Genomic DNA, 63,872 nt, shown 5'->3' with positions numbered 1-63,872 from the left:
CCGTGATAGAAAAGAAGCTTTAAAACCTCAACCTGCTCCACCAGAGCTGATCTCATCATCTCAGTGTGAGGACTGGATCAACAATGTGAGCAGTTTTTAAATGACTATGAAAAAATCAATCATAACTCTGCTGTCCATAGAACAGTGTTGGTTTTTATTTCCCAGGATTCATTGTGAGTGACACGACTGACTTTTATAAAAAAAAAAAAAAAGCAGGGTTAGGTTTCTGCCTGAAAACACCACTGAGGATGATCCAGGAATGCCACAGTCATGTCACTGACGGAGTGTGATTGGCCACTGTGGATCATTCAGATCATATCTAGTGTTTTTCTGTATTATCCAGTTCAGCAGACAAGTCTCCTACTGTCAGGACTACTGGATTACACTGATTCATTCATGGACACAATTAACAGACAGAAATAAGCTCATTCAATCAGCTGAACAGTGAAATTGGTTTATAAATAAACAGCATTAAATCTCAGTTTTATTATGTAACTGAAGCTGTAGCCAACCTGCCTGTTAACTCATTATAATGTCACCTTATTAATACGCCAGCTAGCCTTTATCTAAATGATATCAGCACACATGTTTACATTAGACTTACATTTGAACTGGACTCAACCTAAAGCTGAGGACAGTGTGGCAAAGTAGAAATTTATACAACCATACAGAATTACTGCAACTATGAGTTCAGTTCAGTTAGGACCGCTTTGTCAAGAAACACACCTGACTGGCAGTCACGAAAACGTCTTCTTTATTAGCATTTTGCTGTTATTCATATGTGACTGTTGTCTGAAGGAGGAGCTGGGGTGGAGGAGGGTTTTCAGAGGGAGGAGCATAGCAGGTTAGAGCAGTTTCAATATTAGTGCGATTGGCCAATAGCGTGCTTTAAAGCCAATCCGCTGGCCGTCAGCTGATGAGGGCTTGTGAGGGATCAGCTGATCTCAACTATATAGCAGTGCTTGACTCCATGGCCCGTCTGAACTAATGCTATATGCTATTTAATGTGACATGTTTTAAATAGACAATATTATTCACACACGAGGACAAAATAATTAGCCCCCCCATGGAAATGTCATTGATCTAAACATATTTCTCAAGTGCTTTTAAACAAAACAAAGAACTTATAACAGCTTTCAAACATCCTCGTTTTATTCAGGATGCTGAAATTAGTTTACGTTGCACACAGAAATGAAAATACTCCTCAAAAACTACCCAGGTCTAAATTATTAGTCTCCCGATGCTAACAGTCAACAGTGTCTCGCTCTGCTGGATAACAGTCTGCAGTGTAGTCCGTTGTAGTTTTAGTCTCCTGAGGAATCCCAGCCCGTTCTTCTTTGGTGAATCTCTCCAGCTCCTCCAGATCTGATGGTCTTCTGGCATGGACCTTTGTCTTCAGTTCAGCCCACAGATTTTCGGCGGGATTTAAGTCAGGACTTTGTGCAGGACACTCAGTAACGCTCACTTTGGTTTTCTGAAGGTAGTTCTTCACCAGGAGTGACACATGCATGTTTTGGGTTGTCATCGTTTTGAAAGAAAAAGTGATGACCCAGACCCAGTCTTGTTACTGACTGCTTCAGGTTTTTTCTATATCTCCACATCTCCTCCTTTCTTCAGGGTTCCTTCCACCTGGACTAGGTCTCCAGTTCCAGACTCAGAGAAGCATCCCCACCACACAATCCTCCCAGCACCATGTTTCACTGTGGGGAGGGTGTTCTCTGGGTGATACGCCTCTCCCTTCTTTCTCCAAACATCACCAGCACCTCTGTGGCTGAAGAGCTCCAGTTTAGTTTCATCTGACCTAAGGACACAATTCCAGGGTTCATCATCCTCCTCCAGGTCGTCCTTAGCAGACTTCAGTCTGGCTTGAAGGTGGCTCTTCTGCAGAAGTTTTTCTTGGTCTATAACCTCTCAGTCCATTCCGGTTCAGGGCTCTAGTGAAGGTCTTCTCTGAGACTACAAATCCTGACTTGGCTAAGTCCCTCTCTAGAGTTTTGGCAGTTGTTCTGGGCTCTTTAGACACATCTCTCACTAGTTTTCTTTCCAGTCTTTGAAATCTTTCTCCTCCTTCCTCTGTCAGTCTTGTTCTGGATGCTGTGGTGCTCTTTGAATTTCTTGGTTTTACATCTCACTCCAGTTCTTGACTCGTGGAAACGCTGTGATAACTTTGTAAAGCCTTCTCCTGCTCTCTGAGCATCAACAATCCTTTTTCTCAGTCTAAACTGAATTCTTTGGTTTCGGCATGGTGCCTTCTAAAGCGACAGCTCAAACCCTTTCTGAGGCTTTTATACTGGGTAAACTGGGAAATAACTGTTGGTTTTAACTTGATTTTACAAGCTTTGAGCATTACAAGCTTCCAGCATGTTGCACAATAGCAGTTTGTGTTCTGGCTCAGTGAAAAGGTCAGTTATAAAGAGAGCTTGTAATATTGACTGGTCATTTTTGCCTTTTCTGAAAGGTTCTGTTACTGTGTGCAAATAAAAAAGAACTGTGCCTTCAAAAGATAACTAGTATGTTCAGAAATGCTTTGCTGAAAATTACTAGCTCTGTTTAAACAACACTTGAAAAGACTTAAACTTTCACAGTGGGGCTGATAATTTAGTCATTTAGTCAATTTAGTGCCTTGGGGAAAAAAGGTTGAAAACTACTGGTTTAGGGTATCTAACCTCGGTAACTAAGAGCCATGCTCCAGTGAAGGTGACAGTGCTGATGTGATCTGTACTTACTGACCGGCTCATCAGTCTTTGTATCGTTAAAATAAACCCCAATCAGAGCGTTTCTCAGCTGCAGACACCAGACTGTTAACACATGTGATCAGCTGTGCTGACTGGTGGCAGGAGCTTTAACTTCCATCAGAACACATTTAAATGATCACTCACTGATCGCTCTGAGCATCTCTACTTCTTACACATGGGGACAGGGTTAGCAAAGCCTGAGGGGGCCAGTAGTCCCCATCTGCAGGCTCGCAGGCTGCAGGCTCAGGACTGTAGAACCAGGACCCGTGTTTTTCACAACAGCACCACCCAGCAAAATCAATGAGCATTGCAGTTAAGTTGCTTGCAATTTTGGGGCTTCTGGGATATGTAGTTGGAACACTACAGTCGGAAGAGACAGTAGATCAAAGCCACAGAGATGGAGACCCTGGGGTCAAAGAGCAGAGCGATCGTTACGGAGGTAATCTAAGCAACAAGTTCTAACTTAGACGCTGGAAGAAACTTTAAACTTTTGCCTGAGAAATCGCTTACTCACTGAAACCGACACTGAACTTAAAGACAGCGAATCCAGGGATCAGCGCTTTCATTCATCTGCCTAAGAGGTTAAAGAATGCCGTGAGCTCTCTCCCGTATGTCAGAGAAATAAGGCAGCCTCTCGCCAGCTGGATGCATACAGCAATGACGCTTCAGAGACGGACTTTTCCAACCCAGACTCTGCGGAATGGCAGCCGAGTGAGCGGAGCAGGTCTTCTTCTCCGTCCCAGAGCGATGGAGGCAAGTTAACGTTAGAAACCCACTGATGTTAGCTAGTTTCTAATGACCTGTGTAACATTATTGATAAGACATTAGTTCCCTTACTATCAGTAATGTTACACAATCCCATGCTGCGACATGTTCTTCATTTTGCTTGGATTGAATTTGTATCTAATTTTAAATGGATCAAACTTAACCCATCAAATACTTGCCCTCTGTCGCCCACGACCTCCAGGACATGTTAAGGTGAGACCACAGGAAATGAAGCCTCACATCTCTGTCTCCACGGAAGGGCTGAGCTTTCTGATGTTCATTTAAAACAGTGTAGTAAAAGAATGACCCTTCATCAGATCTGTTCAGTCTTATTTCATTTATTGAACATGGTGTGATTGGTTAGTGATCACATTATTGATCTACATGGCTGTATCCAATCAGAGGAGCTTCGATCAAAGCGGCTACATCATTAAACATTTATATCTCATTGACATTTATCTTTTTCAAATACCATCTCTCTGACAGGTCACGTTCATCCATGGTTTAGACTACACCTTGATCCAGCACGTGTAAACCTATCACAGTCTCCATCATTTATACACAAACATGTGAAATCTCTCAGTGCACCAGTATATACATGCAGTGTTCTTCCTCTCCACATGTACAGTCTCATTTGGACATGCTTTTTGCCAACACCAACATTCTCAAAGGTAAAACATCCTCCACCCATTCCCCGTCAGCCTCCAACATCCTCTGCCATAAATGAGCTTCATCTGCCGTAGAATCCATCCATCCCACCTCCACGCCGTAACTCTTCCCTGCACAGAGGAGCACAGAAATCCTGTTTTATTGAGATGATTGTTCAAATCCATGCTAATGAAAACAGAAACAGCAGAGATGAAATGTTTCTGTGAATGTTTGATGAAAATGCCACGTCAGCTACAGTGAAAACAAAAGTTGAAACAGATTCAGCCTCTCAGAGCTGAAGGGGGAAGTATTTGGTGTGACTCCCCTCACGAGTATCATGTTTTCAACTATCTTGAGCTGATGTAAGGAGATTTACTGCACTAATCCTCTTGTTTATTACACAGAGTTGATTAAAGACATGGCGAAGGCTTCATCAATTGTTTGAGGTTTATTGGGTTGTTTTCATGTGAAGCACATTCACATCCATGAGGCATCCAAATCACTGGATGTTTGCTAAAATACAAACCAACTTTTAATGACTCTATTAAAAATGTAACCCAACACATCAGATTCGCCCAGAGCATGGATATATTTCACATCCGTAGAAAAGAACAGCAGGACTTTTTTTAAAAAGTGAAAAACATGTTCTCTGCCCAGAGAAGCTTTCAGTGCAGCTCTTTGCTCGAGTTTTAATAACAACATGTGATCCACTTCTGATAATACTGCTATATTATAGCTACATCTTGGCTAATTGCTACTCTGGCTGCAGCCATTGCTGTTGACTTCCAGCACAGAACCACAGCACCTTCCAGTGTAACCTGACACGCCAGATGGGTTTGTTTCACACATCCATCTGGTAAACATCTCATAGACAGTGTTTGGGAAAGGGCAGAGCCTTTGTAAAAACGGTGATTGGATGAATGTTCTGTCACATCTTTACGGGCCAATCAGAGCAACAAAATAAATGACACTGTTGCTGCTACCAAGGTGCATGCGCGCGGCTACTGAGGAATAAACTCTGTATAGAACTGCCCCTCATCGCTGATTGGTCCCGTCAATTTCTAACCGGGCTAAACAGTTCAGACGGGAAATTTGCAAGATGGATTCACCAGTGAGAAACACAGAAACGGGTGTTTCCAACTACTTTGCAAGGTTACAGTATCTGAGCATGTGGATGAGAGTCCGAGTCTCTAGGTCCTTGGTCTTCCTGGTCCTATACTCTTGTGAGGCCAAAACCTGACTGATGGCCACCGGCTGGACTTCTTTGTGATGTTGCTGGATAAAGGAGTTGCAGCTGTGCTTCTAAAGGCTCTTGGTTCACTTTTCCAGGCCTGATCCAGCTCACCACATACTGGAAGCCCATGGCCTGCTGGGTTGGACTAAGCCCCAGTCCAAGTCCCAGTCCGAGGTCATATGGGAGAACACCTGGTGAGATGGAGCATGGGCCTGGCACAGGTCTGGATGAAAGCCACTAGTAGGCCAGAGCAGCAAAGGACCAATGTTGATGTAGGGACCTGACCTGAGTATTGATCTGACAAAGATATAAAAAAGCTGCTATGATAAATTCAGAAAACTCGAGACGGTTGCATTTGCTTAGTGTAAAGGGAGGTCACACTGAGGTCTGGCTTTAGTGCGTAGTCATGTCTTTAAATATGTGTATATACCTCACAGAAATAAAGACTGAGCAATCTTAACACCAGCTCTACTTACCCACCAACCCACCCACTCCCCCCCCCCCCACACAACACACACACTTCCTGAGCACCTGTCTCCATGAAATCACAGCCTGGATGTCCACTAACAAACTCAAACTGAACAGCAGTTCATGGTTGTGGCCCCCAAGGGGCCGCTTCAGGAGGTAAGAGACCTCCTGCTCAATGTGGGCGGTAGCTCCAGCCACCAGTCCTCCAAGGTCCTAAACCCGGGCACCATCCTGGACTTCCAGTGCCACATCAAACCATGACCTGATCTGCCTTTTTCAACCTCTTATCTCTAGACTCTGTGGCCTAAACCTTCATCCACATATTCATCAACTCATGTCTGGAGTGCTGTCATGGATTGCTGTCTGGTGTACCCAAAAAGACCTTGTCAGGCTCCAGTAAGTCCAGAACTCTGCTGCCAGGTTTCTCACTGGCACTAGACCCTGATGTCACATCACCCCTACCCTCATCCACCTTCACTGGCCCCCAGTTAAGTTACACACCAAGGACAAGATCGTCCTCCTCCTCACCAACAAATCCCAACATGCCCCACAGTGCCTCTCTGTCACCTTACCCTGGTCCTCAGACACTGACACTACTGGAACACTCAAACCCATCCATGAATGGAGTCTAGAATGATGGACTTCCCATGTAAGGATGTCTGTGATGATTTAGAACCGTTAGCATGCTGGCTAACATCTGTATCTGCTAGCTAAGGTCTTTTAAATCTCTCAGAAGGTCAGCTTGTTGAATTATTGAGTATCGTCACAGTCCTTGAGTCTTTAACTGTGTTCTGAGTTTTTACTGAGCCTTGTTATAAAGCTCGGAGCTGATGTGACATTACTCCAATCTAAACCGTGCACTGATGGTCCAGATTTTGACTCCAAACTCATCAATCCAGAGAGTTCAGATAAAGTACTGTGACTGTGACAAAGAGGAAAGTGGAATGGAGTCTGACCTGTTCCCAGCCCGAGCCTCACACCACCGATGTAGTGGTTGTTGAGTCGGTCATGGTCCCACACTGTGATCTCCACACAGGCCTCTCGCAGGTCATCTGGCCGAAAGCCGTCGTACACCATGGTGTGGTTAAACATGGGGTTGGCTGTCCTTTTCACGACCCGTGTCTTCTGTCTGCTCTTACGACTGGTGTCAGGAAGTACGGCGCTGCAGCAGAAGAAGAGGAGGGAGGTAAAACGCCTGTATTAGCTTCATCTAAACCTCAGGAAAGACCAGACTAATGTGGAGTAAAATCCATAACTTAGGAATTCTGATAGGATGAATCAAATAAGCAAATAATCCACTCAACTCACAATAACAAAAAGATATTTCCTTGAGCTTTACTAGAGATCATTTTGGTTTTTATGTCTTCAAAAGTCCACTAGAGCAAAATCAGCCAGTTAAAGCTGGATCATGCAAAGAAGACACTATAACCAGGAAACTCTGGACTGAAGAAACTTGGAAAACTGTTCTATGGTCAGACAAATCAAAATTAAACATTCTTTTTGTAAACCAGGGATGCCGTGTCCTGTGGACCAAAGAGGAGTGGAACCATCCAGCTTGTTCTCCTGGCTCAGGTCTAAAGCCTGCATCTCTGATGGTATGGGGTTGCATTAGTGCCTATGGCGTGGGCAGCTGTAACATCTGGAGAGGAACTATCAATGCTGAAAAGTAGAGAGAGTTTTTAGAGACACATATGCTCCCATCCAGACAACGTCTCTGTCAGGGACGGCCTTGACTATTTCAGCAACACCATACTAAACCACATACCACATCCATCACAACAGCATGGCTTCACAATAGCCGGGTCTTGAACTGGTCTGCCTGCAGTTCAGACCTTTCACCAATAGAAAACATTTGGAGCATCAGAAAAGGAAAAATACAACAAAGAAGAACCAGCTAGAATCCTACATCAGACTAGAACGGGACAACATTTCTCTCCCAGAACTCCATTATGGGTGAAAGGTCGTTTACAGACTGTTGTTAAAGGAAGAGGTGATGCTACACAGAGGAAAATATGCCCCTGTCCCTACTTTTTTGAGATGTGTTGCTGCCATTAAATTTAAATGAGCTAATATTTTAATGAAATAGTAAAATAATTATATTACGAGTTTGTTGGACATCTCACGTACCATTTGACAAACGGGTCGATGACCACGCCTCTGACTGGAGGAAGATTCTTACAGTCTTTCACCCAAATCTGAACCTCACTGGTTTCCATGGTCGATGTGCTCTGACCTGAGGAACAAGTTGAATAACATCAGGGACACATGTGAAGGTTACAGACTGATAGAAACTCCAGAGTCCTCGTCTCACCGCTGGGCGTCTGCGGCAGGAATCTCAGGGCCACTCTCATCTGACCCCTGCTGTCTGGCAGCAGAGAGGGGGCCGGCGCTGAAGTCGGGGCTGACACCTGAAAGATGACGGTGAGAAGTAAATGTCTCATCAGATCTCTGCGCAGCATACAGACTGGAGAGAGACTTACCCCAGCTTTTAATGCATAGTCATTTATATGTGTGTTAGTGAAGTCCCACTCTGACAGATCCACTTCCACGTCACCCAGGAAACTGTTCCGGCCAAAAGTGTCGTTATGCCACACCGAGACATTTAGATTCTGAGTTTTCAGCACCTCCATCGGGATTTTAAACTATAAAGGAGAAGAGACAATAAAGATGTCTGTAAAATATGAACCAGGACTACATGGAATGAGAGGTCTGTGAAAGACTGTTGTCTAATTTTAAATACAGGACACCATGGTGGGGAATCCATAGACATATGGGTCAGGGCGCCCGTGCTTCATTCCTGACCCCTCTCACTCGAAATCCAGATTTTTTGCCAGGACTTCATCCTAGTATCTTTGATCAGTGGCATGATAATGGGATACGACTGTTGGGAGACTTATACCAGAATAATGTACTTATGACTTTTCAACAACTACAGTCAAAGTTTAACATCCCTAAAGATCACTTTTATGGTTACCTCAAGGTCCGAAATTTGATCAAATCAAAAAGCTTACCCCATCCAGACACAGCTTTATTCAATGTTATTGAGAAATTTCTTCTGGACAGAAAAGGTATCTCACATTTTATTTCTGCATTCTATTCATTGTGGAACTCTCTCAGCTTAGGCGGTGTAACAAATATTGCACAAAAATGGGAGAAAGATCTTGATACTGAACATGTTGAGGATGATTGGCAGGAAGCTATCAGAGTGTTTAGATCAACCTTTACCTGTAACAGGTTAAGAGAGACGCAGTGTAAAATACTCCACCGTTCGCATCTAACTCCTAACATACTGCACAAAATAGATCGCCAGATTTCTCCCTTATGTAACAAATGTCAAAGAGAGGTTGGCACCTATTCTCATTACCTCTGGCAATGCAAACGGATTCAAAGGTTCTGGAGTACAACATCTCAGGAGCTTAGCAGCATCTTTAAGGTGAAACTTAAGAGAGACCCAGGCCTCTACATTCTTGGCCTTTCCTCTAAGAGTGTAACTTTAACATATTTAGAATTTAAACTTTGTGACAAGTTACTACTACAGGCCAGAAAATATATTCTGATAATCTGGATAAAAGATAAGCCCCCAACTGCCATGTTGTGGTATAGGGAGATATTTAGGGTTCTCCCTCTTGAAAGAGTCAGTGCAGTACTGAAGGGAAATGAGAGATACTTCACAGAGGTGTGGTCTCCTTTGTTTGTGTGTTTGCCAGAAGAACTAACTCAGCTGGTGCTGAGGGGCCAAAGCTCTATAAAATGGCCAAACATATCTACTGCAAACTCATGAATGTCCTTAATTTATATCTTTTGTTTTACCACTTAAACACTATTTTGTTAATACACCTAGAGTTAATTAAACTTACCCTTAATTGTTAGATTACTGAGTGACCAACAATCTTCATCTGGTCAGTGTCATTACTGGGTAGGACTAAAAGTGACTATGCAAATGATGGGTAACAAAAGTGGGTAGTTAAGGTGGGCAGCTTTGAGAGTTGTATCTATTTATGACATGGATGGCAGTATTATTATTCTTTTAAAATTATTATTACTTTTTTCAACCTTAACATTTGACATTGTAATTATTATTATTATTATTATTTTTTTTTTTTTTTTTTTTTTGATGTAACACAAAAGATGGCAAACTGTATGTATTCTTTGTTGACCCTTTAAAAATTCAATAAAATTCTGATTAAAAAAAAAAAAATACAGAACACCAAAGGTATACGAACACTTCCAGCCACACTATACAGTCATGAATGAAAGTATTGGCACCCCTGGAATTTTTCCAGAAAATACACCATTTCTCACAGAAATTGTTGCAATTACAAATTTTTTTGGTATGCACATGTTTATTTCATTTATGTGCATTGGAACAACACAAGGAAACAGAAGAAAAAAGCCAAAACTGACATAATTTTACACAAAACTCAAAAAATGGGCCGGACAAAATTGTTGGTACCCTCAACGTAATATTTGGTTGCACACCCTTGGGCAAAAATAACTGAAACCCATCACTTCCTATAACCATCAACAAGCTTCTTACACCTCTCATGCCCCTTTTCGACCGAGCTGGTGCTGGGCTAGTTCCAGGCTAGTGCCTGGGTTAGCACCGGTTCTTTCCATTTCCACCAACAAAGCACTGGCTCCAGGTGCTAAAAACTGGTCCTTAGCAGGCACCAACTCTTTGCTGGGCCAGAGCGAGGGCCAGAGCGAAGCACCAACTACGTTGGGGGGCGTGGGATGGGGGATGGGGTTATCGTGACGATCGTGACGCGGTGGAAACCAGTCATTCTGAACTCGGCCACAGACAGACTACATGCTGGTCAGCTCTGTCCTGCAGACTACCGTTACTGATCCCGGTAAGTTTTATTTCATCCTGTTGTTCGCTTACTATGAATACTATAATAATAATCAGCTGGAATTTTGGACCACTCTTCTTTTGCAAACTGTTCCAGGTCTCTCAGATTTGAAGGGTGCCTTCTTCAACAGCAGTTTTGAGATCTCTCCATAGGTGGTCAATGGGATTTAGATCCGGACTCATTGCTGGCCACTTCAGAACTCTCCAGCTTTGTCTCCAACCATTTCTTGGTGCTTTTTCAGGTATGTTTGGGGTCATTGTCCTGCTGGAACACCCATGACCTCTGACACAGACCCAGCTTTCTGACACTAGGCCCTGCATTGTGGCCAAAAATCTTTTGATAGTCTCCAGATTTCATGATTCCTTGCACACAGTCAAGGTACCCAGTGCCAGAGGCAGCAAAACATCTGTGAAGCTCCACCATGTTTGACTGTAGGTACTGTGTTCTTTTCTTTGTAGGCCTCATTCTGTTTTCTGTAAACAGTAGAATGACTTCCTTTTCCAAAAAGCTCTACCTTAGTCTCATCTGTCCACAAAATGTTCTCCCAGAAGGATTGAGGCTTACTCAGGTACATTTTTAAACTCCAGTCTGGCTTTTTTATGTCTCTTTGTCAGCAGTGGGGTTCTCCTGGGTCTCCTGCCATAGCGCTTCATCTCATTCAGATGACCACGTATGGTCCCAGCTGACACTTTTGCACCCTGAGTCTGCAGGACAGCCTGAATTTGTGTGGAAGTTGACTGAGGATGTTTATCCACCATTCCAACTATCCTGTGTTGCATTCATTTGTCGGTTTTTCTCTTCTGTCCACGTCCAGGGAGATTAGCCACAGCTCCATGGTTATAAACTTCTTGATTATATTACACACAGTGGACAAAGGAATTTCAAGATCTCTGGAGATGGTCTTTAACCTTGAGATTGTTCATATTTTTCCACAGTTTTGCTTCCTAAGTCCTCAGATGATTCTGGGCTCTTCTTTCTCTCCTCCATGCTTGGTGTGACACACACAGGCACACAACACAAAGGCTGAGTCAACTTTTAGACATTCTAACTGGCTTCAGGTGTGATTTCTAGATTGCCAGCACCTGTTACTGCCACAGTTGAGTTTAAATGAGCATCACATGCTTGAAATAAAACAATTTACTCACAGTTTTAAAAGGGGGACAATCATTTTGTCTGGCCCATTTTTGAGTTTTGCGTAAAATTATGTCAGTTTTGGCTTTTTTTATTCTGTTTTTTTTTCGCATTGTTTCAATGCACATAAATGAAATAAACACGTGTATACCAAAAACATTTGTAATTGCAACCATTTCTGTGAGAAATGGTGTATTTTCTGGAAAAATTCCAGGGGTGCCAATACTTTCGGCCATGACTGTGGACAGACAGATTCAACCACATCATTAGACAAAACCTCATCTGTTTACAGAGACAAAGTCAAATTAAAAATATAAATAATAATAAATCTAAATAAATAATATAAATATCAAACATTTCTGATATCTAGGATTTCAGATTCAAACTGTTGAAGAGGTGATTTAAGATCAGAGAGTCTCCAACTCAGTCCAGAGCCACATTACAAACTCTTAATCATCAGATCACTTCTAAGAGGCCTCAAAACCAGGCCACATCCTGGACTGTTAGGACCACTTCAAAACCAGGCCACATCCTGGACTGTTAGGACCACTTCAAAACCAGGCCACATCCTGGACTAATAGAAGGACCGCTCCAAAACCAGGCCACATCCTGGACTAATAGAAGGACCGCTCCAAAACCAGGCCACATCCTGGACTAATAGAAGGACCGCTCCAAAACCAGGCCACATCCTGGACTGTTAGGACCACTTCAAAACCAGGCCACATCCTGGACTAATAGAAGGACCGCTCCAAAACCAGGCCACATCCTGGACTAATAGAAGGACTGCTCCAAAACCAGGCCACATCCTGGACTGTTAGGACCACTCCAAAACCAGGCCACATCCTGGACTGTTAGGACCACTCCAAAACCAGCCCCCCCATGTAGCCAGCCTAGAGATGTCTGTCTTACTCTGAGGATTTCATTGTAGTCTGGGTTCAGAGTCTTCTTCTTCACAGCCGTTTTTCTTTTCCCCAGCTTTGTTTTGTCAGGGAGCAGGTAACACTTCACGTACCTTTAAAAGAGAGAGAAGAGGACACGTCTTATTTTTAACTTTAATATTCCAGACTCCTCTGGATGATGTGACATTCCTTCCTCATTGGAAGCGTGGGATAAAGAATAAAGCGTTTACGGGTCTGAGCGCTGCTTCTTGGTGTCTGCCACAGCCAGATCTCTGCACTGCACCACAAAGATGTGAAACTCTCCCAGCTTCTGGATGTAGTTCACAGCAAACTGTATGTTTCCCTGAACCTCAATGTCTCCAAAGTCTGCGGGGTAAATGCTGCTGATGCTGCCACTGACCTGCTCATTCACAGAGACACAGAGGAGAGAAGCCCCGCCCAGAAAAATGACATTACACAGCAAAAAAGGCAAAAGAAGTACATTAACAATATAAACCTGTCTAGTCTCTAAAAAAAAGGTAGAGTTAAAGGAACAGACTGACCATGGGATTACTGGGACTGACTGCAGGCTGACCGCCTCTACACCACACTGCACTGATGCAGTGAATCATACAAAAGGAGCACTGACCAAGTATTGAGTGCACATATGAACACTGTTTCCAGAAGCTGGACTTTTGTGTATTAGGAATGAATTTTTATGACAGTTCTTATGCAATATTCTCATCTTTTGAGATGCTGGAGTTCATGAGTTGAGGGCTGTAATAGTCAAGATAAAAACAAAAAAGGCTTGAAACATCAAATTTTATGTGTGTATAGTGTTAAATGTCAGTAAGAATGAACTTTTCCACAATATTCTAATGTTCTATATTCTATATTTGAAGGTGTGGTGACTGTACAAACCAGTGTGGCTGGAGCCCAAATTTTTTAAAACCTTGCAGTATTTTTCTTAAATCATGGTTTAATTTAAAAAGTGTTATTATGTATAGTGTGTAGTAATGATCAATAATATTCAAACTTGGACGTGTTCTCCATCTAATAGCATATTTCACAGCTTAAACATGAGTCCTCACAGCTGCAGGAACACTAATGACAGAGCAGAGCATCAAGCTTTTCTTTTAATGGTAGAAATATGACATTTAAGAAGTTATGCATCATCATGAACCTGCTGAAAATGATTTTATTAGCCCTGGTTTAACCCTCTGCATCGCTAGCTTTAGTGGGTTGTTCTGTGTTAAAACACAGCATCCTGTTCTGTAATAACGCAGCTTTAGAGCCGAGTAAATACGGCAGTCAGAGAATGAGCAGGTAATTTTATCAACAATTACACAGAAGAAAAGATTCAGGATCAGGGAAATATCTTCCTCTGAAAAAGTAAGAACCCTGGTGTAAAGGTTGAAAATACAGCAGGCGGATAACTTTAGGATAAAGTAATACACCAGGAACAAGAAAATGATTTAAATAGTGGAAAAAGATCCAGATCATTTACTCTGATTAAAAGCCCTGTCTTTTATATTTTATGAAATAGTTCATAGGCAGGGGTAACATTTCTCAAACCAGAATAAAATGTTGTATAAATATACATTGATATATTATTGGCTGTGATTGTATTTGTATGTTAATGTGAATCTGAAAAATAAGAGCTGTGTGTATAAATCTATGCTTCAGAACCGTTATTTTTACTTTTTACTTGCAGCAGGTCTTTTATTATTCCTTTAATTATTGGACCAATTTAGTCCAATCAAAGGTGGAGATGATGGTGATGTCATCAGGCAGGTAGAGAGGCTGACCAGAGGGAGGCCTGGTGATGATGACAATGTGATGCAGTTTTAACTCTAACATGTCAGGCTGTGGTGTCAGTGTCGTTGATCTGATCAGTGTAGCTTAAAACAGAGAAACTAGCCAGGACTCCATGATTGATCGAAGGCGTTAATGGCATTGCTCCTCATTTTTTCCTGGGAAAGGACCCCGTGACCTTTATGAACTTAGCCATCATTTTGGCAGCTTGGCGCCCTGTATATATAAACAGAGGAAAGGTGGAGTAAAAGAGGAATCTATTTAAGCTGTTTTCACTGGTGTTCTAAAACAGGAACATTTTCAGGAGCCCCGAATCTTCCCTGAGCTACTTGTTCTTACTTGACCCTGACAGGAGGAAGATTTCCCTTCCAGGAGGGGTTAGAGAGGGAACTCTCTGGGTGGAAAATTTTTGCATTTATTCTTGCATTCACAGAAAAACTCAGGAACATTTCTGGAGTGGTGTGTGTGTGGAGTGTGTGGGTGTGTCTGTGTGTGAAGCATTGGTGAGCTGAGAGTGGACGTACAGAAGACATGGAGGCCAATCCTGAGGAGATGCTTAAGTTAGACCTGGAGCTTCCCGTGTTTCTCCTCAAACCCAGGTTGGTGTCCAGAGTGCTGTCACTGTCTGTCTGATTATTTCAGAGACGAACATGAAAACACAGAGAAACTAGGTCAGAGGAGATCAGATCAGTCAGAGGAGCTGAGAAATCATTTCCTCTGTGATATGAGTCACTGATGGTTGCAGCAGTTTGTGCAGAGTGGCGTTGATTTACCTCGTCCTGCTGAAGAACAGGCACTGACACGCTGCTTCTTAACTGTTTCCACTCCGATGATGATGACGGAGATGAAGAAACTAAAGAAAGAGGTGATCAGAGTGATGAGAGGAGGACTCATGGATGTCTGAACTACGTCTACATGTTTACTGGACTGTCTACGACTTAAAGAAAAACTTCATGTTCACCGTCTTCCACACTTTGATTTGTTGGTTCTTTTGGGTTTTCCTGGTTTTTCTCCTTTTCTATGGAGACAATGATTTCAGTAGTATTAGCATAGTTCAGTAAAACTACATCACAGCAGTCTGAGTGTGTGTTAAAGCCATGGGCTGCATGAAAGCAGAGCTCTGTTACTTGTTTTTGAGGCGAGGTTATCCAGACTTTTGGATGTAGACTTGATCTTTGAGGACAGTTCTCTAAGAGATGTCATGATGATGTTAGGAGTGTCGTCATAACCTGCCAGGGAGTAAAACGTAGTCCATCATTGTCTGAATTAGCAGGTGAGCGGTCAAGCTTCTGTATCACAAAGTAAATAAGATCTGCTCTCTGATGTCACTGTGCTCTCCTACACTGTTAAACAAACACTACAGGGATCCCTCATACCCACTGGAGGTTTCTGGTTCTCTAGAAAAACACAGCCTCCCCTCACAGACAGCATGAACGTATGAGAACAGAGAGGGTGAAGCCGGCATAGACATGCTAAAAACTGTCGACTGATCGGAAACAGAGATAGTACCAGACTAAGAAGAGCTGTCGTTTGCATCTAAAGAAGCATCTGTGTATTGAACCGTTGCCATGACTAGAGAGGCTAATATCTGCCATGCTGAGACAGATTTATTTATTTATTTGAGTACAAGCCCTGGTTTTATCCATGCTTTGGCTAAATAACCTTCTACACCTGGCAGTGCTGATAAACATGAGACACCGGGGACAGTTGGTAAATAATGACTCCATTTATTAAGGGAACAGAGCCATTCAAACCTAACTCACCCTGTATGTAGAAGCCATTCTATCCACACCCAGACCTGGTTACTGCAGACCTGCTGAACCCAGAACCCTTTAACTAGAACCAGTCTGACAAAGGGAAGTAGGCCAAAAGATCTCCAACACATCATGATGCCATCTGAAGAACGTTCAAGAACAGATTAGAAATAAGGCCACTGACATTTCTGAGGCTTTCCAGCCAACCATGGTGAGAGCCATTATCCACAAATGGAGAAAACTTGGAACAGCAGTGAACCTTCCCAGGAGTGGCTGGCCCTCCAAAATAACTTCAAGAGGACATGGACAACTCATCCAGGAGGTCCCAAACGAACCCAGAACCCCATCTAAAGACCTGCAGGCCTCACTGACTCAGTTAAGGTCAGAGTTCATGATTCAACAATCAGAGAGAGACTGGGCAACAATGGCATCATGGGAGATTTCCAAGGCCAAAACCACTGCTGACAAAAAAGAACACAAAGGCTCATCTCACATTGGACTAAAAACATCTTGATGATCCCCAAGACTTCTGGGAGAATATTCTGAGGACTGACCAGACAGAAATAGTCTCTGCAACATCAGAACAACAGTCTGACATGGTGGGGGCAATGTGATGGAGCCATGAATTCTGCTCTCTAGCAGAAAATCCTGGAGGAGAATGTCCAGCCATCAGTTCATGACCTCAAACTCACGCACACTTGGGTTATAGAGCAGGACCATGATCCCAGACAACCCCAGCAAGTCCACCTCTGAATGGACTAAAAACTAAATACAGGTTCTGGAGTGGTCTAGTCAAAGTCTGGACTTAAGTCTGACTGAGATGCTGTGGCGTGACCTCAAACAGGCCGTCCATGCTGGAAAACCCTCCAATGTGGCTGAATGAAAACTATTCTGCAAAGAAGAGTGGGACAACATTCCTCCACAGTGATGTAAAGACTCTCTGACAGTTATCACAAACACCAAGGATGGAAAAACCAGGAATTAAAAGTAAAGTAAATTAAAGTCTATTTCTCATTGGGCCAGGTAGGTCTGGATGGCTTTATTCCCTTCAATAAATGACATAATCGTTTAAAAACTGAATTTTGTATTTACTCAAGTAAAAATGTGTTAGATGATCTGAAGTATTTGAATAAATAAGGAGGGAGGCTGGTGCTTTTACACAGAACTGAAGCTGAGATGATCTGACGGCTCAGACTAAAACCTGGCTCCACTTTAAACTGAATGTAAATCCTGACAGCAGTATTTAGCAGAACAACAGGACTCAGATTCACAGCATGGTAGTTTTAGTTAACCATCGACACTGGCAGCTAAATTAAAGGGAAACAGCAGTTAGCTCATTAGCAGCCTGTGAGCTAAGCTAGCACATCATCATCATACTCTCGTTCAAAATTCAGAGAGAAGCGACCCAGTAATGAGGTGCCGTTCACAAACGAGCCTGTTCTACAAAATATCTTTTAAACGTGAACCACGGTCCTTTCTTCCATATTTCTTGTCTTTCAGTCCATATTTAAGAAACCAAACTGGTTCCAAATGAAGAGCCACTTGGGAGCCAAAAGACCAGCTCAGAGCTGAGCCAAGTGATCGACATCTCCTACAGCCGGGTGTACACTGTTCGATTTTCCTCCGATTCAGACGCAAATTTTGAGTCACATGACTCACTTTGAAGTCGGGCTGACTTTCAGTCGGATTGGGCGTTGTTCGTTGTGCTGTGTACAGGAGGTTACGACAGCCGACCACCTGACGACCTGCTCCTGACTGGTAGGAAGGATTTCTGACATGTTTGATGTTTTGGTCGTACGACTCCAGACACATCACAGTGAGAGCAGAAACACAAGCAGAATAAACAACTTTGGGGGATTGCCTTCCTTTGTGAACGATCAGTCAACGTCCTAAATTACCATGACAACAGCTAGAATGACTTCCTGATGCACCCCCACTGTGACAAAGGAAGTAAACGAGCAGGAAATATTCCTACCCACGGACCTGCAGCTGACACGGATGATGATGTTGTTTGTGTGTGTGGAATGGAGAGAGAGAGCGGGGGAGAAGGAGGGGGGAGAGAGAGAGAATATGATTGGAGACACTTCACCCTCAGTGTGTGAGACTTTTTAACCGCAGGTTTCTGTCACAGCCCGTCCCAACTTCACTCATACAGTGTGAGCACCCAGGTGGTGCACGACAGCAGCGAGTTGTGTGTAAACACACAAGTCATGTGCGACAGTCGTGCTTTGTAAGCAATTCAGTCAGACAGTATGAGATGACATTCAGCCATGACTGTCGTATGGTCAGCTTGAAATCGCACAGTGTATACCCAGCTTGAAAGAGAAGGATTTTCTGTAACGAGCAAGGTCACGTCAGCTGAGGAAACACAGGCCAGATCAGGGTCCAAACTCTTCAGAGCCAAACCCTGCTGCTTGATGGAAACGGACCACACATGATCAGTGCTGATCCAGGCTGTAGATAGAGGCTGCTGCAGTTTCTCTCTGAGATTTTAAAACTTTTGTCTGAATGTATCACTACTTTACTCAAAAGCAGCACTCGTATGTTTTCCTCTTTGCACTTCCAACAGTTGAGACAATCAACAGCACAAAACTTTGTCATTGAGCTATCATTCGTCTGTGCTAAAATCACTTCCTGCCCACCATCTGAAATTCTTCACTGTGATGCAGCATCGTCTGCAAAGAGCCTACATGCTGGTGCAAGGCTATGAATGAAAACGTTAGGTGCATTTAGGTTCTTACACACTAGACGCAATTTTTCATGCAAATAATTCCAATGAAATTTTTTTTCCAACCTGCAAAGGCAATGCAAGGTTCCACATCAGCAACCTAATTTCACAGAGCAAAATTTTGGCGGATATTTTTTAAACCGTGGTCAATTTTTACAAAGTTGCTCCTGATGAGCATCAAGCCAGTGGAAACACTCGCTGTCGTCGACTTTTAAAGAAGACAGCAGAGTAAGAATGTCCTCCTCTCATATCTGTGTGTCGTCAGAGCTTGTGATTTTCACCTTACGTAGCCCCGTTAGAGGGGGAGATGAGCAACAGGCAGCACAGCGTGTCCATGTGAACGTAAAAGCACGAACATGATTTAAGCCCCATTAAAGATTTATCAACAGTCTCCTCTGATCTGAGACATACGGCTTATAAATGCTCAGCATCAATCAGATCACTGAAATTACTCCTCTAATCAGTCTGGAACACAAACATGTGAGCCAATCGGTGCGCTGTGGGCGGAGTTAACTACTCTCACAGCAAGCCTTAGCTGTGCCCTTATTATTATTGACAATATTTAAAAAGCCGGTTCAAAGCAAACTTGGCTGGTGCAGTAAATTAAACTCCTGGCTGTGCGTAAATGTGGAGGAGAGAGAGGGAGAAACCTCCTTTTATCTTCCACTCCAGTATAAATCACGTTTTATCAGAGGACAGGAGAAAACACACCACGGACTCTGATGTGCGTAAAAAGGCGCGACTAAATTTGTCTCAGAATTATTCACATTTTCGTGCCGTCTAACCATGGCGCCCTGAGTGTGTAAAGGCCTTTAGTGCTGCTGTGCTTTCTGAAATATAAATCTCAAACTCTACTGCCCTTTGTTTTTGTCATCATGATTTCAAAGACAATTAAGAGAGAAGTCGGCGCTCACTGCCTGAACTTGTTCGGGGCAGTGAGCAAGCACCAGTCGCCATGTCTTGACTGGGGTCTTCATCTTTCTTTCTGGACGGACTTCCCTTAGTGGGACTGGCCCTCAGGATTCCCACAGTGTTTCTGAGGGATTTCTGTGGACTGTGTAAAGCATCACTCTCCTGGGTAAAAGGGGGGACATGGGCCCTCTCATGTGGCCCAAGGTAGTACTGATAATCCTGGGGGATGATGGATCGAGCTAGGCGGGTCAGGGTCCCAAGCTTCTTTTCTGGAGCTTTCTTGTGTTGTGGTGACGAGAGGTTTGAGGTATTTGGTAGAGTATTCTCATCATTGATGGTGACATAGGAGCTGGACTTAGACTCTGTCAGAGCTGTCTGCTTCTTCTCTGAGTTTCCTCTATGCTGTGGTGAAGAGGACTCTGAAGGACTTCGTTGAGTGTTTGCATCACCCATCATGATGTTGGAGCTATTTCTAGGTTCTGTCAGTGCCGATTGCTTTGCCTCATGGGAGGGACTCATCCTCTCTCTTGGTGCTGGTGTTGGTTTTACTTCATGAGAGGAACTCCTCCTCTCTCTTAATACTGGTGCTGGCTTTGCTTCATGAGAGGGACTGTCCCTGACTCTTGGTGGTGGTGCTGGTGTTGGTGTTGGCCTGGCTTCGTGAGAGGGACTGTCCCTGACTCTTGGTGATGGTTTTACATGAGAGGAACTCCTCTTCTCTCTCAATACTGGTGCTGGTTCTGGCTTTGCATCATGGGCAGGATTTGTCCTCTCTCTTGGTGATGGTGCTGGTGCTGGTGTGGCTTTATGTGAGGGACTGTCCCTGACTCTTGGTGATGGTGCTGGTGTCAGCTTGGCTTCGTGAGAGGGACTCTTCCTCTCTTTTGGCACTGGTGTTGGTTTCATTTGAGGCTCTTCAACATTCTTGGTTCCAGGGTCAATGTCTATAGGAAAGGTTTTAAGAGGAGATCCTTCCAGTCCCTGAATCTTTGGACCAGAGGGTTCTCTTGGAAGGACTCTTGGGTGGCATGTCTTTGATGGACTTCTCCGGGTTTCTTCATCTTGCTCTTTAGCTCTGGGCATCTGGGATCTTCTGGGACTAAGGGGCTTGTTTTGTGGCTCTTGGTCAGCCTGCACTCTGCTTTGGGGGCTTACTGATTGTACATCCTCAGGACTCCTCAGACTCTGACTGACAAACCCCTTTTCAGTCACAGTTAATGATTTTGGGATGACAGAAGGCTTGGATGGCCCTGCTCCCTCAAACTTCTCTCTTAAGGAGAATGTTCTGACATCAGATTGAGGGGAAGCCACTTTGTTACGGAATGACCTGCCAACCGCATTTGCAGCCTGCTCCCTGGACTTTGTGAATTCTTTCTCCCAGAAATTCTTCAGATCACTAATCTTGGCTCGCCTGTCTTCTAGAGGGGTGGGACTGGACTGCTGGGGAGGGGCATCCGAAGTCTCTTCCTTTTGCTGTTGTCCATGTAAAGGAAAAGAGGCAGGTGCAGATGACATGATGCTTTCCTGTATCTTTAACATGTCTGTCTCTCTTATGGACGCTGTCAGAATGTCTTCTGATTCCTCATAGATGAGGACAGGATTTGCTCTGTAGGTGCCATCTTCTTTGGATAGAACTACTATGAGGCTACAGTCGGACTTTTCTGTCGTTTCCACCTGAGACAAGAGCTTGTTGTTTGTGTTCTTGGCCTCAGAGGCCGATTCTGTTTCTGTCTTGTTGGTGTCTTTGTGCTCTGCCTCCTCACCAGCAGAGACGATGTGTTCCTTCTTCCAGAAAGTTCTCAGGTTGGATGGTACATCTGGATGTTGAACAGCAACGTCAGTATCTACAGAGGTGATTGATTCTTTGAAGGTAGTCTTCTGCATGGCTGTAAGTTGGACAGTTTTGACCGCTGTTGGCTCAGAGAGTTCCCTCTGCTCTGTCACACCTTTCTCCACAGTGGTATCCTCAGCGCTCTGGTAGAATGTAGAGCTGTCGGCTGGTCCATCCTGCTCAGGTTCCCTCACCTCTTCCATCTCTTCTTTGACATCTTCCTCTCTTTCTTGTACCGGCTCTAAGCTGGACTCAACAGCAACCTCAGGCTGGTCTGTGGTTGCTACCTGGAAGTCCAGGTCCTCTTCAGGTCCTGTCTTTGAGTCAACAAGCTTACCTGACTCATGTTCAATGGCAGAGCTGAGGGCCTCCATGGCATGTCCAGAGACATCTGCAGAGACAGCAAACACATCAGTCACTCTTGTGCAAACATGAGACAGTTTGATTAGAGAAACTTGAGAATAAAACAGCCAAACTGTTTTTCCACTCCTAGAGTGTTTTAAAGAGGTATCTACCATCCCTAAGAACTAAATCTGTGGGTGCATTTCAACAATGATGTGATAGCAAATCTATGTTTCAATCATTAGCCCTCAAAATTCCTAGAAGAAAAAAGGAAATGTTTGGCAGACTCAGTGAGCAAAGCCTCACCATGGAGAGAGGATGCCACGGACAAAGCTGGTACCTAAAGAGGAGAGACTGTGCACCCGCTGCAGCCACCAGGAGTGGAAGCAGAGCTGCACTAACTGTCCTTTATACTGGGACAGAGATAAGATCCTTCCACTTTTCACCAGCAAACAGAAAAAAATCACCAGCCTAAACAGAGAATCTGCTGGGTGAGGTGCAACAGTGTATAAATGCTGAATGACATCAGTGAGCTGTTGTGACCAAAGAAAAGCCTCAAACACCGCCACCATGAACACGATGGACTGCACAGAAAAATAACCTATTCTTTAAATCATAGAGTTTTTTTTATATCTATAAAGGTATTTTTCAGGGTTGTTCCGATTCTGATACAAGTTTTGTAAACATGTCTGATACTGCTTAAAATGCAGGTATTGATGTCGGCGAGTCAGAGCATAACACGAGTTTATGCACTGATCCGATACTGTTTTAACCTTGCAAAGCAGATGGATTCGCCCGTTTCCGTGTTTCTCACTGGTGAATCTATCTTGCAAAGCTCCCATATGAACTGTTTGGGTCCGGTTAGAAAGTGGCAGGACCAATCAGAAACGAGGGGCACTACTTTCGGGCGCTGCAGAGTCGTGATGTAAACAAGGAGCAACAAGAGGCCAGTGCAATTATGGAGGAAGAGATTAGTGTGGATGCTGCTAAAGTGCCAGTTTTATCATAACTTGACGACATTTCTGCATTAAAAGAAGAACAAAGAACAGCAGTGAGTTGTTTTCTTTTCAAAGACAACAAAAGTCGTGTACTGACGTCTGCATGCAGGGGCTACCATTTTAGAGCAGTGAAGAAGAACCAAAGGACCCACTGCAGCAGCAAAGAATGGTGGATGAGTCACAGTTTTTTCTCTGAATGTGATCCTTAAAATGACTTCTAGACCAGCACTGTCATACACGACAAGATGTGACACAGTTTATTAAAAGTTAAATAACTTTTAATTTCAACCTCTGGTCCTGAAAAATGAAGCCAATGCAGAAGTGCAAAAAAATGCCAATCCAGCGAGTGTCCACTTGAGGCTGGCTGCAGGAGCACCAGAAGTCCCAAACACAAAACCTGTTAAAAAGCCGCTTTTACACTAGAAATAAACTGGTTTACAGCCTGGTTAAAAAAAAAAAACAAACGTGTCTCATTAGCTAATGTCTTCATGTGCTCTCACTGTGCACTGATAGGTGCGTCTCTTTGATTGACAGATAGGTTGACAGGCAGACACTACCACCAGAGGGCTAGCTTTAGTGCTGGCTGAGCTGACAGAATGTCAAGCTTAGTGGGCGGGCTCTTGTCTGCTGTTATGTTGATCCAAAGTTCAGTTGAGACCGCGATTTCAATATGGAGGCCGCCACGGATTGGCTTTAAAAGCAGTTTGAGTTGGCCTATTGTAGAAGTAGACAGCTGATGTCACACAGGCTTTGTCTAACTCTTTCTACGATCTATGGTCTCATCATAGTTGCTGCCATACATTACAAGTTCAATTCCCCAAACTCAGCGCTGTTACATCGAAGCCCACACTCTGTATACTTGGTGTTTCCAGACCGCTGCTGCCCAGCTCTGCAGAACTCTGCTGTTTACTTCTTGTTTTAAACAAAAGCACTTTTGGGTTCACTTGAAGCAGTCCCCACATGCTCTAGCACTGCCTCCAGTGCACATGTGCATTCTGGGACTGCTCCTAACCCTAACCTGGAAGTTTCTAATTGCATTTCTCCCACATTATAGGAACTTTACAGTTTTGTTTGGTAAAAACCGCCTTATAAAGCAGTTTTTACTGAACAGAGTCCTTAATTCAAAACAAGAAGCAAACATCTGAGGTTGTCAGAGCTGGTCTGTACTTATTCTATTGTTATTATTTTGGTTGAGAGCCCCCTGCTGGCTGGATTTAACACACTGTTTAAGTAACATCTATCAATACACAATTTGGATCAAATGTTCTTTTCATCATGCTGTGCTTGATCTGTAAATGTTGAGTTAACCATACGAAGAATCGATTATGCCTCTAATAGCCCCAGGATTTGCACAAAATGTGAGTCCACTGTTTGTCTCAGTTTTGCACCATATCCATTAAAGATGCCAGCGCTAACACCTGCAGGTGAGCACACTTTGTGCCTGTTTTAGTGCTGACCTCAATGCTCAGAGGTTACAGACAATATACGGCCAAAAAGAGAAGAAAATGGGCACTTCTTTCCAGCTAACATGGCATTCATCAAATCAAGAACACGGATGAGAACAATTCAGCAGCTTTAGAACATGTCACCAATCTGATATAGTTGTTGGGAACTTTCTACAGAACAATTAAAGACAAAAGATACTGGCAAAGGAGGCCTGATGTTAGCGTATCTCTGATAACCCAGGAAGTATCTGTGAGTACTGGACAGAATCTATCTAATCTAAAAATGTGGTGTCTTAAAAGACCCAAACACATGTTTCTAAATAAATGTACAATCTGAAATATTCCTCATGTTGAAATCCGGTTTCCACCTTCACACTCCAAATGGGAAAATTATCCTGCAGGAGTTGCATAACCAAACCCAAATTAAGCAATGAACTCAACTCAGCGTCCAAATTAATAAGCAGTAATTAAGCACCATGGTTACACAATCCGATTAACAGTGTTACACTGCACAACATTCAAATAAAAGAATAAAAACTCACTGAATCACAAAGAAGACATTCTGGAAATTTTGCTGACAAATGTTTGCATGAATTAAACTCTTTAGAATTGTTAAAAGATTACCCATAATGCCAAAGAAAGGGGGTGTAAAACATCCCCAGTGAAGACTTACAGAAATACAAATGTTATCACGTCATTCTGCTTATTCTAGGATCGTTGTCATAGAAACAACCGGATTCTGAACAGCTGCTTTAATTTCAGTGAAAACTTCAAAGACCATGGAGAGAAAGATCAGACCAAAGATGACGTCAAAGATCATTTTAGCATTCTATCATAATTGTGTTGTATACTCACGGATATAAAGAAAACTTGTAATAATCAAATAAACTGACCTTTTTATTTCTAGTAGAGTTATTACAGTCTCAGGTTAAAATCAGAGGTGTCTTCGACTAAGGTTTTTCATAGTCGAATCTGATTCGTCAGATTTTGCCTTTAGTCGACTAATAGTCAATCAGCGTTTCCACTAGATTTTTTTGTCCCTGGTCAAAATGACCGTCAGTCCTCAAGAATTTTGGCCATTTAGAACAACTACCAGACATTTGCTTTAACTTTATTTTATTGCATTAACAGCAGCAAAACGCATAAATCTGATATTCTGTGATACATCCATACATACAAGTCTGCGCTAAAGGGGACTGAGGACACATTTTTATTTCCAGACCTGACCCAAAACTGAGACAGTAGAAACCATGCCAACAGTAAACCTGAGTAATTATTACCCTGATATTACAGACTGGAAGACACGTACACGACTGAAACCCTAGAAATTACTGCACAAACACTTTCTCTTATTTTTCTTTGTGTAAGTGGTTTAAGGTATCAAAATGAAATCTGTGCGCTTTTCCTTACACACACAATCAGTTACACAATATACGCCCACATTAAACTCATAAACAACAACAGTTCACATCAGCACCGTCAGCCTGTTAACACTTTGGCCACTATCATAACTTTGCAGCTTACAACAGCCAAATACCATCCTCCAGCGGCAACAACGAAGCATCCAAACACATAACACATAACAAAAGGGCTCTCTTAACTGGACACCATGTTAGAACTCTACATTTCAAATGAAAAATTAGTCTTACCGTCAGTTGCTAATATCAGTCCTCATGATGATATCACTGTAACCTCTGCTAAAGCTGGAAATCCAGCTATCCTGGTTTATTTGGACTAGTCCGAAAAGACAAAAGCCCCACAGCAGATAGTCCAGTCCAGTCCTCCTCTCATGAATGGCTTATCAAAGACTTATTCACCTGTACAGCACTTTGGTCAACTGTGGTTGTTTTAAAGTGCTTAACAAATAAAGTTGGATTGGATTGGATTGGACTACTTCTGCTAATTAGCCAGGACATCCCGAGCATTAACAAACAGCTACGTTGAAGAGAGACAGAGCCTTCGTTATCAGCTCAAAGTGGTCCATGCCATTCTGCACGATTGATTCTGTGTTGACTACAATCCAACTTTATCTGAGGATTGGTCATAGTTAGTTTATCGAAGTCCACTACAACTCGGCTCGGCGTAGGCCTCTGTCTCTGCTGCTGCTGCATTGGTGTTTACGACTCTCAGCTGTACAGTTCCCTTTGTTTCAGCCTCTTCATTACTCGCAGTGATGGCACAAAATCCCTCCATACCTCTGATGATATGAAGCTTTGGTTAACCAGGAAAACCTCACTTAGATGAAAATTTTGCTTTATGAGAAAGCTCTGGTCAAACTTTCCCAGTTTCTCTGCGTAGTCCCCAGCAGTACTGAGCACGCTCAGAGAGATAGATTTGCTTTGACGTCATTGTGCATACATAATTAGCCATGTGCTTGACGTCTGAGGAGATAAACAACCCCAGCACCACAGGACAGTAGATGTAGTAAGATTAGGCAACTTTTAGTTTATATTAACGCATTCTCACGACATATCTTCTAGGTTACACGGAATATAATATACAAGTATTCAGTGTTTACTTATCTGGTCATTTGCATGTTTTCTGCTGGACATTTTGACCGGTTATATTTTTATCTGCTGGACTTCCGCCCTTTTTACTGGCCAATAAATCACATTATTCACAATAAAGCATAAACAACATATCAGATGTTGAGACATTTTACCATTTCATAAAAATATTAGCTTATTTAGAATTTGATGGCAGTGATTCATCTCAAAAAAGTAGGGACAGAGCAAAGTAAGTGGTGCATCAAAAAACTGCTATAGGATCCTGTTTTCATCTATTAGGTTAAATGGCAACAGGTGAAATAACTGAGTATAAAAGGAGCATTTTAGAGAGTTAGGGTCTCTCAGAAGTAAAGACAGGCAGAGTCACCAATCTGCAAAAAACTTTTTTTTAAAATTGTGAAACATTTTAGAAAAATGTGAAATTGTTCTACAGTCTGAAATATTAAAAGATTCAGAGAACCTGGAGAAATCTCTGTGAGCAAGGACAAGGCTGAAGGGGCCCTCAGGGGCCACTGTATTAAAAACAGGCATGATTCTGTACTGAAATCCCTGCATGGGCTCAGGAACATTCCAGAAATCATTGTCTGTCTACACAGTTGGCCGTGCCATCCACCAATGACAGTTAAAGCTGGATCATGGAGAGAAGAAGCCATATGTGAACAGCATCCAGAACCACTGCCGTCTTCTCTGGACCAAAGCTCATTTAACATGGACTGAGGAAACATGGAAAACTGTTCTGTGGTCAGAGGAAAATTTGGACTTCATTTTGGAAACCACATCCAGCTTGTTCTCCTGGCTCAGTTCTAAAGCCTGCATCTCTGATGGTATGGGGTTACATTAGTGCCTATGCCTTATGAATAAAATTCATAACAGTTTTATTTACATTTTACACAGCACCCCAACTTTTTTGGAAAGACATCTGTTCTAATGACACCTGTCCCTGGTTTGAATGGCAGCATCGGTGATATGGTGACATCACAGTGGAGCTTGGAGAAAAAGATCCACCTCTCATGTTTCTCAGACTTTGAGTGAGTTTTACCTCAGACTTAAATAAATATTCAATAAACAACTAATGGAGCCCTATATTAGTTCTTCAGGTGTGCTTGAAACATCACTGGTTTTACATATTTGAGCTGCTGTGAAGGACTGAATCATTCTGAGACTGGAGAAGTCCTCATCAGCTGCATTTTCAGTTGAACTTGGTGAAACCAACCTGTTTGTTTGATTTGTTCATTCTAAAAAGCAGAAGGTCTGTGAATTTTCGTAGCAAACCTGATATGCAATGGGGGTGAAATAATGATTACAACTGGCAGGAGAAGCTTCTACAGTTGCAGGTTATTAACAGCTGATTCAGTGAATTTATTAGTGTTTTAGGTAAAACTCTTACCATCATGGACATCCTGCTGGTCAATCTTTGGTCCTTGGATGACTGACTCGGTCTTGCAGCGGTCTTTGTCCTCCTGAGAGTCCATCTGACCGTCATGAGGCGTTCTGTGTGAGTCCATATCAGTGCTGCTGTGCCGTTCATCCCCAGCAGACATCATGAAGTCAACGTCCAATAAACAGTGCTCCCCCAGCTCCTTCCCATCCTGACGATCCGGTCTATTTCGACCAACCATTGAGCTGAACCTGACCTGCTTCCTGTCTATCCAGGCCTCGGGGGGAGAATCGGGGCAGAATGGATTTTGTGGGTCCACATGGGGGAACAACGAGTCCGATGAACTGGAAGGGGACAGGTGCTTGAGGATGCTACGAGGAACAGCAGGAACTTCTGGTTCATCTAACTCAGAAGTTTCCTCAGAGGTGGCACTGCCTGCTCTGGGCTCACTTATTGGAAAAGGAACAGATGCATCCTGGGAGACCTGCCTATCACTGGGGTCCAGGTCAAGGTCACTATTAGGGGCTGTGCAGCTGTCACATGATGATAAAGGCTCTGAAAGAAACAGAAACAAATATTTACCACATGTGCTTTTTCTCACACTTTTATCTGCAGACAGCTCCACCAGTCATCCACTGATAAAGAAATCATTTCTCAGAGTAATCAGATCTTCTGTGGAGGATTAACTAGTGCTGGCCTATTAGTTGGTCTGTCTACCAACTAGACAAACAGAGGAGCGTGATTGGTCCACAGAACAAATTTCCACATCACTCCATCTGACGCTTGGCATTGGGCTTGGAGATGTGAGGCTTGCATGCTGCTGCTCTGCCATGGAAACCCAGTCATGAAGCTCCTGCAGGAGTTTTAGTGTTTACATCAATGCCAGTGTAAGTTCAGAACGCTTCAGCTATGGAATCAGCAGATCACTGGAGACTTTACGCACACGCTCCCTAGCAAGCATTGACCCGCTCTGTGATTTTATGTAGTCCTCCACTTCAGGGCCGAGTTGCTGCTGTTCCTAAACTCTTCCACTTTCTATAATGTCGCTTGCAGGTGACTGTGGAATATCCAGCAGGGATGAAAATTCACCAACTGTCTTATTAAAAAGGTGTCATCATCACAGTACCACGCTGGAAGTCACTGAGCTCTTCAGAACGACCTGTTTAGGATAACAGATGTTTGAGACTGCATGGATAGGTGATGATTTAATTCACCTGTGACAACAATAATAACTATTACAGAATACTTGTTCACCTATCTCTAGGGGGCAAAAAGTGAAAAAAATAGTCACTCTGTGATAAAGAAACGTCTTCAGAATATTCACATATTCACCAAAAGAAATCCTTGTGCTTCTTTATTTCTGTAGTTTGAGCTGTTATTGTAAGCAGTTCCTGTCTGCAGAGACACAGAGGGCCATTTCACAGCCCCTATGTCTCTGTCTCTCCATTATGAACTGCTCAGGTGTCTCCTGCATGATATCTGAGAGTAAGATCGTTTTCACACCTGATAGTCCATGGGACTCGGTCCGTTTTGGAACAGGAAGTGCAACATTGTTGCTCTTTCCTTTGGTTTGGTTCGCACTCACACTGCTCTTGCTCAAACGGACCAAACTGTCTGAACACCTACGACTTCTGCCCATAAGGGGCAGAATTTACGCTGTCTTTGGGTTTCTGCTTTAGCATTAGGGCATTAGGAGCAGCCAGCGAGGTGGTGAGCTGTCCAACACATCGTTCTTTACATGAACCAATAAATCAGCACCGACTACGAGGTGTTGCTATGGCTACACAGACGCCAAGCGAGGTACCGACATGTATGTGAGTGAATTAAATCACATATAAATCCGTATATCATTACGCTTTATGCCACTTCCTGCCTTTGGTTCACAAGTTGGTCCGCTCTGCTTTCACACCTCAAACAAACCGCACCAGGGTTCGTTTGGAAGTGGACCGAAACCCCTTGTTTTCAAGCGAACCAGAGTCCGCTTGTTTGGTCCGCACCAGAGTTCGTATGAGCTTTCACACCACGCCAAGCGAACTGGACTATCCAGGAAAACAGACCAGAGTTCGTGTAAAGCGGACCAAACAGCTCTGGTGTGAATGTGCTCTAAAAGCATGTGCAGTTTCACAAAACATGACACAGTGATGGAACAGCCTGCCATTGGTTGTCAAAGCTCATGTGACAAAATATTATGGTGGGACGCATTAGCCACTAGTGGTAGAAACAATCCAAAAATTGATTGAAAAAAGTTCAGTATTGGGGCCACTGGTGTGGATTTAATCTTTAAAGACCTCAAAGAGTCACTCAAGCTCCAGGGTTGGAAGAAAAGCCTGTGTAATGGATACGGAGGTATAGATAGCGTCATTAGCACAACGACGGGCTGCAGGAAGAAAAGAAAGATAAGTCCTACAATTTATGGTTCAAAAGTTATTCAACTCTTTGTTACCCAAGTCTCTTCTCATCTAAGGCGTTTTCATTCACATTTGAGCCATTTTCACTCTTATAGTGTAGTTTTAGTTGATGATCTCTGACATTATGTGGAGTTAAACTTCTTCAGTATTTTGTGGAGTTTAGCGACATACTCGAGATATGAACAGAAATATGAAGGATATGTTGTGGTCAGTGAACAGTTGAAGATCTCCATACGACAGCTTGTTATGAACAACTTAGACATTAATAAATGTAAAATACTGCACAGTTCTCAGCTGGTTTAGGCATTAGTAATGATTGAGTGTATTAGCATTATTTGTTTCCTTCTAATCGTACACTTTCTCCCACAAAAACTTTGTTTTTATCATTCCTGAAATGTTTTCAGCAGCTACGGGTCATGCAGTAGAGATTAGGTCTCAGGAATGTGATTCTCTTTAATCCTCCGACTCGTCTGGCAGCCTTGCATGTTTCCACTTCCCCTCACTTTGACCACTTCTGCACTGGCCTCGATGCTTCATTTCACAGAGACGGGGGAAATAAACTCAGATATATAGGAGTCATGCAGTTACTATAGCTTTGGAGCTATGTGTTATTAATCCTGCATACACTCAGAAGAATAGAGTCTTTAAACTAAAACTAGTCCCTAAATTTATATTAGTATCAGTGTGTAAAAAGCCATCTCTGATTTTTCAGCAGAAACACCACAGAAAGAGACAGGATGATGAAATAATAAGCAGGTTTATGCTTCCCATGCCATGCAACCCCGGCTCATGGCAGCATGCTGCTGACACCCACAAACCTGGAGAATCACACTTACTGCGGTTTTTACGCTCGCCTAGCTGCTTCCACCATTTGTCCATGGTACAACTCATACAGTTAAAAACATGACACAACATCAACAGTTAGATCACAGAAACGTCAGGACAGATTAAAATGGTTCAACCAGAAAACTCACCCTCATTCTGTGTTTGGGTTTGATCTTCACACTTTTCCTCTGAGGAGAAGTCCTCACTGTTGAAGGGATTTTTCCTTTCCTTCAACAAAAGATCACCTGAAGGTCACTCTATCATCCACCTCTCAGCCTTTTAAAGGACTGTCTTCTCTGTGTGTGGTCTTACCTTCATGGGCGACACAGAAACCGGTCGAGGATTGTTTTCTGCTGGTGGAGATGGAGTCCTGATTTCATACCTAACAGTGAACAGAGGCATAGCCATGTCAGCGGATCCAGGAGGACTTCTCCATTCTGACAGTAAATCAGTCTAAAAGATTATTATCAGTCAGTACTTTTTCTAACAGTACTTTTTCTAACTGTATGTATACAGTTAGAAAAAGTCCAAACATTACAGTAGTATAACTCAGTACACGCTAACGCATTAGTGTGACATTAGTCCACTGTCAGAGTCAGACTGACACCTAACAACGAGGTTGGAAACTGGTTCAATCCTGCATGTAGACTATATGCTTAAACTGGACCCAAGCCAGACCCAAACTGGACCCAAACTAGACCCAAACTGGACCCAAATCAGACCCAAACTGGACCCAAACTAGACCCAGACTGGACCAAAATTAGACCCAAACTGGACCCAAACTAGACCCAAACTGTACCCAAACTGGACCCAGTGTTCTGAGCATGCTCAACAGTGTCAGTGTTGGTGTTGACCCAAAAGTAAAGAGCCTGACTCTGAGCAAAGCTGAAGATGTGTTATAATCAGACACCATTAACTAGAGGGACATCTGTATTAGTATCAACAGTACACACTAAAAACTCCTGTGTTAAAAACAACCCAAATTGGGTAGTTTATAACCCAACCTCAGGGTAAAAAGTGACCGACACTTTCCTGGTGTTAATTTAAAGACCCTGTCAAGTAAAAATAAATCTGTATTTAGGTTTGTCCTATGATAGATCACTGTGTTATGAACCCCCAGGTCAAATTTCAGTCACATAAAGCATCTCCAAGTTTATAAAATGAAGTTTCAAATCATGGAAAATGAGGCAGTAACATCTGCTCCAGGATGGTGTAGGCGTGTCTGTTGAATGAGCTGAAACCACGCCCACTCAGGACATGGGTAGTCTGCAGCATTAACCCCCTCACTCATGGTGTCATACTTGGAAAAATATTTTCCCCTAAAAACATGAACCAACAAACAAAACATGCAGAACTATAACTTTGCAATGAAACATAGAACGGTACAAGAGTACAAGACTGAATTCCTTTGCAGTGAATGAACCAGAAGTCTCTGCTCCAGGTGACTGCTTCCTTCCACAATATTGTAGTGTTAGAGGGGCGGGGTCATTCTCTACTGTGGGCTCATGACATCGTGAGCACACATATTGGCCCCACCCACATGAAACCAAGCCAGGAAAGAGATGAAATGGCCTAAATCCAGAATTCAGTCTCATGTAGATCTCAGAGTTTTCACATGTTTACAGCAACCAGATTCCACCATTTCTAGAGTGTTAAGATAAAAACTTTGGATTTCACTTTACAGGGACTTTAAGCAGGAAAAATGTGTTATTTAACCCAGAATAATGGGTTGAATAGTCAACCCAATAGTTGGGTATATTAACTAGAGTTCTGGGTTATTTAACACAGAATGTTGGGTTGAAGTGTGACACCATGAGTGAGGGGGTCAATGTTGCAGACCACTCTGTCTGTATGTGAATGTATCTGTGGTTCAGAATAAATAATAGCCACTCATGCTTCCTATGCAAGAGCTTGACAAACTTATCCAACTTTTCCAGGAGCCATTCCTCATCACTGCTCACCACAATTTGAAACTAGAAAAGCACCCAGAAAACACAGACTTCCACCATTAGCCCTATCTGAAGAGTCCTTAAAAACATTACTGGATCCAGATAGTGATCCAGATCAGCCAATGACTTCCTCCCTGGTGGGGTGGAGACATGGCCAGGTAAAGCATGGGCTTCGCCACATGTGGAAGTCAAGATTGAAGCATTACCTGCCGGTGCCAACAGATGCATTGACAGTCTCACCCATGGTTTTTTGAAAAATTTGAAATAGCCCCTCCCCTTAAAGAACTAAACATACTAAGTTATCTTAGTTTAACATGATCATTGCATCTTTCAGCTGAATAGTACAAACAACTAATCTGATTTAGTAATGTCAACGTTTTTGGACAAAACATAAAAGAAACAGTAATGACTGCTAGAAAGTTGAAGTAGAAACAAAATCCAGGTTTACAGTGTAGTCTGTACTAAACCTTGAGGACTAATAACTTCCTTACCTAAGTACTCTACACAAAGGAGTTTTAGTTATTTGAACTGAAGTGCAATTGTTCTTCACTTATAAAGCCTTTTTAAGTACAAGGCAAAAATCTCTATTTTGCTCTACTAGGGTCATAAAGTTAAAGTTACTTGTTTTTTTCAAGGCAATCGGTTTGCATGATTTTTTTTAAGTAAGGTTAACTAATTGGATTTTACAGTGTACCGGTACAAACAGACTTCCCAAAATGCTAGATGTTTACCTTCAGTGCATGATTAACGTCCGCTTGGTCCCAGGCTACAAGCAAAGTGGGTGTGTGCAAGATGACAAGGGGTGAAAGGAGGGATGCCGCAAGGGACATGAGCGAAGGGGTGTTAACCCAGAGTATGGGTTACTCTGACATGTTAACGCAGAAATTGGAATTACCCTTTCAACCAGAAAATGGGTAAATTTCTGAAAATTAACACAGAAATACAACCCAACCCCAGCAACTCAGGAACTGTGTTGATTAAATAACACAGGAGTTTTTAGTGTGTAGGGTGTCGAGGTGTCCAAACTATGGTCTGGGGGCAAATGTGGCAAACAGATATTAGCCTGCAGCAAATTTTTCAAAGAAAATTAAATATGGCCGGTAAATACCTTTTCAACACTAGATGGTGCTACTGAGTTAATTCAGTCAACAAACATTTTGACATGAATTTACTGATTTTTCCTGGTTAAAGCCTGATACATCAGGATTAGTACAGGTGAGGGACCTCTGGTCATTTGTGATAACCGTGCAGGATGTGTGTGTGTTTTTAATCCTGTGTGAATGTCTGTGACCTGAGAGTATAAAACCCAGGGCAAATTACCGACCATATTTCAACACACATAGAGGTCCACAGGTAATACGGATCAGGATCTCTGGGTCTTAGGCTGGTTATTATGTTTTTATGGTCCATGCGTCTTTTCCTGCTCTTTTTTCTGATTAAAAAATGATGGAGGCAGCAGAGTTAAGTTTACGCTTAAACAGGTCATACATAGTCTCTTTCAGTTCATTTCAGTTTATGAGTAAAAATGGCTTTATTTTACTTATTTGTTTAAACTCTAAACGTGTGCACCGCTGCTCTCTTCATAAGCACAGCTCTGCTTCCTACAGCTTCTGTTTAGCAGGTTCCTGGTCTTATATCAGTATCATTACAGAACATTTCATGCAAAACACAGCAACAGCTGATCTGTGTGAGGAGGTTTGTAGTGGATGCATAATGATCCCACATGTATAGAGCTCAGAATATCATTATTTCCTGCTTAAAAACTGTTAAAAAAGGACAGATGTTCATATTTAACATTAGCTGTCTCCATTTCTGGTATAAAGGGGAGTGATGCTCGACTTTTCTCTCTCTTCCTCCGTCTGATCAGCTGCAGATATGCACAGGTGACTTACATGACCTTGATGTATAATGGGAGAGTTAGAGCAGATATTCCTCTACTTTATTAGTCATGTTAAAATATATACAAAGGGAAAAATCTCTGGTTAATAGTCTGTACAGGACACATGCAGGAAACATCGCCTGTGGAACGCGATGTGCACAACAGTGCATTTTTTTGTGTACATTTTAAAATAAAATCCAGCATGCATTTTTACTGCTGCAGCCCTGCAGCATTCTCATGTTTTCCTTCAGTATTGTCTCTAAATTCAAGTCTTAACTGACTAGCTTTTGCAGGTAGATTGAAGATTATAACATGAACTTAACCACAGAAAAAGGAACTTGTGACGGACTGAAAAGGAAATCAGAGGAAAGTGGAACAGTAGATGTTTGATCCACTATGTGTGGATAACTTCTGAGCTGTCTGTGAGTGTCTAAAGTCAAATGAGACAGTAAGGTGTGGCGGTGGATTTAGCTCTCATGCTAATCATCTTCATGCACTGCCAGCAGCTAAACGGACTTGTCCAGCCAGAGGAGGAGCTGGACTCCACTGAGCATGAGTGAAATAGAAATAATCTCACGGTATAAATCCCAGCTCTGCTCTTTGTTTTTGTCACAGGTGAAGCTGGCCAGATGTCAGTCCTACAGATTTTTGCTCTTTAATGTGATAATAAATGCAGACACATGTAGAACCAGGCAGCGTTCCTCATTACTGAAGGCAGTGCAGCGTGTGAATGATGTGACCACGGATCAGGACCAGTGAGAACAGGAACACGTGAGACCTGACCCTCTAAGACGATTACTGAGAACTATGAGGGCCTAAGAATCCATTCACCATGTGCACCACTTCCCTCACGAGCCGTCCCACCCAAATAAGTGACTCCACTTCTGCATCATGTGATGTCTACACAGACGGCACAGACCGTATGTGTGTTTAGAACGTGTTCTCAGGTTATTCAGCTGCAGGAGGGGAGGCTTTCTCTGCTCAGTTACTTCTCCGTGGTTTCAAAGAGGAGACCAGACCTGGGGTGACATGCTCCTCCCCTTTCACACCGCCCTGTTATGATGTAGGTTAAGTTATAGAACATGCTGGTGATTTCTACAGCAGTAATCAGATATTTCTGTTGGGATAATTCTAACTCATAAACATACATCAGTCTCTGTCATTTCTCACATTTCAAGGTTCCTTCACAGCAGGGTTACCATAAATCCCAGTTTGACCCTTGGCTTTTCTGTTTACAGCGATAGAAAAACATCACTAAAGCTGCGAGTCAAAGTTCACTCCTGATCTGTGGGTTCATGTGTCTGGACGTGTGGCTGTTTCTTAGCTAGCTAATCTTATCGTACTGACAGCACCAGCAGAGTTACGTTAGCTGTTGGGCTGTAGAGGAAGTCTGAGTGCTGAGGGAGATGCTGATTGGCTGTTGAAGAACAGTCTACAGTGAAACGCTGCTTAAATGCCCACCAGGACCCATCCAGGTTCCCCTGATGATGATCCAGACCTGGTTTGAGCTAAAAGCCGACATCAACACTGACACTGTCACATCTCTACGGGCCAATCAGAGCAACAAAACATGTGACGTAGCCGGAGGTGTGCGTGCCGGAATAACGCGAACTATGGCGACTGTAGACATGCCAGTACACGACTTCTGTGGCTTTTTGGAAAGAAAACAACTCACTGCTGTTCTTTGTTCTTCTTTTAACAAAGAAATGTCGTCAAGTTCTGTTAAAACTGGAGCTTTAGCAGCATCCACACTAATCTCTTCCATCATAACTGCACCGGCCTCTTGTTGCTGCTCGCTTAGGTCACGACTCTGCCGTGCCTGAAAGTACTGCCCCTCGTTGCTGATTGGTCCTGTCATTTTGTAGCCGGGCCCAAACAGTTCAGATGGGAGCTTTGCAAAATGGATTCATCAGTGAGAAACACAGAAACAGGCGGATCCATCTGCTTTGTAAGGTCAGAAAAATGCTCCTCCAGCTGTTTTGCATTAGGACCGCTTACTTTCTGGTCTTCTGTTGCTCTGTCCCATCTTTTTTGAGATGTGTTGCTGCCATCAAATTCAAAATAAACTAATATTATTCTTGAAATTATAAAATGTTGTTGATGTTCTATAACGACTAAAATATGGGCTGTAAAATTTGCAAATAATTGCATTTGTTAAATTAATATTTTACACAGTGTCCCAGTATTTTTGGAACTGGGGTTACAAATGACATAAGTTAGTTTGCATGTGACCATACTGACTGCGTTGGTGGTCTGACTCACATTTCCTCGCTGAGCTCTAGCTGAGGGTCCTGAAGGACGCCCTGGAGAACAGGAGGGACGACCACTTCTCTGTTCTCACTGCTGACGAAGCTCGGCCGCTCCTGCCGCGAGTGAGAGAGCTCCACTGCAGCACACAACAGAAGAGCTCACACTTACACACATCATACATTCAGTTATCACCATGAACTAAACATCTGACGGAGGAAGAACCACTCCTGATCATCAGAACCACAGAGTCCTACAAATGGAGGCGATCATTCAGTAACTACAAGGACTGCAGCCCTGTTCATTCAGGACTCCTATGGAGAAATATCAGGGCTAATGAGAACAACAGGAAGATGTTTATCCTCATGCACTTTGAGAATATGTCAAGGAAAAGGCAGAATGTACAGAAAAAGGTCTAAATGTTGACAGTGAGAGAGCCGGGGTTGAGAATAAAGAGAGGAAATGTTAAGATGGAAGAGCTGGTTAAGAGAGAAATGAGTCAGAGGTCAAGAACAACGATTAAAGTTTGAGAAATAAAGTCATCAGACCTTCATCCTGCTCTGAGGACTAAACATGAAAAAACCCTTAGTTAAAAAGATAGAGGCTCACAATCTGAGAAAAATACATTTATCAGTCCAAAAAGGTCAAAACATGAAATAGAAAAATAATATTTTTTTAAAGGCAAATATATTAGAAAGAAGTCAAAATCACGACTCAATCATTCAAAATTTTTAATTGTGAGTCTAAAAGGTCAAACTATGGGATTAAAAAGTCAAAGTTTGGAGTTGAAAATATGAGATAAAATACAAAATAATTGGTTAAAAAAGTCAAATATCACTTAAAAATTTGAATTCAGAATCTTAAAGCTCAAAATATTATATAAGAAGTCAAAATAATGAGTTGAAATGCTCAAAGTACGAAATGAAAAGTCAGACTCCAAAGTTTGAGTCTTAATTGTGAGATGCAGAATTGAAAATGTGAAATTAAAACAGATTAATGTCTTTTCCCACATTCCTGACTTCTTATCTAAACATTTTTACTCCTTACTTTTTCAGATTTTGTGACTTAACAAGGATATCTTAAATCATCAGGATAAGTTCACATCTTTATACTTGAGGAAATCTGCAGACCTCAGACTGATGGGACAGTCAGAACAGAAATATCAGATCATCTTGGGGGCCGGATTTAACTGTTCCACGGGCCGGACTTGGCCCCCAGGCCTTGAGTTTGACACCTGTGTCATACAGGAATGTTGTTGTTCATTCTAGTCTTCATCTCTGGTGTTTAACGCTCACCTGTCTCAGAAGGATCCTTTCTTCCTCTAAATTTCATTTTTAATTCACTAAACGTTTATTCCTAGCCTCACAGACAAACTCTTCCTCCTGTCATGGTTTCACCTCCTCTGTAAACCTCACATGCAGTGAACTTTTCCAGGCCTCAGGTTCGAACAGAAAGCCAGCAGACTCACAGATAGTCAGCGGCCTCTGCGTGTGCCTCATGGAGGCTCTGATGATGTCAGCTCCATGGATTCTGTCCCGATGGCGGAGCTGCTTGGTCTCATAGAACCATTCTCCGGTCATGTACCTCAGCTGCTCCTTGTTGGCTATATTCCTCTGAAGGCTCCTGATAGAAACACAGCACACAGTTCTAAGAACACTTAGCAGTGTATGAACATCTGACAGAGAGGAGATCCTCAGCCTTTCCTGAGATTCTACAGAGAATATTCTGTGTAAAGACAGCTGCTTCCATCACCATCTACGTTTCAGATTAGTAGTCCTCACTCACAGACATCTTCCTACGATTCTGACATTTGTTCTCAGAGTTCCTGGAGAATGTTAGGTGTTCTTCATGACCCGTTCTTAAACAGGTGAACTGCTCTTCAGCTGATGAATGCTGCCATAAAAGCATGCACACATTTCTATTAGCAGATAAATGCCCTTCCTATGTCCATATAAGGGTACGAACGGACAGACAGGAACTCACTGGACTCGCTTCTCCTCAGCCTTTTTCAGCTCAGCGTCTCTCCTCAGCACAGAGCGGATGCTCTCCTGCTCCTCCTCGGTCAGGAAGCTCAGGTCGATCATGGTCACGGCTGATTCTCCGTTGTATCTACAGGTTTAACATGCTGCTGTTCCCACCTGATGTCAGAGTCAGAGTAGTTCATCTGTTTGATTCATCACCTCTAATGTTACTGAGACCCTCCTGTCACTCCTCTCAGGCTGCTCCTGCAGACGCTTTTCATCAGCAGACGATGTCTGCAGCCATGTTCTGTCCTCTCTGGACCAGTCTGAAAATAAATAAATACATAAATAAATAAATAAGAGATTTAAGAAGAAATGTGTTTCAAGATTCACAGATGGAGGTTGGTTTCTCTCTCTTAGTGATCTAGTTCAGACCGTTCTATAGTTGTTAACAAAGATTAAGAGTAAAGTCAGATTACTGACATCAATGAAACAACGGCTTTAAATCCCTCAAGTGCAGCAGTGTGGTGACAGAGACTCTACAAACACCAGGACAAAGTCTACGTTACGTCACACACAGCTTTCTGGAGTCGTCTTCTGGAGCCGTTCTAGCCCAGCGGCACTCAGCCTTATTCTACCCAGGAGCCACATTGTCTTAAAAATAGTTCTGTGAGAGCCACAATCCAAAACCAGGGCTGTGATGATCAATCTATCCATAGTTGAAATGAAACAGTGAAACTGATGCATTATTGTGTTGGTAAATGGGATTAAATAGACAACATAAAAATGTCTGTACAGTGTCAGAAAAAAAGACGTTTCAGCGATGATGAGTACGAGTTTTTATTTAAGTTCCTCCTGGACTAAAGTCTTTCTAAAATATCAGAATGTGTCGACTTAGAGCTCTGAAAAGCTTTTCAAAGAGCTGATGAATCATGGGTTTCCTTTTTTGTATTTATATGTCATATTTTGGACACTTACGCTGCTTTCCACATTATTAAGCAAATCACATTTTTTAGTTAGTTTAGTTTAGTTTCTTCATTTATCCAGGGACAGTGTGCAATGATCATTCATACAAAGTAGATGAAAAAATGGTTGCAACAGATTTAGCGAGTCGCTAATTTCCATCTGTTGTCCCACATTAAACTGACACAAAACATACATAAAAGTACCAAAAACAAAGGCAGACACCTGACAGGACCACAGCTGACAGGACAAAGTACAAAAAAATACACTACTGATCATCATAGAGGGCCATATTTTCTCTTATTTTCAAAAATATTTATGCAAATGACAGTCAGAGGATTTTTCAAGTCATCAGCCGTTAGAGCATAATTCAAACTTCAAACAAACTTCATAATGATCACCATTATTTAAAAAAAAAACAAAAACCTCAAAACGCATTGTTCCACATTATTAAGTACAACAGTTTTAAAACATTTGTTTGAAGGTGAATCAGAAAACAAATCATTTACTGAACTCCATACTGATTCACTCTTTATATTTATTTTATTAAATTTATCGTTAATATTTCACTATAAATAGTTATTTCAAACACTTTTTTAAATCCCAGCCCATCAGTTATTCACTCTTTTAAGGGTGCTTTCACATTAGGCCCAGTTGTTTCAAGCTGCACCGTGGCATGATTCCTCCCTGCTGGCTTACTCTCACACTAACACCATTGATCCATGCCCAGGCCCACTTGCATCTGCACTTAGTCTGAGGCAGCAGGTGGCGGTATGCACATACGCGGGTTTACAACCCCTCCAAGGAGGAGAGAGAAGAAGAAGCTACCATGGCAACCACTCGGGTCATGACTTAAGCAAAGATTGCTTTTGTTTTCAACCCAGCAACAAGTTCAACCTGCAGCCATGGAGGATTTAAAATCACTTTTTAAGATGTCAGCAACATCTTTCTTTGTATCTGCACATCTGCTACAGCTCAGAGGATTAAATGGGCTCATGCTGCACAGACACAGCGGTTTTTGAGGTGACAGGAGACTTTTATTACCTTTGCACCTCCTCTCACTCTGATGATTTCCACTCTTTTTTGAGGAAAAATATGAACAAACTGCTGCGCCATGAAAAGAAATTTAGTTTTTACGATGACGTCATAAAGCTGAAACGAAGCTCTGTCCAGTATCCGGCTGTGGTGCAATTCACATCTCATCCAAACTGTGCCAGGGTCCACTTGAATGGAGACCCCCTCCCTAAGTGGGCCCAGGTCCAATGCCCGGGTGCAGTTTGTTTGCATTCACACTACCAAAACAAACCAAACTTCGGGCTCAAGTGCATTTGGATCTGGGACCAGGCCTCTAGTGTGAAAGCCACCTAAAAATGCTGATGTTTACATTCTGTTTGTCCATTTATCGTCTGTTAAAAACTCTGTTCTCTGTGGTGGATCTAAGAACATCTGGTGTGTGCTGTTCTCTGTGGAGGATCTAAGAACATCTGGTGTGTGCTGTTCTTTGAAGTGGATCTAAGAACATCTGGTGTGTGCTGTTCTTTGAAGTGGATCTAAGAACATCTGGTGTGTGCTGTTCTTTGAAGTGGATCTAAGAACATCTGGTGTGTGCTGTTCTTTGAAGTGGATCTAAGAACATCTGGTGTGTGCTGTTCTTTGAAGTGGATCTAAGAACATCTGGTGTGTGCTGTTCTTTGTGGAGGATCTAAGAACATCTGGTGTGTGCTGTTCTCTGTGGAGGATCTAAGAACATCTGGTGTGTGCTGTTCTCTGTGGTGGATCTAAGAACATCTGGTGTGTGCTGTTCTCTGTGGAGGATCTAAGAACATCTGGTGTGTGCTGTTCTTTGTGGTGGATCTAAGAACATCTGGTGTGTGCTGTTCTTTGTGGTGGATCTAAGAACATCTGGTGTGTGCTGTTCTTTGTGGAGGATCTAAGAACATCTGGTGTGTGCTGTTCTCTGTGGAGGATCTAAGAACATCTGGTGTGTGCTGTTCTTTGTGGTGGATCTAAGAACATCTGGTGTGTGCTGTTCTTTGAAGTGGATCTAAGAACATCTGGTGTGTGCTGTTCTCTGTGGAGGATCTAAGAACATCTGGTGTGTGCTGTTCTTTGAAGTGGATCTAAGAACATGTGGTGTGTGCTATTCTTTGAAGTGGATCTAAGAACATGTGGTGTGTGCTGTTCTTTGAAGTGGATCTAAGAACATCTGGTGTGTGCTGTTCCCTGTGGAGGATCTAAGAACATCTGGTGTGTGCTGTTCTTTGTGGAGGATCTAAGAACATCTGGTGTGTGCTGTTCTTTGTGGTGGATCTAAGAACATCTGGTGTGTGCTGTTCTTTGTGGTGGATCTAAGAACATCTGGTGTGTGCTGTTCTTTGTGGAGGATCTAAGAACATCTGGTGTGTGCTGTTCTTTGTGGAGGATCTAAGAACATCTGGTGTGTGCTGTTCTTTGTGGAGGATCTAAGAACATCTGGTGTGTGCTGTTCTTTGTGGTGGATCTAAGAACATCTGGTGTGTGCTGTTCTTTGTGGAGGATCTAAGAACATCTGGTGTGTGCTGTTCTTTGTGGAGGATCTAAGAACATCTGGTGTGTGCTGTTCTTTGTGGTGGATCTAAGAACATCTGGTGTGTGCTGTTCTTCGTGGAGGATCTAAGAACATCTGGTGTGTGCTGTTCTTTGTGGAGGGTCCAAGAACATCTGGTGTGTGCTGTTCTCTGTGGTGGATCTAAGAACATCTGGTGTGTGCTGTTCTCTGTGGAGGATCTAAGAACATCTGGTGTGTGCTGTTCTCTGTGGAGGATCTAAGAACATCTGGTGTGTGCTGTTCTTTGAAGTGGATCTAAGAACATCTGGTGTGTGCTGTTCTTTGTGGAGGATCTAAGAACATCTGGTGTGTGCTGTTCTTCGTGGAGGATCTAAGAACATCTGGTGTGTGCTGTTCTTTGTGGAGGATCTAAGAACATCTGGTGTGTGCTGTTCCCTGTGGAGGATCTAAGAACATCTGGTGTGTGCTGTTCTTTGTGGAGGATCTAAGAACATCTGGTGTGTGCTGTTCTTTGTGGTGGATCTAAGAACATCTGGTGTGTGCTGTTCCCTGTGGAGGATCTAAGAACATCTGGTGTGTGCTGTTCTTTGTGGAGGATCTAAGAACATCTGGTGTGTGCTGTTCTTCGTGGAGGACCTAAGAACATCTGGTGTGTGCTGTTCTTTGTGGTGGATCTGAGAACATCTGGTGTGTGCTGTTCTTTGTGGAGGATCTAAGAACATCTGGTGTGTGCTGTTCTTTGTGGTGGATCTAAGAACATCTGGTGTGTGCTGTTCCCTGTGGAGGATCTAAGAACATCTGGTGTGTGCTGTTCTCTGTGGTGGATCTAAGAACATCTGGTGTGTGCTGTTCTCTGTGGTGGATCTAAGAACATCTGGTGTGTGCTGTTCTCCGTGGTGGATCTAAGAACATCTGGTGTGTGCTGTTCTCCGTGGTAGATCTAAGAACATCTTGTGAGTGCGGTTCTCCATGGTGGATCTAAGAACATCTGGTGTGTGCTGTTCTCCGTGGTGGATCTAAGAACATCTGGTGTTACACACCTCCTTCACCTCCAGACCGCCTCTAACAATCATGTTCCTGATGCATCGTGGGTTTGAATAGCATTGCTTTTTAAAGATATGAACAACAGAGGCTGGCGATGTGGGGCAGCCATGATGGATTTATGTACGCGTGGCTAAAAGGAAGTGTTTTACCTAACGGGGGAAATATTCACAATAAGACCAGAGATAGCACCAATGAAGGTTTACTAAAGACAAGAAGGATAAGAAGACAGGGATGTGAATTTGCTCACAGTGGATGTCGGTTTCACTTTCTGAAAGCTGTAGGTGTCACACTTAACACACACACACACACCTACACACACACATCTCACAGGCCAAAGTTCATCTATATGAAAATACTAAAAATCCAAAGTCAGCTTTTTTAAAACCATGACAGGACACTAGAAATAGGACAGAGGATGCCCCGGTGATACTTCTGCTCTCCAAGACCAGAAACTGACAGCTGAAAAGAAGTCCTAACTGGTGGTCTCATCCTGCTTCATTCAACAGTAAAGGTCATTCTGAGAAGGCAGACAAAGAGGTGGACTAGTAAGGGTCCTGCCCTGTCAGTGTGTGTGTGGGTGTGTGTGTGTGTGTGTGTGTGTAAGCGTTAGAGAAAGGAGGAAACACAGACGACAGGAACACAAAGCTCTGTGTTTCAGCTGGGGCAGAAATGAGCTTTATTATAGAGACTCTTTCACTCCCACACTGTTACACCCTTCTACAGCAGAACCACCTCAGCTCTGCTCTGAGGATGGCAGCAGACCAGGTACTATGAAAAACATGGAGTCATCACAGAGGGGCATGTCAGGACACTCACAGCAGCAGCTTTTATATGAACTCCTCAGTCTCTAACCTAAAACACTCAGGCCTTTAAACAGCTGACTAATCTGTGATTTTAACCCTTAATCTGACACACAACCATCACCAGGATCCAGAATAACTGTCAGTGTGCTTTAGAGCAGGAGGATGTGGTCCAAACTCACATCTAGACATTTTCTAAAGATACACTAAACATCCAGTTTTATTCTGTTAGAAACAACAAAGGAATTCATGATATCAGAGGAGTTTTTGGACATGCAACAATCCAGTACTGGAGTGTTTTTTGGCATGTTTTGGGGACCTCTGAGACCAATATAAGACTATGTTAAAAGGGTCATACATGTGACCTTTAAGTTGCCAGCTTGGCCTAGCAGAGCGTTAGGGATGCTCTGATATCTCAGCGGGCCAGAACATGAGCAAAGGAAAGGCAAAGGAAGAAAAACATGAAAACCTGAAAACAGATACCAAATTTAAGACCATTTTAAAGACTTTTTAGAACTTTTTAGAAGCCTTTCTTGACCTAAACTGATTTATCAGCTTTAAAAACTCATTCAGAGAGCCTGTAGAAACACTTGTTATGAAGGGGTTACATGATTCATTTAAAGAGGCATTTTATATAGAATGTGGAGAAACCAGCTAAAATAATAGTTGTCTGGAGCTTTTTAGATGTTTTTGTTTGATGTGTTCATGGAAACAGATGACAGTTTATACATTTGGCCAATAAATCCTGTTTTTAGAGGAGGCTGACTGCAGCCTGCAGACCAATGCTCAACTTCTGATCATGGAAACTAAAAGCTAGCCCATGTTTAGGACTTCTGTATGATTTTATTCCAACCTCTAATAAAAACCCTCCTTTTATCTCAAACCATTTGTGATAACTTCTCATTCTTCGGATCATCTCGTAGTAAATATATAGAATAAATAAATAAGTGGATTTATCTTTAACACTGGTGTGTGTGTCAGAGGATGGTGTAGTCTTTCAGATGAAGGATAAATAACTGTTGTGATGTTTGTAAACGGTAACCAAGGCAACAGTGAAACAGTCACAACTAACAGCACTTTCCCTTTAAGAGAAGACAGATCTTCTTTCTTGTTCTGAGGAATTCCTGCATGTTCTAACAGCGTCCAGAGAACCGTGCATGTTCTCCTCTATAAAGACGAGGCTCATTAGAGCTCCTTTGTGTGAAAATCATTTACAGCTCCTGTTTTTATCTGCTCTAGAAAAGTATGGCCATGAAAGTGTGTTTTAGTGAGTATTTCAGATGCTTGGCTCCCATTGTTAGTTCATGATTCCTGTTGGGAAAGATATAATCCACCTTAGCTTTGGATTAAGTTTCTGTTGTTCCTGTTTAGATGACATGTAGGAAATAAAGCACATTATCTTTGCAAGAGGAGGAATGTTGACCATCCTGCTCCTCTAAAAAAGAGAAAGTCTCACTGAAAGATTCAGTTCCTTGTTGAGGTGGTTGGACTGATTTTGTCCTCACGCTAAGAAAAGCAGAGATTTGTGATTGGGACCTTATTCCTGCAGACTCTGAGCAGAAGAACTAGGATCTGAATGTGGTAAACGTGTTTGAGGCTGTAATGGCACCAGGCCTGTAAAGTTAGTTTCCTCAGAGTAATTCTGATCTAAAAGAACAAATTAGATGATCTGAGTGTAATCCTCCAGAGAGATGACGGAGATTCTTCTTACTATATTTTCTGCTGCACGTGAGGTTAGACAGAAACACTGGACCACATAGAACCACAGGGCTACTGAAAATCCTCTGTCTCTGAGTTAATTTGATTTAAATATTTCTTTTTTTTCCTCAGTGTTCAGATACTTTAAACCAGAACATTCTTCTCCTGTGCAGTCACACGGTTGGATTTAAATGGATAACACAGAACTGAACAGAAGATAGAACCAGAATAAAGAGACCAGTCCATCAGTCCACGATCAGAGAGTCTGTCCAGTATCATCACATTTGGAGTTTTCTACACGGATGTGATTAAGAATGTTGTTTTTTATGATGTATTTTAGAGGAAAAAAAGGAGAGAACAGTCTATAACCTGATGTAAACACTTCCTCAGCAGCTCCTTCAGCATCTGAACCATGAACCAGAGAGAACTCTATTCTCAAGGTTAAAATCACAAGCAGCCCACTCACCTCTGTCTTTGCTCCTTGCAGCCTGACAGCTGAAGTACAACTGGTGGTTGATCAGTGTGTTTGAGGGAGGAGCTGCAGGCTCTCAGCAGCAGAGGGCAGCAACCACAAAGATGGAGGCTCCACCTGCATGGGTCTGTTTGAGAAGTCCAGGAACTTCCCCCTTCTACTCCCTGCCTCTAAGCCTTTCCTTGTACTCAGTGAAGAAGATTAAAACTGAATGAATGACAGGATGGGAGGAGAGAGCTGCTGTGATTACGGAATCTAACTGCTCTAAGCAGATGTTCCAGATGTGGCCAGGGTTTACTACATAAAAACTACAGTTTAAAGGTAAGGGACAACAAATGTGTGTGTGTCATCTACAGGACTACAGGTGTGTGTGTATCATCTACAGGACTACAAATGTGTGTGTGTCATCTACAGGACTACAAATGTGTGTGTATCGTCTACAGGACTACAAATGTGTGTGTATCATCTACAGGACTACAAATGTGTGTGTATCATCTACAGGACTACAGATGTGTGTGTGTGTATCATCTACAGGACTAAGGATGTGTGTGTGTGTATCATCTACAGGACTACAGATGTGTGTGTATCATCTACAGGACTACAGATGTGTGTGTGTATCATCTACAGGACTACAAATGTGTGTGTGTCATGTAAAGGACTACAGATGTGTGTGTGTATCGTCTACAGGACTACAAATGTGTGTGTATCGTCTACAGGACTACAAATGTGTGTGTGTCATCTACAGGACTACAAATGTGTGTGTATCATCTACAGGACTACAAATGTCTGTGTATCATCTACAGGACTACAGGTGTGTGTGTATCATCTACAGGACTACAGGTGTGTGTGTATCATCTACAGGACTACAGGTGTGTGTGTATCATCTACAGGACTACATATGTGTGTGTGTCATCTACAGGACTACAAATGTGTGTGTATCGTCTACAGAACTACAGATGTGTGTGTATCGTCTACATGACTACATATGTGTGTGTGTCATCTACAGAACTACAGGTGTGTGTGTGTCATCTACCGGACTACAAATGTGTGTGTGTCATGTACAGGACTACAAATGTGTGTGTGTCATGTAAAGGACTACAGATGTGTGTGTATCATCTACAGACTACAGGTGTGTGTGTGTCATCTACAGGACTACAGATGTGTGTGTTTCATCTACAGGACTACAGGTGTGTGTGTGTCATCTACAGGACTACAGATGTGTGTGTTTCATCTACAGGACTACAGATGTGTGTGTGTATCATCTACAGAACTACAAATGTGTGTGTATCATCTACAGGACTACAGATGTGTGTGTGTCATGTACAGGACTACAGGTGTGTGTGTGTATCATCCACAGGACTACAGGTGTGTGTGTATCATCTACAGAACTACAAATGTGTGTGTGTATCATCTACAGGACTACAGATGTGTGTGTGTCATGTAAAGGACTACAGATGTGTGTGTGTATCATCTACAGGACTACAGATGTGTGTGTATCATCTACAGGACTACAGATGTGTGTGTGTCATGTAAAGGACTACAGATGTGTGTGTGTATCATCTACAGGACTACAGATGTGTGTGTGTATCATCTACAGGACTACAGATGTGTGTGTGTGTATCATCTACAGGACTACAGATGTGTGTGTGTCATGTAAAGGACTACAGATGTGTGTGTGTGTATCATCTACAGGACTACAGATGTGTGTGTATCATCTACAGGACTACAGATGTGTGTGTGTGTATCATCTACAGGACTACAGATGTGTGTGTGTCATGTAAAGGACTACAGATGTGTGTGTGTGTATCATCTACAGGACTACAGATGTGTGTGTATCATCTACAGGACTACAGATGTGTGTGTGTCATGTAAAGGACTACAGATGTGTGTGTGTATCATCTACAGGACTACAGATGTGTGTGTGTATCATCTACAGGACTACAGATGTGTGTGTGTGTATCATCTACAGGACTACAGATGTGTGTGTATCATCTACAGGACTACAGATGTGTGTGTATCATCTACAGGACTACAGATGTGTGTGTGTCATGTAAAGGACTACAGATGTGTGTGTGTATCATCTACAGGACTAAGGATGTGTGTGTATCATCTACAGGACTACAAATGTGTGTATATCATCTACAGGACTACAGGTGTGTGTGTATCATCTACAGGACTACAGATGTGTGTGTGTGTCATGTTCAAGCCTACAGATGTGTGTGTATCGTCTACAGGACTACAAATGTGTGTGTATCATCTACAGGACTACAGGTGTGTGTGTATCATCTACAGGACTACAGATGTGTGTGTGTCATGTTCAAGCCTACAGATGTGTGTGTATCGTCTACAGGACTACAAATGTGTGTGTATCATCTACAGGACTACAGATGTGTGTGTGTATCATCTACAGGACTACAGATGTGTGTGTATCATCTACAGGACTACAAATGTGTGTGTGTATCATCTACAGGACTACAGGTGTGTGTGTAACATATACAGGACTACAAATGTGTGTGTGTATCATCTACAGGACTACAGATGTGTGTGTGTCATCTACAGGACTACAAATGTGTGTGTATCATCTACAGGACTACAAATGTGTGTGTGTCATGTTCAAGCCTACAGATGTGTGTGTGCATCATCTACAGGACTACAGATGTGTGTGTGTCATCTACAGGACTACAGATGTGTGTGTGTCATCTACAGGACTACAAATGTGTGTGTGTCATCTACAGGACTACAGATGTGTGTGTATCATCTACAGAACTACAAATGTGTGTGTATCATCTACAGGACTACAGATGTGTGTGTGTATCATCTACAGGACTACAAATGTGTGTGTGTCATGTTCAAGCCTACAGATGTGTGTGTGCATCATCTACAGGACTACAGATGTGTGTGTGTCATCTACAGAACTACAAATGTGTGTGTATCATCTACAGGACTACAGATGTGTGTGTGTATCATCTACAGGACTACAAATGTGTGTGTGTCATGTTCAAGCCTACAGATGTGTGTGTGCATCATCTACAGGACTACAGATGTGTGTGTGTCATCTACAGGACTACAAATGTGTGTGTATCATCTACAGGACTACAGATGTGTGTGTGTCATGTTCAAGCCTACAGATGTGTGTGTGCATCATCTACAGGACTACAGATGTGTGTGTGTCATCTACAGGACTACAGATGTGTGTGTGTCATCTACAGGACTACAAATGTGTGTGTGTCATCTACAGGACTACAGATGTGTGTGTGTCATCTACAGGACTACAGATGTGTGTGTATCATCTACAGAACTACAAATGTGTGTGTATCATCTACAGGACTACAGATGTGTGTGTGTATCATCTACAGGACTACAAATGTGTGTGTGTCATGTTCAAGCCTACAGATGTGTGTGTGCATCATCTACAGGACTACAGATGTGTGTGTGTCATCTACAGGACTACAAATGTGTGTGTGTCATCTACAGGACTACAAATGTGTGTGTGTCATCTACAGGACTACAGATGTGTGTGTGTCATCTACAGGACTACAAATGTGTGTGTGTCATCTACAGGACTACAAATGTGTGTGTATCATCTACAGGACTACGGATGTGTGTGTGTCATCTACAGGACTACAGATGTGTGTGTGTATCATCTACAGGACTACAAATGTGTGTGTGTCATGTTCAAGCCTACAGATGTGTGTGTGCATCATCTACAGGACTACAGATGTGTGTGTGTATCATCTACAGGACTACAGATGTGTGTGTGTGTATCATCTACAGGACTACAAATGTGTGTGTGTCATCTACAGGACTACTGATGTGTGTGTGTGTATCATCTACAGGACTACAAATGTGTGTGTATCATCTACAGGACTACAGATGTGTGTGTGTCATGTTCAAGCCTACAGATGTGTGTGTGTCATCTACAGGACTACAAATGTGTGTGTATCGTCTACAGGACTACAAATGTGTGTGTATCATCTACAGGACTACAAATGTGTGTGTATCCTCTACAGGACTACAAATGTGTGTGTATCATCTACAGGACTACAGATGTGTGTGTGTGTATCATCTACAGGACTACAAATGTGTGTGTGTCATCTACAGAACTACAAATGTGTGTGTGTCATCTACAGGACTACAGATGTGTGTGTGTCATCTACAGGACTACAAATGTGTGTGTGTCATCTACAGGACTACAGGTGTGTGTGTATCATCTACAGGACTACAGGTGTGTGTGCATCATCCACAGGACTACAGGTGTGTGTGTATCATCTACAGAACTACAGATGTGTGTGTGTCATCTACAGGACTACAAATGTGTGTGTATCATCTACAGGACTACAAATGTGTGTATATCATCTACAGGACTACAGGTGTGTGTGTATCATCTACAGAACTACAGATGTGTGTGTGTCATCTACAGGACTACAAATGTGTGTGTATCATCTACAGGACTACAAATGTGTGTATATCATCTACAGGACTACAGATGTGTTTGTGTCATGTTCAAGCCTACAGATGTGTGTGTATCGTCTACAGGACTACAAATGTGTATGTATCATCTACAGGACTACAAATGTGTGTATATCATCTACAGGACTACAGGTGTGTGTGTATCATCTACAGGACTACAGATGTGTGTGTGTCATGTAAAGGACTACAGATGTGTGTGTGTATCATCTACAGGACTACAAATGTGTGTGTATCATCTACAGGACTACAAATGTGTGTATATCATCTACAGGACTACAGGCGTGTGTGTATCATCTACAGGACTACAGATGTGTGTGTGTCATGTTCAAGCCTACAGATGTGTGTGTATCGTCTACAGGACTACAAATGTGTGTGTGTCATCTACAGGACTAAAGGTGTGTGTGTATCATCTACAGGACTACAGATGTGTGTGTATCATCTACAGGACTACAAATGTGTGTGTGTATCATCTACAGGACTACAGGTGTGTGTGTATCATATACAGGACTACAAATGTGTGTGTGTATCATCTACAGGACTACAGATGTGTGTGTGTCATCTACAGGACTACAAATGTGTGTGTATCATCTACAGGACTACAGATGTGTGTGTGTCATGTTCAAGCCTACAGATGTGTGTGTGCATCATCTACAGGACTACAGATGTGTGTGTGTCATCTACAGGACTACAGATGTGTGTGTGTCCTCTACAGGACTACAAATGTGTGTGTGTCATCTACAGGACTACAGATGTGTGTGTGTCATCTACAGGACTACAGATGTGTGTGTGTATCATCTACAGGACTACAAATGTGTGTGTGTCATGTTCAAGCCTACAGATGTGTGTGTGCATCATCTACAGGACTACAGATGTGTGTGTGTCATCTACAGGACTACAGATGTGTGTGTGTCATCTACAGGACTACAAATGTGTGTGTATCATCTACAGGACTACTGATGTGTGTGTGTGTATCATCTACAGGACAACAAATGTGTGTGTATCATCTACAGGACTACAGATGTGTGTGTGTGTGTATCATCTACAGGACTACAAATGTGTGTGTGTCATCTACAGAACTACAAATGTGTGTGTGTCATCTACAGGACTACAGATGTGTGTGTGTGTGTCATGTACAGGACTACAAATGTGTGTGTGTCATCTACAGGACTACAGGTGTGTGTGTATCATCTACAGGACTACAGGTGTGTGTGCATCATCCACAGGACTACAGGTGTGTGTGTATCATCTACAGAACTACAGATGTGTGTGTGTCATCTACAGGACTAAAATTTGTGTGTATCGTCTACAGGACTACAAATGTGTGTGTGTCATTTACAGGACTACAGATGTATGTGTGTCCTCTATAGGACTACAGAGGTGTGTGGGTCCTCTACAGTACCACAGGTGTGAGTGTGTCATGTACAGGACTACAGATGTGTGTGTGTCATGTACAGGGCTACAGATGTGTGTGTGTCATCTACAGGACTACAGGTGTGTGTGTGTCATCTACAGGACTTCAGATGTGTGTGTGTGTCATCTACAGGACTACAGATGTGTGTGTGTCATCTACAGGACTCCAGATGTGTGTGTGTATCATCTACAGGACTACAGATGTGTGTGTGTCATCTACAGGACTACAAATGTGTGTGTATCATCTACAGGACTACAGATGTGTGTGTGTCATGTTCAAGCCTACAGATGTGTGTGTGCATCATCTACAGGACTACAGATGTGTGTGTGTCATCTACAGGACTACAGATGTGTGTGTGTCCTCTACAGGACTACAAATGTGTGTGTGTCATCTACAGGACTACAGATGTGTGTGTGTCATCTACAGGACTACAGATGTGTGTGTATCATCTACAGAACTACAAATGTGTGTGTATCATCTACAGGACTACAGATGTGTGTGTGTATCATCTACAGGACTACAAATGTGTGTGTGTCATGTTCAAGCCTACAGATGTGTGTGTGCATCATCTACAGGACTACAGATGTGTGTGTGTCATCTACAGGACTACAGATGTGTGTGTGTCATCTACAGGACTACAAATGTGTGTGTATCATCTACAGGACTACAGATGTGTGTGTGTCATGTTCAAGCCTACAGATGTGTGTGTGCATCATCTACAGGACTACAGATGTGTGTGTGTCATCTACAGGACTACAGATGTGTGTGTGTCATCTACAGGACTACAAATGTGTGTGTGTCATCTACAGGACTACAGATGTGTGTGTGTCATCTACAGGACTACAGATGTGTGTGTATCATCTACAGGACTACAAATGTGTGTGTATCATCTACAGGACTACGGATGTGTGTGTGTCATCTACAGGACTACAGATGTGTGTGTGTGTCATGTACAGGACTACAAATGTGTTTGTGTCATCTACAGGACTACAGATGTGTGTGTATCATCTACAGGACTACAGGTGTGTGTGTATCATCTACAGGACTACAGGTGTGTGTGTATCATCTACAGGACTACAGATGTGTGTGTGTCATCTACAGGACTACAAATGTGTGTGTATCATCTACAGGACTACAGGTGTGTGTGTATCATCTACAGGACTACAGATGTGTGTGTATCATCTACAGGACTACAGGTGTGTGTGTATCATCTACAGGACTACAGATGTGTGTGCATCATCCACAGGACTACAGGTGTGTGTGTATCGTCTACAGGACTACAAATGTGTGTGTGTCATCTACAGAACTACAAATGTGTGTGTGTCATCTACAGGACTACAGATGTGTGTGTGTGTGTCATGTACAGGACTACAAATGTGTGTGTGTCATCTACAGAACTACATATGTGTGTGTGTCATCTACAGGACTACAAATGTGTGTGTATCATCTACAGGACTACAAATGTGTGTATATCATCTACAGGACTACAGGTGTGTGTGTATCATCTACAGGACTACAGATGTGTGTGTGTCATGTTCAAGCCTACAGATGTGTGTGTATCGTCTACAGGACTACAAATGTGTGTGTATCATCTACAGGACTACAAATGTGTGTATATCATCTACAGGACTACAGGTGTGTGTGTATCATCTACAGGACTACAGATGTGTGTGTGTCATGTAAAGGACTACAGATGTGTGTGTGTATCATCTACAGGACTACAAATGTGTGTGTATCATCTACAGGACTACAAATGTGTGTGTATCATCTACAGGACTACAGATGTGTGTGTGTCATGTAAAGGACTACAGATGTGTGTGTGTATCATCTACAGGACTACAAATGTGTGTATATCATCTACAGGACTACAGGCGTGTGTGTATCATCTACAGGACTACAGATGTGTGTGTGTCATGTTCAAGCCTACAGATGTGTGTGTATCGTCTACAGGACTACAAATGTGTGTGTATCATCTACAGGACTAAAGGTGTGTGTGTATCATCTACAGGACTACAGATGTGTGTGTGTATCATCTACAGGACTACAGATGTGTGTGTATCATCTACAGGACTACAAATGTGTGTGTGTATCATCTACAGGACTACAGGTGTGTGTGTATCATATACAGGACTACAAATGTGTGTGTGTATCATCTACAGGACTACAGATGTGTGTGTGTCATCTACAGGACTACAAATGTGTGTGTATCATCTACAGGACTACAGATGTGTGTGTGTCATGTTCAAGCCTACAGATGTGTGTGTGCATCATCTACAGGACTACAGATGTGTGTGTGTCATCTACAGGACTACAGATGTGTGTGTGTCCTCTACAGGACTACAAATGTGTGTGTCATCTACAGGACTACAGATGTGTGTGTGTCATCTACAGGACTACAGATGTGTGTGTGTATCATCTACAGGACTACAAATGTGTGTGTGTCATGTTCAAGCCTACAGATGTGTGTGTGCATCATCTACAGGACTACAGATGTGTGTGTGTCATCTACAGGACTACAGATGTGTGTGTGTCATCTACAGGACTACAAATGTGTGTGTATCATCTACAGGACTACTGATGTGTGTGTGTGTATCATCTACAGGACTACAAATGTGTGTGTGTATCATCTACAGGACTACAAATGTGTGTGTATCATCTACAGGACTACAGATGTGTGTGTGTCATGTTCAAGCCTACAGATGTGTGTGTGTCATCTACAGGACTACAGGTGTGTGTGTATCATCTACAGGACTACAAATGTGTGTGTGTATCATCTACAGGACTACAGATGTGTGTGTGTCATGTAAAGGACTACAGATGTGTGTGTGTATCATCTACAGGACTACAGATGTGTGTGTATCATCTACAGGACTACAGATGTGTGTGTGTCATCTACAGGACTACAAATGTGTGTGTATCATCTACAGGACTACGGATGTGTGTGTGTCATCTACAGGACTACAGATGTGTGTGTGTGTCATGTACAGGACTACAAATGTGTTTGTGTCATCTACAGGACTACAGGTGTGTGTGTATCATCTACAGGACTACAAATGTGTGTGTGTCATGTTCAAGCCTACAGATGTGTGTGTGCATCATCTACAGGACTACAGATGTGTGTGTGTATCATCTACAGGACTACAAATGTGTGTGTATCATCTACAGGACTACAGATGTGTGTGTGTGTATCATCTACAGGACTACAAATGTGTGTGTGTCATCTACAGAACTACAAATGTGTGTGTGTCATCTACAGGACTACAGATGTGTGTGTGTGTGTCATGTACAGGACTACAAATGTGTGTGTGTCATCTACAGGACTACAGATGTGTGTGTGTCATGTAAAGGACTACAGATGTGTGTGTGTATCATCTACAGGACTACAAATGTGTGTGTATCATCTACAGGACTACAAATGTGTGTATATCATCTACAGGACTACAGGCGTGTGTGTATCATCTACAGGACTACAGATGTGTGTGTGTCATGTTCAAGCCTACAGATGTGTGTGTATCGTCTACAGGACTACAAATGTGTGTGTATCATCTACAGGACTAAAGGTGTGTGTGTATCATCTACAGGACTACAGATGTGTGTGTGTATCATCTACAGGACTACAGATGTGTGTGTATCATCTACAGGACTACAAATGTGTGTGTGTATCATCTACAGGACTACAGGTGTGTGTGTATCATATACAGGACTACAAATGTGTGTGTGTATCATCTACAGGACTACAGATGTGTGTGTGTCATCTACAGGACTACAAATGTGTGTGTATCATCTACAGGACTACAGATGTGTGTGTGTCATGTTCAAGCCTACAGATGTGTGTGTGCATCATCTACAGGACTACAGATGTGTGTGTGTCATCTACAGGACTACAGATGTGTGTGTGTCCTCTACAGGACTACAAATGTGTGTGTGTCATCTACAGGACTACAGATGTGTGTGTGTCATCTACAGGACTACAAATGTGTGTGTGTCATGTTCAAGCCTACAGATGTGTGTGTGCATCATCTACAGGACTACAGATGTGTGTGTGTCATCTACAGGACTACAGATGTGTGTGTGTCATCTACAGGACTACAAATGTGTGTGTATCATCTACAGGACTACTGATGTGTGTGTGTGTATCATCTACAGGACTACTGATGTGTGTGTGTGTATCATCTACAGGACTACAAATGTGTGTGTATCATCTACAGGACTACAGATGTGTGTGTGTCATGTTCAAGCCTACAGATGTGTGTGTGTCATCTACAGGACTACAGGTGTGTGTGTATCATCTACAGGACTACAAATGTGTGTGTGTCATGTTCAAGCCTACAGATGTGTGTGTGCATCATCTACAGGACTACAGATGTGTGTGTGTATCATCTACAGGACTACAAATGTGTGTGTATCATCTACAGGACTACAGATGTGTGTGTGTGTATCATCTACAGGACTACAAATGTGTGTGTGTCATCTACAGAACTACAAATGTGTGTGTGTCATCTACAGGACTACAGATGTGTGTGTGTGTGTCATGTACAGGACTACAAATGTGTGTGTGTCATCTACAGGACTACAGGTGTGTGTGTATCATCTACAGGACTACAGGTGTGTGTGCATCATCCACAGGACTACAGGTGTGTGTGTATCATCTACAGAACTACAGATGTGTGTGTGTCATCTACAGGACTAAAATTTGTGTGTATCGTCTACAGGACTACAAATGTGTGTGTGTCATTTACAGGACTACAGATGTATGTGTGTCCTCTATAGGACTACAGAGGTGTGTGGGTCCTCTACAGTACCACAGGTGTGAGTGTGTCATGTACAGGACTACAGATGTGTGTGTGTCATGTACAGGGCTACAGATGTGTGTGTGTCATCTACAGGACTACAGGTGTGTGTGTGTCATCTACAGGACTTCAGATGTGTGTGTGTGTCATCTACAGGACTACAGATGTGTGTGTGTCATCTACAGGACTCCAGATGTGTGTGTGTGTCATGTACAGGACTACAGATGTGTGTGTGTGTCATCTACAGGACTACAGATGTGTGTGTGTCATCTACAGGACTCCAGATGTGTGTGTGTGTCATGTACAGGACTACAGATGTGTGTGTGTCAGCTACAGGACTACAAATGTGTGTGTGTCAGCTACAGGACTACTGATGTGTGTGTGTCAGCTACAGGACTACAGATGTGTGTGTGTCATGTACAGGACTACAGATGTGTGTGTGTCATGTACAGGACTACAGATGTGTGTGTGTCATGTACAGGACTACAGATGTGTGCGTGTCATGTACAGGACTACAGATGTGTGTGTGTCATGTACAGGACTACAGATGTGTGTGTGTGTCATGTACAGGACTACAGATGTGTGTGTGTGTCATGTACAGGACTACAGATGTGTGTGTGTCATGTACCGGACTACAGATGTGTGTGTGTGTCATGTACAGGACTACAGATGTGTGTGTGTCATGTACAGGACTACAGATGTGTGTGCTTTGTCAGGTTAGTGGTCTATGAATGAAACTTTAACCCTTCATTAATAGATAACTATTAACTTTTATGAGGGTCTCTGCAGGACGAGCAACATCTGACCACACCAGGAATCTTCTACCTCTATTCATTTCAAACTACAGTTGGACTTAATTTCATATTTTTACTGTTTTTAAAGGGTAAATTTGTCTTTTTGATCTTTTCCTTCTTTCTTTCTTTTTAGATGTTTTATGTTTTGAGTCAGGAAATAACTTTTGCTGTCAGCCTTATGAGCCCTGAATTAATCTTGGACACTTGGATTTACCAATCCTAATTATTGGCACATTTATTTTTTTATGGTAGATTTCATAATAACAGTGTGATAACAGTCATCGGACATGATTCTGAACAGCTTTAACCCCTTTTTTAGCTTCTGACACAGAAATAGAGACTGAGGTCAGATTTCCACTTAGATGGTGTAAATCTGTAGAATATGGATTAATACATGAAATTCTAAAACCTTGGAGCACAGATCATTTTTTGTTGTTCTAGTCAAAGTTATGAAGTTTCTTTATCCGACCATGTGATTACATCAGAATGAGATTTATCAGTTTACATTTTTAATCCCATTTTCCACCCCTGTGATTAATTTATCTAAATTATTCTAAAATGTTGACAGCCCTAGAAAAACCACATAGTTATGTCAAAAGTGCATTTTTATGTGTGAAACTTCTCTGTGATGTTAATCCTCAGCAGTTTAATGCCAGCAGCTCCTCTGTGTTCATACTGAAACACTGGATGGGGTAATACTACACACTAGTGTTGAGGTTTCACACTGACCGGTGCTGGCCTGTGGTACATTTTTATTATCAACAGAAATGCTGCAGCCTGTCACAGTCTAAAATATTTAACCCTTTCAAACGCCTCGTTGTCACTACTGTGGACCCATAGGGACACTTTAAAAGGGTTACATTTACTTCTATAGGAGCTGAATCCTCCTGGTCAGTGATTAACATTTAAAATGCTCCTCTGAATCATTGACACATACCTCATATTCCATCATCTATAATGACTTTATTGATCCCCTTTGAGCTCCAGGCCCCCAGAAATGACTTTTCCCAGGCCTTTGGAAAACATTCCTGAACTCCTCTCAGCCACTCTAGGAAACACAGTCATGATGTTCTACGCAGTCAGACGTGGCTCTCTTTGCCTTCTCATTCAGTCTGTGACTTTAGTGTTCATCTCCTCTTTCTGACCAACCTGAGGAGACTAAATCAAAATGAGTCGACTATGCTTTCGAATGCTTTAATTCAGTCTTTGGTGGATTTGTTTGAGTGTCAGTAGATAACACTACATGTAAAGTCAGCACTCATCTGTCTTAATTAGGGTCTCACACCTACGGGCAATTTAGAGGAATCAATCGACCTAAAGAGCATGTCTTTGGTGGCAGGGGGACACCAGAGAACCCAAGCATGCACAGGAAGAACATGCATACTCCACACAGAAAGGCCCTGACCGGGAACCACCAGAAACCCTGTGACTGTGAGTTAACAGCGCTAACCCCTGCGCCACCATGCAGCACTTATTAGAGGTCATCTCTTATGTCTGCAATGACCTGAGGCAGGACACTGGATAATAATCTGCTGTGGAGCAGCGCAGCCTGCTGATTTAAATGTGATTGGAGTGACAAAGTGCTGAGTGGTCAGAAATCTAGACCGTCACAGTTTACCAAGCTGAAGCAGGAGGACTGGAGCTGCTCTGCCATCTGAGAGTAACAAGAACCTGAAGACATGCATTAGAGCAGTGGTAGGCAACTGGCGGCCCGTGGGCCAAAATTGGCCGGCTGCCAATAATACCTGGCCCACCAGATGACATTGATTAAAAAACTAATTAAAAAAAATAGTTTATATATATATATATATACAGAGTGCTTAACAAATGTATTAGACCATCCTAACCCTAACCAAAGTAAGATTTATGTCACAGCTGCCCTACATTAACAGCATTGGTAATTACCAAAATCATTTTTGATGTTTCTGCAATGGTTAATACACCAATATGTAGAAGCTCTTTAACCCAAAAGATATTTTTAATGCTAAAATAGAATAATTATTGTTATCCATGAATTTTCAAATGTACTGATTTCCAAAAATCTGAAAAAATAGTAAAGCACATTAATATTTCTTGATGAATATGTCAAATTATAGTTATTTACTGTCATTCCTGATCACAAAAATGAGTTTTAGTGGTTGAATGTTATGCTTGATTCATTTCTGAAGTCCAGTGAGCAAATTTGGGTGAATTAAGATTGAAATTCCTCATTCCTGTTCAAAATGGTAAAACGTGGAGAGTTCACTGAAAATGAAAGAGTCCGTATTAAAGCACTTCATGATGCTGGATGGTCTCTGAGACAGATATGACAGGTGGTCTAATACATTTGTTAAGCACTATATATATATATATTTGCTATCACAAAAACAACAATTCCACACAGATTTCAGAACATTTATTCAAAAGTCGTGATAAAATATGATAAAATAAAATAAAGCAGCACCTGCTGGACTTCAGACACACACTGGCTTGAACTGGCACATGTGCACTCTGAGAAAAAGGAGAACAGACAAAGTGCAAAATCTGTTTCATTGAATTAAAACAAATAACAGGCTTGGCTCAAAGATCAAATAAATAAATAATAACAGCCTGTAGCAAATTCATTGATTTTAAATAAATAACTGTATTAATTTATATTTTTGTTCAAGATATATTAGAATAGATGAGAAAAAAAGTATTTTTAGCAGGAAAGACAGGTTTTGCCTGATAAAGATGAACTCTGGCCGGCCGTTGAGTTTGTCAGAGAAACATCTGGCCCAAGGCCAAACTTAGTTGCCGATCTCTGCATTAGAGTAACATTAGTGTAGTTTACATGTATGTTCCAAGAGAAAACTCAGATCTCTAAGATAGATTCACACACAGGCTGCCATTATTAATGCATATTAGATATATAAAATAACATATTAAAACTCTGGTTTCATTGTTCTTCTGTCGGGGTGGAAACTAGCAGCCAGGCAGATGTTTGTCTGATGAATTTGCTCAACCTCCCACCCAGCAGAGCTGTGCTAACCCTCTAACAGAGCTCATAACAACAAAGTGATGCTCTTCTAACTCAGCAGAGCTTCATTACAGTTACATCTGAGTTTTTATGAGTGAATGCAATGGAGACTCAAACCAGACTCACAGAAATATGAAGGAGACTGACTAATAAATAAATAAGACTTTAACAGTTGGGACAGTTCCCTTTACTGAATAGCCTATAAGTGCTCTAACTCTTGACCTTTGTACTATACCTTTACGCTGCTTTTTACAATAAAGCGACTAGTAAAAAATGTCAGTGGCTGGTAGATTTTGAATCCACCTGGCAGTGAAAAAGTTCATTTCTAACCGTGGTTCTGATGTTCTCACGGTCAGTTCTACATGCAGGAACTTCTTCCTCATTCTCCTCTTCAGTAGAACTGCTCTCAGGAAATTCCAGAAGCTTTGAGAGAAAAGGTACAACTTCAGACCACAAGGTGGCAGCAGAGCTCCATTTCTACAGACCTGTGCCAGTCTTTTCTCTCTGATAAACTTGTGCTGGTCTCTAAAATGTTATTTTATATTTTTGGTCATTAATATTATTCCTGTCATCACATTTATACGTCCTCAACCATCTACTGAAGTGATCCACATCAAAAATAACACAACCATCCACACAGCTCCAAAATGACAGAGGAAGAACAGTTTTAAAATCATTTTCTTTGACAACTACAGATTATTTACAGACATGTTAAAAATAAAGAAAGTAGCTGGGGCACTCAGACCCCATGTGAGTGGGCGGCCTGGGTTTAGGCAACAACCAAGATGAGACCAAACTAAAGACTGACTGAAACATCTGTCAGAGAATAAGAACATCTAATTCAGTCAGGAGAGGCTGAAGACAAGTTTAACAATCACTGATTTTACAAACTGAATGAAAGAGGAATGTGGAAGTCCTTGGCGTTAGACTCTACTGTGATGGCCCTGTGCAATAGGATACCCCCCTATGGAGTCTAGACTCTGGTGGTGTTGAGAGATGCAGGATCAGAGTTTCTGGCTATCATCTTTAGCTTCACAGATTTTCTTTTTTAACAGGGCTTTGTCTTTTGGTTGTTCATTTTTGTGTTTATGGTCTGTCTGCAATTATTCCACAGAGCTGGATCACCTGATCTATCTCATCCTGGTGGACCGTAGGAGTCAAGAATTCACGATGAAGCCACAGAATAACGGTCTTTCATTTACAGGTGTGGGCCTGTTGGTTAATCTCAATAGAATATCAAAAACAGATTTTGTGCTGTGCTAGAGCGTCTTTTAGAATAGCTTCTATCCCATTATAAATGTTTAGTATCAAAGATAAACTTTTCTTTACCGAAAGATTGATAACAGGGATAATCAATTGGCAGTCCGGGGACCACATCAGGCCCCCAGAACATTGGGAACATGTTCTTTTTTAATTCTTTCTACAGCTATTAAAACAACTCCAGAACAATTCAGATTGAAACAATCTAATCAGGAATGGCTGTCAGCCATTAGACACGTATTTATCAGTCCATTCTTTCTGGATAAAAACTGCAGTATTCTGTGGAAACAGGTGTTTTTATTTAGCACTACACAGCATATTAGCACCAAACCCGCATGCGTGTACCTGCTTCCCTCATACTAGACTGTTTTAGAGAGGGACAAAACGAGGACCAAAGACGTTAAAGTCTGGTCAGAGGATTCAGTTCTTTCTCTCCAGGAGTGTTTTAACTGTACTGACTGGGACATCTTTGTTCAGTCTTGTGGAGATGACTTGGACTCATTCGTTGATGTGACTTGCACATATATTGCTTTGAATGTTGTGCTTTGACATGATTATCCCTTAACCTTGCAAAGCAGATGGATACGCCCATTTCCTTGTTTCTCACTGGTGAATCGATCTTGCAAAGCTCCCATCTGAACCGTTTGGGCCCAGTTAGAAAGTGACAGGACCAATCAGTGACGAGGGGCAGTACTTTCAGGCGCAGCAGAGTCGTGACGTAAACAAGCAGCAGCAAGAGCTGGTGCAGTTATGGCAGAAGAGCTTCGCATGGACGCTGCTAAAGCGCCAGTTTTATCAGGACTTGAAGACATTTCTTCATTAAAAGAAGAACAAAGAACAGCAGTGAGTTGTTTTCTTTTCAAAAACCACAAAAGTCGAGTACTGACATGTCTATAGTCGCCATGTTTCGCGTTATTCCTCAGTACCTGCGCA

General features: G+C 42.3%; 1 protein-coding gene across 2 annotated transcripts; it reads right to left on the bottom strand.

The window, feature by feature from the left end:
• Nucleotides 1-3,899: 3,899 nt before the first annotated feature.
• Nucleotides 3,900-40,004, bottom strand: sytl2a (synaptotagmin-like 2a). Of its 2 annotated transcripts, XM_041801119.1 has the most exons (14): nucleotides 39,714-40,004; nucleotides 39,199-39,353; nucleotides 37,746-37,869; nucleotides 31,968-32,037; nucleotides 31,805-31,883; nucleotides 15,301-15,380; nucleotides 15,052-15,156; nucleotides 12,964-13,133; nucleotides 12,744-12,846; nucleotides 8,331-8,492; nucleotides 8,162-8,258; nucleotides 7,978-8,083; nucleotides 6,807-7,012; nucleotides 3,900-4,279 (listed from the first exon to the last, which is right to left on the bottom strand). In XM_041801119.1, exons 1-14 carry the CDS (start codon nucleotides 39,812-39,814, stop codon nucleotides 4,131-4,133), a joined length of 1,707 nt encoding a protein of 568 aa, XP_041657053.1. In that variant the 5' UTR covers nucleotides 39,815-40,004; the 3' UTR covers nucleotides 3,900-4,130. The 2 variants fall into 2 exon arrangements, with proteins under 2 accessions (XP_041657053.1, XP_041657052.1); XM_041801118.1 differs by lacking the exons at nucleotides 31,805-31,883; nucleotides 31,968-32,037; nucleotides 37,746-37,869; nucleotides 39,199-39,353; nucleotides 39,714-40,004 and adding exons at nucleotides 15,489-15,545; nucleotides 15,655-15,756; nucleotides 19,924-20,445.
• Between the last annotated feature and the right edge of the window lie 23,868 nt (nucleotides 40,005-63,872).

This window comes from Cheilinus undulatus, linkage group 12, assembly GCF_018320785.1.
Source record: "Cheilinus undulatus linkage group 12, ASM1832078v1, whole genome shotgun sequence".
NCBI lineage: Eukaryota > Metazoa > Chordata > Actinopteri > Labriformes > Labridae > Cheilinus > Cheilinus undulatus.
The sequence above is the reverse complement of the archived record's forward strand: the minus strand, read 5'-3'. Positions and strand labels throughout refer to the sequence as shown.

Coding starts and splice junctions, on each gene's coding strand:
- sytl2a (XM_041801118.1), bottom strand. CDS start 20,440: ATGAGTCCCTCCCATGAGGCAAAGCAATCGGCACTGACAGAACCTAGA. Junction 12,847..12,963: donor AAGAAGCAGCGCTCAGACCC/GTAAACGCTTTA, acceptor TCTCTTTTAAAG/GTACGTGAAGTGTTACCTGC. Junction 7,013..7,977: donor ATCGACCCGTTTGTCAAATG/GTACGTGAGATG, acceptor CTTCTGCTGCAG/CGCCGTACTTCCTGACACCA.